This window comes from Staurois parvus, unplaced genomic scaffold (genome assembly GCF_062004578.1).
Source record: "Staurois parvus isolate SC_StPar_1 unplaced genomic scaffold, SC_StPar_1.0 ptg000019l, whole genome shotgun sequence".
In the NCBI taxonomy this organism is placed as follows: domain Eukaryota; kingdom Metazoa; phylum Chordata; class Amphibia; order Anura; family Ranidae; genus Staurois; species Staurois parvus.
The window spans coordinates 6,508,455-6,580,543 of NW_028317815.1; positions in this window are offsets into that span (position 1 = coordinate 6,508,455).

Below are 72,089 nucleotides of genomic sequence, written 5' to 3' on the forward strand. Positions count from 1 at the left end.
GCATTCTCTGGCACTCAAGAAGCATTAAAGTATGTCAAAGTGGTGCAGGAACGTTTATGTGTCCAAAGTCACATTTTTTTGGCTAATAGGACATTTCTGTTCGTGTACTGCGACTTTCATGTGACTTTGATGCAACTTTACAATCTCTGGCATTCAAATAGCATCAAATTCACATTAAAGTAGTGAAGGAACCTTTATGTGTCCAAAGTTGCATGTTAGGGTTAAGGGCTAGGGTTAAGGTTGAGGGCTAGGGTTAGGGTTAAATGTTAAGGTTAGGGTTAAGGGCTAGGGTTAGGGTTAAATGTTAAGGTTAGGGTAAGGGCTATGGTTGGGGATAAGGGCTAGGGTTAAATGTTAAGGTTAGGGTTAAGGGCTAGGGTTAGGGTTAAATGTTAGGATTAAGGGCTAGGGTTAGCAGTAAACCTTAGGGTTAGTGGTAATCAATTACCGCTAACCCTAATTCTAACCCTAGCCCTTAACCCCAACATTTAACCCTAACCCTAACCCTTATCCTTAACCTTAACATTTAACCCTAGCCCTTAACCTTAACATTTAGCCCCAACCATAGCCCTTCTTCGCCACTGCACCACTTCGCCAAGTTGCATTCCAAGTTTGTGATGCTCCTGTAATTTGTAATTAAACTCATCTGTGTCAATTAACAGATCTTAATGTTCCTGTGTCCACTGTGCACTACAAGAATTGTACAGCCCATGGCACTTTTGCTAATCTCTCCTGACGTGGACGAAAGCGAAAAACTTGATCAAAGATTGCATCAAAGGATTGTTTGAATGGTGGATAAAGAACATTGATCAACTTCCAGACAAGTTCAAGCTGATCTTCAGGCACAGTACAACTGTGTCAGCTCACACTATACGTCACCATTTGAATGAAAAGGGACGCTATGGTAGGAGACCTAAGAGGACCCCACTGCTGACACAGAAACATAAAAATGCCAGATTAGTGTTTTCCAAAACTTACCCAAGGAAGCCAAAATTACAGCATTTTGGTAAAGCCCATCAATTTACTGTTTTCAGAAAAAGAAATGAGGCCTTTAAAGAAAAGAATACAGTCCCTGAAGTCAAACATGGTGGAGGTTCACTGATGTTTTGGGGTTTCTTTGGTGCTTCAGGCACTGAATGTCTTGACCATGTGCATGTCATTATGAAATCTGAAGACTACCAAAGAATTCTGGGGTGAAATGTAGGGCCCAGTGTCAGAAAGTTGGGTCTCCGTAAGGGGTCATGGGTCTTACAGCAGGACAATGACCCAAAGCACATGTCAAAAAGTACCCAGAAATGGTTTAAGACAAAGTGCTGGAAAGTACTGAACTGGCCAGCAATGAGTCCAGATCTGAATCCCATAGGGCACCTGTGGAGAGATCTCAAAACAGCAGTTGGGAAAAGGAACCCTTTCAACCTGAGAAACTTGGAGCAGGTGGTGAAAGAAGAGTGGTTCCAGTAAAGAGGTGTAAGAAACTCATTGGTGATTACAGGAAGCAATTGATTTTGGTTATTTTTTCCAAGGGGTGTGCTACCAAATATTAAATTGAGGGTGTCAATAATTTTGTCCAGTCATGTTTAGGGTTTTGAGTGGAATGTTTCATATTTGGCTTTTTCGTTTCTCCACTTTTTTTGTGTCACACCAATACAAACAAAAGAAATAAACATGGGAATGCCTGAACATTTGTAATTGCAACAATTTTCTGGGTGAAGTGATGCATTATCTGACTCCCCCTCCCTTTAAAATAATCACATTTTGTTCTCTAAATAAAATTGCAACGCTATAAGATTACATTAATAGTTCAAAAATGACAGTCCCATCAAACTGATATATCAAAAATCACATTTTGTTGCTTTGCAGCCTGAAATGAAGACAGACACAGTTTTTGTTTTATCCAGCTGTACTGTGTTTACTTGTGCAACATATAACATCCAACTGAAAGCTATAACACCATGTCCGAAAAAAATAGCAAAATTCAAAAACAGAATCACTAAGTTGGAAAAAAGATCACTCCCTTGTGTCAGTATTTTGTTGAACCACCTTTTACCTAAATTACAGCTTTTAGTCTGTTGGGATATGCCTCTACAAATTATGCACATCTATACTTTGCAATATTGGCTAATTGTGTGGTCATTTTTGCTGTGTGCTTTGAGTCATTGCCATGTTGGAAGGTAAACCTTCTTCCCATTGACAACTTTCTGGCAGAGGGCAGCAGATTTGCCTCAAGAATTTGATGGAATTTTTCCCCATCCATTCATCATTCTATCCTGATAAGTGCTCCAGTCCCTGCTGTTGAGATATACTCCTATAACAGGATATTACCACCTCTATGCTTTACTGTAGGAATGGTGTTATTTGGATGGAGAGCTGACTTGGATTTCCACCAGACATATTTAGTGTTGAGGCCAAATAATTCAATTTTAGTCACATCTGAGCATAACACCTTTTTCCATGTGGCCTTAGAATCTTCAAGGTGTATTTGGGCAAAGTTCAGTCGTGAATGCATGTGGCCTTTCTTGAGGAGTGGCTTTTAACTTGCAAACCTCCCATACAAACCACATTTGTGGAGAATTTGTGATATTGTCACATGCACACAGTGACCACTCTTTGTCATAAATTCCTGAAACTGCTTTGGAGTTGCTGTAGGCCTCTTGGTAGGTTCTCTGACCAGTTTCCTGCTGGCTCTTTCATCCAGTTGGGAGCCATGTCCTGAGAGGGAGAGTCTGTGTTGTGCCAAATACCTTCCGCTTCCTAATAATAGACTTCACTATGCTTCTAGGCATTGATAAAGCCTTTGAAATGTTTTTGTATGAATCTCCTAACTTGTGCCTGTCTACAATTTTATCCCAGAGATCTTATGACAGTGCCTTGCCACCCATAGTTGATTGTTTGCTTCAGTTGCACTACCATAGACTGAAATGCTCCAGGAAAGCTCTAGTCATGCTGAGCTAATCAAAATGACCACAGCTGATCACAGTTGAAAGTCAGTGGGCACAATTCACTAAAGCTTATCACATGAGTTAAGTCAGTCACATGACCACATATCGCATGCGATACTGAAAATGTCAATTCACTGTTGCTAGTATGCGGTATTTACTGAAAATAGCAAAAACACTTGGTAAATACTGCATAAAAAGACTTTAAAGTCAATTCACAAAAGGAAATAAATAATGAAATGTATGCGGTAATGAAGTAGTGGTCCAGGCTTGCGGTATGTACTGTTATCTGTCAGTACTGTCATGGGTTGTTAAGGAATGGGTGGCTGCCGAGTCCCTAACAAACTATAAGTCATCAGCTGTCAGCGGGGTTCCCCACTGATAGCTGAATGTAAAAAAAAAAAATTGCCTGTAATTAAAAAATAATTTAAAAAACGATGTGGGGTCCCCCCCTCCATCCATACCAAGCCCTTCGGGTCTGGTTTGGATTTTAGGGGGAACCTCCATGGCAAATTTTTTTAAAAAATGGAGTGGGGTCCCCCCAAAATCCATACCAAACCCTTATCGGAGCATGCAGCCCGGTAGGTCAGTAAAGGGGGGGATAAGCGAGAGCTCCCCCTCCTGAACCATACTAGGCCACATGCCCTCAACACGGGAGGGTGCTTTGGGGCATGGGAGCTCCCCCCCAAAGCACCTTGTCCCTATGTTGATGAAGACAAGGGCCTCTGCCCCACAACCCCGGGCTGTGGTTGTGGGGGGTTTGCAAGAGGGGGACTTTTCAGAATATTAAAGCCTCCTTTAACAAGGGGGCCCCAGATCCGAGCCCCCCATACCAATCCCTTCAGGTCTGGTATAGATTGAGGGGAACCCCGCCCAAAAAAATGGTGTGGGGATCCCCCCTAAAATCCATACCAGACCCTTATCCGAGCATGCAGCCCGGCAGGTCAGGAAAGGGGCTCCCCCCCAAAGCACCATGGTACAGCTACCCATTCTAAAAAAAAAAACCTGTATTGTGAAAAAGACATCAGACAGGCTTTGACAAGTCCTTTATTAAAAGAAGGAAAATAGAAGAATGTCCCCCGAAGTAGATCCAACGTCAATCACGATGCCCGTCATCACTGGGTGGCCCTGCCCTTACATATTTAAGAACTTTCAAGCCAGCTGAGCAGTCAGATGGCCGGGAGCCAGCATCGGGAGCGGAGCTTTTTTTTTTCTTTTTAGGGTAGTGGCAGTGGCGGTGGGCATCGTGATTGATGTTGGATCTACTTCAGGGGCCATTCTTTTATTTTCCTTCTTTTAATAAAGGACTTGTCAAAGCCTGTCTCCTGTCTTTTTTCACACTCCAGGTTTTTTTTTGTGAATGGGTAGTGGTACCATGTACCCCATACTCATTCACATGGGGGGGCTGGGATCTGGGGGCCCACTTGTTACAGGAGGCTTCCAGATTCCGATAAGCCCCCACCTTCAGACCCCCACAACCATGGGCCAGGGTTGTGGGGAAGAGGCCCTCATCCCCATCAACATGGGGGCAAGGCGCTTTGGGGGGGAGCCCCCCTGCCCCAAAGCACCCCTCCATGTTGATGTCATGTGGCCTGGTATGGTTCAGGAGGGGGGGCGCTTGCTTTTCCCCCCCTTTCCTGACCTGCCGGGCTGCATGCTCGGATAAGGGTCTGGTATAGATTTTAGGGGGGATCCATTTTTTTTTTGGCGGGGTTCCCCTCAATCTATACCAGACCTGAAGGGATTGGTATGGATGAAGGTGGGGGATCCCACACCATTTTTTAAATTGTTTTTGACTTGCCAGCAATTCTTTCTTTTACATTCAGCTGTCAGTGGGGAACCCAGCTGACAGCTGAAACATTAATGTATGAATTATTAAATACATGACTTGATAAAATAACTCATGTAGTATTTTAGTAGCGTTTTTTAGTGAATTCAAACTTTTTTTTTTAAATGCTGTGCGGTATCCTACCGCATACTCGAATGCGGTAAAATACCACTTAGTGAATTGTGCCCAGTGTGTACCATTGAGAAGGTGATTAGCTACACTTGATTGAGTTTACAAGGAATTTGTAGGGAGGAGGTGATCCTTTTTCCAGCTCAGTGATTCTAGTTTGAATTTTTTTTCTTGACTTGTTGGTGTTATAGCTTTCACTTGAATATTATAATTTGCACTGACTAAATACAGCTGGATCAAGCAAAAACTGTGTCTGCCTTCATTTCAGGCTGCAAAGCAACAAAATGGGATTATTTTAAAAAGGGGGGAGGGTGATTATTTTCTATACTTGCTGTATATATGTGAATCTGCATACAATGTACTTTAAACAACATATGTTTAATTTGATGTCAAAGGTATTGTTTGCTTAAATATGCTGTAGTACTCCTAATTATGAATCAGATGTTTACATACTTGCTTAGTAATTGAGGTTAAAAAAAGTCCATCAAGTTCAAACCTTAATTTATATTTAATTTATTAGTAATTTAATGCATGGATGCTCCCACTCTGTTCCATCTCGAGTGAATGTTTTTAAGAGGAGAGGCTTCTCCAGTTGTATATTTATATCTGTCCTTGCAAGACTTTCATAGTTAACTACAAATCACTAATCTAAAAAAATAAGACTTAATTGCAATATTTTCTTTTCTGTGCTGAAAATCACGAGGAGTTGGAAGCCAGATTGCCTTAAATAAATAGAAATGCAGATCATTTTTTCTATTATGTGTGCACTGTTCAAAGAATTTACCAAGACTGGGGCAGCCAAAATCTGGAACAGCTCTCTATGGCAACAATCAGCTTCTAGCTTTCATTTTCAAAACTTAACGTCTGTAAACCTCAGACATGTAAAAAAAAATAATGCACATTCCACTATAGTGTCCACTATTCTGAATCCAAAGTACAGAGTCTGGATCTACTCTAAGCTCTCGCTTAAAATAGCAAGACTCACTCCTATACGATTAAGCCGACACCTCAGCCTCCCAGATGCCCCCCCCCAGTACACAGCATGACTCATACCCTCAGATCTATGTGTCTCTGAGCCTGTAAAGAAGGGGTGTGTTCCTTCCTTCCAATCAGATATCAAAGTACATTGAGTTCTGTGCTCTAGCCTTGCAGTTTGCGAGATGTCAAATACCCACCTCCTGCCTACTGCTGCTGAGTGATGCTGTGTAAAATGTGTGTTTTGGAAGACTTTAGAGGATAAAGGGCTGCAGGTAAACAAGTATATCTTATTTAGGAGGATTTGTTTGGTCTTTATGTATCATCTGATGCTAGTGACTTCAGTAGGTATATGTAAGGGTTTACAACTACCTTAAATGAACAAGCTGAAGCTGGAAGCTGCTTCAACTGTTTATATTAATCATACCTCAAAAAAAGTCTTATGGTATGAACTTCCTTGATGTCTGTGACTCAAAATCCCAATACCTTTTGAATTGGTTACTGCCATTTCACAGACAGCAAGCCTTAAGCTGGAACTACAATTGAACGCTTAGGTACGTCTGTAGGTAGAGGAGTAACATAATCCCTCACCATACCTATAAGACAGACCTCATCTGTCTATATTTACTGGGGCTGCTGTCCTTGCTCAGATGGTAGTGAAGAGGATGATATTATGAAAAAACAGGAGTTAGAGAATGCCACCCAATGGAAAAGCTTCAGAAGTGGCTGCAATGCAAAATGGGAAATTAAGTTTGCATTATTCATACTTTCTTAACTATAAGCAGTTGGAAAAAATATGGTGGGTGGATTTACTAAATGCAAATAGATAGTGCACTTTACAAATGCAGTTGCACTCATTTTACTTGCAATAAGTATAAAGGTGGTAAAGCCCAATCAGGTGCAAGGAAAATTTTAAAAAAATATGTTGCTTGTACATGATTTGATGATAGAAATCCAAAGAGTTTTAACACATTTACTAAGCTCTGGGAAAGATGAAGAAGGCACACAGTCCATTTCCTTTTAGTAAATCAACCCCATTGATAAAACAGAAATTATCTAAAAATGACAGTGGCTGAGGGGAAGCATTCACAGTTTTAGGAGTATGTTTTAAATGTGAGCATATTGAAAGCAATTTTTATATATAATTTTGTGCTGATTTGAAAACTGAAAAGTGGAGGATATGACTGCAGATCTCCTTTAAACCTGGTAATAACTTTCTATCTTTATACATTTTCTAATTAAAAGTAACAAAATTATAAGCCAGTAGATAAAGATTTAAAGGAAAAACAAGTATAAAATAACAACATCTAAAATGTATTGCCTATTTATCCTTCTTAGTGCTGCATGTTATGTTTAGCCCGGAGACTTCAATGATAATTGAATACAACAGTGTTATACTATTCTACTACCAAAATTATTCATTTGGGTTTAAAGATTTTTTTTCAATCATCACAATGCCTTTTTTATATCAGATTTTTTTTGAGAATATTTAATACACATATACAAATAAACAAACTAAACATATCACAAAAATACATACAAAATAGATAACGCAAAATAGAGAGGAAAAAATCCCCAAAACTAAATAGAGCATACCTAAGTATAATCAAAACAATAAAGGATTAAAAATGATTATATTGGCCAGTAAGAATTAAGCAAAACATGTGTGCCCCACTTTTAATAAACTAAACAGTACAGCTATGCCTGAAAGGGTCTGTTTCCTAGCTTGATACCGGACTCATGTGGGCTAACCAAGGTGACCACATTGAATCAAACCTCTTTAATGAATTTCTGCGAAAACAGTGATTCTGTTATAAGAAATTCACTGATCAAGGTCAAATATTCAATCAGATGTGGTAGGAGGGTGTGAGGAAGTCCACTTAAGGACGATTTTCTTTCAAGCCACAAACAGTGCACGTATAACAGTAACCCGCTTTGGTGGGTTAAGCAATGAAAAATCAACATAACCCAATAAGAATTTGAGAGGATCCACAAAAGCTTCACATCTAACATCCCATTAAGTGTTCCCACAACCTCCACCCAATACATCTGGAGTTTGGGGAGAAGACATAAAAGGTGTATCAGAGACCCTAAATTGCCACATCTAGGACAAGTTGGTCGGCTCTTAGGCCAAAAGCACACAAAAATTCTGGGGTCCTATACACCCTATGATGAATAAAAATCTGTGTTAACCTACAAGAAGAGGAAAGTGAGACAAGAGTAAGTGCCTGAAGAATCTCCCAAGCATTGTAAGAAGTAGGCCCAATATCCCGTTCCCACTTTGCTCTACAAGGCAGATGGAATTTATGAAAAGAGCTTTCCAAAAGAGCTGAGTAGGTAACAGAAATAAGGCCTTTGGTGGAAGTCACTTGAACTACTCTATCCAACAATAGCGCCGAGGAAAACCAGACAGGAGAGGAAGAAAATTAAGCATGCAAAGCATAGCACAGCTGGAAAAATTGATAACACATGCTATGTTTGGAATTTAAAGTGTATTTCCACTTTTGTAGTCAAATTTGAGAAAAATCACTATATGTTTGTTATGTGTCCCCATTCACACAGCATACCTATTTTTTTTTAAATATTTCTTACCTTTTAGATATTTTTGAAAAGAAGGCATCAAGGTAGCTTCTCAGAATTTATGGACAGTCTCACGATATCTTTGTCCCCACGCAGACTGAACTACATTTCATTCACATACACTTCAAGGACGGTTTCTAAATTTTCAACTCTTTGTTAGAACTGACAGTGTTCAAATCTAGTTTACAGTTGATAATAAAGAACTGCAGACACAGTATAGACAGGGTTAATTATATTAATCATCACTCCGCAGCCCTCTCCTAAACATTACAAAGCAGGAAGAGCATGTAAGATTCTTAAGTTATGCTGTGTCAATGAGAACAGGTGGAAATACACTTTAAGGCATTTCTAAAGGTAGAAGGTTTTTTATCTTAATGCATTCTAAGCAATACTTACCTGAGCTTGATATCGATCCAGCACTGTGCCCCAGAGCAGTGGCTCTCTCCACTGTTTCCCTCATCACAGGACAGAGAGCCAACAGCAGGAGCCATTGGCGCCTACTGCTGACAATCAATTCCTGTGATGAGGGAATGGGGCTGAGCAGTGCTGTCTGTGTCAATGGACACAGGCAGTGTGACTCGGACGTGAGCCTGCAGGTGTGCCACAATAAGAAAGACCTTCCTATGGTGACATACCAAGAAGAGGAGGAGCCAGGAGTTCTAGGAGAGGGGGGAGTAGGGGGCAGAAGAGGAGAATTAGGCTGCTCTTTGCAAAACCATTTTACAGAGCAGTTACTGTAAGTATAACATGTTTGTTACTTTAATTCCTAGATTGTAAGCTCTAACGAGCAGGGCCCTTGGTTTCCTCTTGTACCAAATTGTATTGTAACTGTTATGTCTACCTTCATTTTGTAAATCGCTGTGCAAACTGTTGGCGCTATATATAAATCCTGTATAATAATAATAATAATTAAAAAAATAGGTTTACAAACACTTTCGGCTCCCAGTTAAATGTACTGTATGTCTAATATAGATTTCCACAGGTCATGAATAATGAGGTTCCCATGGTAACAGTTGGCCTTACAAGACTGGGCATTGCAAAACGAGAGGATTCCTGTGGAAGATACAAGGATCAAATTGTTTTGGTGACATCTGGGACACTTTTAATATAAAGTGTGAGAAATCAGAAAGACAGATTTTGGCTTGAAAAGGTTCAGTAACAGGTTGTATGACAAAAATAGAGAACTTGATTCAAAGCAGCTACAGTATAACTAGGCAACATTTTACACTTGTTATACAGGTTGAACATGTTCTAGAAAACTAAGGTATATACATACTAAGAAGCAAAATAAAGAGAGATATTCACATGTAATCAATCAGAGCCTGCTAAGTTGCATTCTTACATTAGTATGAATTATTGTCCCTCCGTCTTTTTTTAGATATATCTTCTGAAGAGACCAGTGCCCTATATTTTTGTCTTCAATTTGCTTTGGTCATTCTAACAATAAGATGTTTGATTTTTCTTTCATTTGTGCCTTTAAACATAAAATTAACCAAAAAGCATGGGTATATACGGTCTATTTACCTTTACTGCTGTTACTTTTTTATGTATTAGGCAGCAATTGTTGCCGTGGATAAGGGGGTACCGCCAGTCCTCCTGTACAGGGCCAAGCTGGGTGAATCGGATGTGGAAAGGGAGGGTGTTCGGCATGGTGGGGGGCAATTACTGGAACTAATCCCCTGAATGGCTGTCTCTGCAGCAGCTGAAATCTGGCTTCTTCTCTCCCTCCCATTGGCTTTCAGCTGCTGCAGAGAGAACCATGCAGGGGATCAGTTCCAGTAATTTCCATGCCCCTTGGTGCACCCATCACCCTCCCTGTACACCATATGTTTCCCCTTGTTTCCCAGACCCCCCTGTGTGCCTTCACTCCTGCCGGTTTCCCTCCTCTCCTTCCCACCTGAAGGTGTAAGCACACAATAGGATCCTTCATGATAGAGAGTGGGGGAAGGGTCCAGTAAATATGTCACATTTACCAGCCCCTTTCTTTTCTGAATGAACACAATGAGTGATCAGTACCGATCAATCAGTGTGTTCCTTCATTACTGAAGCATAGTAAATTGTGTTTTTTTTTGGGGGCGGATCTCAGTTTGGCTGTATGGGGCCCCATGGTTTCTAACAGCAGCCCTGCCTGTGTTAGTATAGAATTAGAAGCCTACAGGAGATATGACAAAGACATCAGTTAAAAGAAAAAGGTCTCTGAGCTCCAGGCAAACAGCTACACATATGTAATATGAAATATGAGGGGCGTTCAAGTCAAACTGGGACTTTCAATTTTACAGGTATAAAAAGGGATGCTAGTGTGGTGGTACTACATGCAGTAGTAAGTAGTAAGTGTGTCCTATTACTGATAGGCGGTGCACATGTTGCGGGCCAATCCAGAGACCGTTAATCAAGATGGTAGACAGAAGTGTTGGTGCATGCATGGAACACTGGTGTGTAGTTATGAAGTTTCTTGTGAACAAAGGCATTAAATCAATAGTTATTTATAGAAAACTTCAATCACAATATGATGATGAAACACTCATCCACTGTAGAACATTTGAAAGGTGTAAATGTTTCAAAGATGGCCGTACATCAGTAAGTGATGATCCCGACCATGGATTTTCACTATGGCCTGGTTTGATCACTAAGGGCATCCTGTTTCTCCAGGACAATGCACAAGCTCATAGTGCTCACCACAGTAAGTGCACATTACAGCAATTTGGCTGGGAGGTATTGCCACATCCACCTTACAGTCCGGACCTCGCTCCAAGTGATTTACACCTGTTTGAACCCCTAAAAGAGTTCCTTGGAGGTCAGCATTTCAGCACTGATGACAAACTAGGATGTTTGAGTTTATAAAATAAAAATGGAAACTGCATTTTTTTTCAGCATACACCCCTGCTACATTTATACACTTATCCCAGCATTTAACTAATGCCTGGAAAGATTTGTCAGTACACCTGAACCATCTTAGGACAGCCTGCTTCACTTTGTCATCAGTACTGAAATTCTGATCTTTAGGAACACTTTTAGGGGTACAAACAGGTGGAAATCACCTGCGAGGTCCAGGCTGTAAGGGGTATGTGGCAATAACTCCCAGCTGAGTTGCTGTAATGTGCACGCAGTACAGTGAGCAGTATGAGTGCGTGCATTGTCCTTGAAAAACAGGATGTCCTTAGTGATCAAACGAGGCTGTTTTTACTGCAGAAGCATATTTTCACTGTTAATAGTGGCACCACGAGGTAGAAAATCCACATGAAAATCTACAGCTGGGATCATCACTGACGGATGTACGGCCATCTCTGAAACATTTACACCATTCAAACGACTTACTGTGGCTGAGCGTCTCATCACCGTACTGTGCTTGAAGTTTTCTGCAGATATTTGCAGGTTTTACGCTCTCATTCACAAGAAACTTCATCACCACACGCTGTTCCATGCATACACTAACATTGCTGTCTGCCATCTTGATTAATGGTCTCTTGAATGGCCTGCGACATGTGCTCTGCCTATCAGTAATAGGACACACTTACTACTGCGTGTAGTACCACTACGCTAGCATCCCTTTCTATACCTGTAAAATTAAAAGTCCTGGTTTGACTTGAACGCCCCTCGCATGAGCACCGGTAAGCTTAAATAAAAAAATTGTCCTGGGAAGTGAAAATTTAGATTAGCTAACAGAAAAACTATTATTCTGTTATGTAAATTTGATGTAAATGAACAGGGGCCAAATAAGAGTCTTGTGCACTTTATATTTCTGGTTTGTTTATTATAATAAACTGAGACATATTTTTTGTAACATTTCTATCTACCAACTATTGCTTTAACCTGCTAATGACAAGCTGGTTAAGGACCTATACACACTATATGCAGTGTTTTTCTGCATTCCAGAGCTGTGCGATACTACGCAACATGTTTGCGTAATATTGCACCGCTCTGCATGGTCCCGCATGTCAACATACAGCAAGTGCAACACACTACTCTGCTGTTCAGTGACATACATGAAGTGACACTTTGCATACTTCATATACAGTTCTGTAAAAAAAAAAGGTAGCCTTGTGATGTGATAAATCACTCATCACACTTCCCCCTGCTGCAAAGCTCTGCATCTCAAAACTGTGTGAAGAAATGGCTGTTCTCAGTGTGATAATGTTTTTAGTTGGGCTTGTATAGGATTGCTACCACCATTCACGGTGCCATTTCCTATACAATCTTGGTATTATTTTTGCCTTACCATTTCAAATAAAAAACAAAATATGTCTTCCTTAGGAACCCCCGACCTTACCACTCAGGCTCTTCTTTCATGAGGGGAGCCTTTTCCCCTAAAAATGTATACCATCAGTCTAGCCATGGAAAATTGAGGTGCGTTTAAGAGAAGAGATACAAGACTTTTTCTATTATACATAATTTATAAGAAGATTTAATTCTTTTGCGTCAGTGTCTGAAAAAGTGAACTTGTTTCACAAAATGTGTCACACAATCTACATGGTTGCAAACCAGGACTCTTCCATAAATTTTAGGTTGCCAGCTGGAATATCAATATTACTCTCATGGAGATGGAGGGGTCTGTCTAAAAGTTGCCCTAAAAAAAGATTGGGAGTTGTTGTTATAATACTTTCTCTTCTTTTGTATTTGCTGTTATGATTCAGCAAATTAAACATTTTTCTTTTTAATAATAGAATAAATGATGTCATTTTATAAGCCTGCAGAGAACCAGCAAATACAGAAAGGCAGTTTCAAATTGTCCTTTCAGCAAAATAGTTCCGGCATTTGGTATCATCCATTAACATGAATCTTTATGAAGATTTAATTTATCAAAAACAGTTTTCTAAAGAGTCTCAACTGAGAACATGATGAGCACCTGCCCTAGGTCTATCCATTAAATACATGTGCCTCTAGTATGGGGACTCAAATTTGTAGAGTTAGGACCAAAGAATATCAGAGTGCCGTGATGTGGCTCTGTGGCTTACGTATGTATTTGCAAATGTGTGCTAACTAAACCCCTGTTTTTAAACGCATACTGTTAGACAGGTTAATTTGGTTGTTGGCAAGCTGGCTGGCGAGTTGATTTTTGAACACTTTTTTTATTTTTTACTGACATGCGTTGCCCTGTTCTCGTAGTCCTTGCTTCATAAGCCAGTTATAGACCTGGGCAGGTGCCATGTTTTCATTTACTGTAGTTTTTAGGTGGGTGGGTGCACTGGGCACCTTGGCTGCCATTGTGCTATATGCTGGATGTTCTTTGTGCTCCTGTGCCTTCAAGAGGGGTGGGCTCCCTGATGAGCACCTGCTCTAGGTCTATCCATTAAATACATGTGCCTCTACTATGGGGACTCAAATTTGTAGAGTTAGGACCACAGAATATCAGGGTGCCGAGATGTGGCTCTGTGGCTTATGGATGTATTTGCAAATGTGTGCTAACTAAACCCCTGTTTTTGAACGCATACTGTTAGAAAGGTTAATTTGGTTGTCGGCAAGCTGGCTGGCGAGTTGATTTTTGAACACTTTTTTTATTTTTATTTTTTACTCAACTGAGAACATACCTGGTTCTTTAGTATACACCTGTGCAAGTTTAGACCTCCAATCCTCTGTGCTCAGTAGAATTTGATCAGAGACCACACATCCCTTATCAGGAAAAACTGGATTTACCCCCATAGCCATTTAAAATATATCAGATGGCTGTTCAGACTGTTCAATTGCCAACTAGCAATTACTTTACTTCAATCATAGCTTTGTCCTATGGAGTGCATATGAATGAGAAACTAGCAGCAAATACAGCAAGGCAGTGCTCAAGTCCATGGACTGCTGGACTGGAATCACTGGTGCTCAGGCTGGAGTATCTACACATTCTTCCAAATGGTCATTTCAGGAAAATAGTGCCAGAAATTTGGTGTCATCCATAAACATGAATCTTTATTAGCTACATGTGAAAGTCAGTTAAAATTGGCTAACACATTTTAGGTATACAGCCTTAGTCATAGCACAGCCGGTAACACACTAAATTAATATTACATAATAACTGCTTCCCATACAAATATGAGTGGAAAAAGCAGGTAATCAATTAAAATAATCCAAACAGATAACTCCTGAACAGAAAATACCACTGTTGAGATTGAACTTAACGCAGGTGTATGCATAAGACATATAAATATGCTAGAGGTTAAAAAACAAGCAGAATCAATAAAAAAAAAAACCCAGATAGTTCATATAACCTAGAGGAAAAGAAAAGAACATAAACATGAATGTGCTTATTAGAAATTCCGAAATGTACTGTAGTCAAATGAAAAATGAGGACGTCCAGCAAGGAGCAAAGATGTTAGACATTAACCACTAATATCATTATTTTAGAAAATAAAAAAAGAAACCAATAAAAGATACAGAACCTTTGCTAAATGGAAAAACTGGTTTGATAATAAAGTTGGCAGTGCCTCCAGCCAGGACAAGGCCATTCTGAAAAGAGGTAATTCCCTTCCTGGGAAATTAACAGTAATCTAATCAAAGTAATTGGAAGCAGAACTACTGCAACCAGCATATAACATTAACCACAAACATATAGATGCCAGTACAGTATAGAAAAAATACAAGCGTTATATAGGAAGAGATTAACAACAATACATACATTCAATGTACAAACAGATATTGGTTGAATTGTGCACATACCTGTGTATATATATACTTATAGAGATTCTTCCAGATGAATGTTGCAGCAAAGTCCCATTGCAGAGTCCCCTGAGGATGATGAAGCATCTGTCTTTGTGTTGGAGACATGAAGACAAGATCTGTGGAGATGAGGAGACTCTCCACTCATTCCCCAATCAGGCTGGAATGCAGTCCTAGTTATCTGGCAACAATCGTCTCTTCTGATCTGGTATTAGCAGTATGGACAGGACATGTGTCTGAGATCTTCTCTTTCTCCACTTCCTCCTTTCAGGATTTTCCCAACAACCCACGAGTCAGGAAGTGACACACATAATTTTTTTTACAGTGTGATACTAGCAGTTGACAGTAGAGGGCAGTGAATCCCCACAATTGTTTCAAGAATATGTACAGTACTAAAATATAAAGAATTAGCAGTCACAAGGGGGTGTTACCTCTCATCCTATCTATGTAAAGGGAATGTAAGGGCATCGCTTCTTATGTAAAGGGAATGTAAGGGCATCACTTCTTATGTAGAGAGAATGTCAGGGCATCTCTACATCACTGCAGGCCAGAACCAGTAAAAGCAGCATACACTAAGGACTGCAAAAAACCAACAAACTCCTCCTGCTGAAATACAAATCTGCTGGATTTTTAGTAATTTTCCAATAATATTGTATTCTGAAAATGTACAACATACACAACTGCTCATACATAGTGATGATTTAATACCACCGCTGGTAATGATATTTTGATATAATATCATTAACTACAGGCAACAGCTCTATAAATAAAATTAAGCTTTCATTTTTAAAAGCATGTACACCTTTTTTATGCATTATAAAGTAAACAGTTGGCTCCCCGGTAACAACCACGTATGAAGTCTTGTCATTGTAATATGAACTCAGTCCCATGGGCTGTCATAGTAGTTCTCCAAAAATACATTTATTTCAAAATCATGCTATGATCCAGTCCATGCAGGATTATTCATATCTTTTGGGATATACAGCTTCTGAAATGACCTCAATTAGCTTAGAATGAAAATTGGTGCAGACTTAACATAGAACATTTATTTATGCTGCATGCTTTTTCTAGGGTATATAAGGTTTCTTTTATCATAAATGTCATAGAAACATTTATTTATGAAGCCTTCTTTAGACCTAAATAATTTCTCTATATTTGTTAAGATGCTTATATTTTTAACAGTATTGAGACAATATTTGAATATTTATAATGCAGATTAGAGACAGGGTTACATTCATGCTTAGGCAAATTAATATTTGTTCTAGGACTAACATTTTTTATAGGCTTAGATTTAGGACTTGGTTTAATGCAAATAAAACATAGTCCATTCTCTCCATTATATGTATACCTAGGCTTTTACCATCCATATTCTTAGGTCAACATGCACCTTTGACAGGGTCGGTGCATAGATTTTTGTCAAAGGAGAAGGAGCATTTTGCCGCCAACTCCCCACCAGCAACATGCTCCCACCACTGCTTTCCTTCCACAACAGCACTGTGTAATGTGGGGGGAGTTATGCATTCCCCACTTGCCATCACTGGTTACAGACATCTGGCTGGTGAGGCAAACTTAAACTTCCGCAATATGCCCGATAAAAGAGCGAGGGCAGCATTAGGGAATGGAAGATTAGCATTTTAGCCACCTAAACGTCATTTTTTAAATATTGTACATTTTTTGTTTACATGTTTTAAAATATTTTACGCCTGAAGATTACTTAAAACCCCCAAAACATTATATATTTTCTTGAAAGGGGACACCCTAGAGCACAGGTCTCAAACTGGCAACCCTCCAGCTGTTGCCAAACTACAAGTCCCATGAGGCATTGCAAGATTGACAGTTACAAGCATGACTCCCAAAGGCAGAGGCATGATGGGACTTGTAGCTTTGCAACAGCTGGAGGGCCGCCAGTTTGACACCCCTTCCCTAGAGCAATGGTCAAATGCGGCCCTTTGCTTGCTTTTACCTGGCCCTTGGGGCACTACTTCATCCACTGATACCAACAATGGGGCATAATCCCCCCGACACCAATGAAGGGACACGATTTCTCCCAATGACACCATCAATGGAACCAATGATGGGGCACAATTCCTCTCAATGACATCCACAATGGGGCACAATTCCTCCCACTGACACCAATGATGGGCATTGTTCTCACCTACTGACATCGGGACCTTTTCTATTCCTCTTTTCTACTGGCCCCCTAAATTTTGAAGGACAATAAACTGGCCCTTTGTTTAGAAAGTTTGGAGACCCCTGCCCTAGAGAATACAATTTTGGTCATTTAAAGTTTTTACGTTCCACAATAGCACAATGATTTAAGAAATGCAAAATGTCAGTAAAAAAGCACACTAAGGTTAATTTTTGGGCATATAAATGCAATTTATTATCCAATTTCAGGTAAAATATAAAAAATGAGGTTGTGCTGAGAAAATAGATATCTAACATATCAAACATTAAAATACTGTGCATCTGTGAGATGGCAAAAAACCTACCCTATATATTTTCATAGTAAACGCTTTATAAGCCCCTACAGGTCATCAGTTTAGTGTTATGCAGGAGCTCTGCTGCTAAAATTATTTCTCTCACTCCAACGTGCGCACTGATATGTAACATTTTTTTCTATGTAGGCGCCCTAACGCATGCGTTTTTGTATGTGAGGGGGGTGGGCTCTAAAATTTTGTTTAGCTTTTTTGTATTTTTTATGTGTCTCTGTAATGCTTAAAACTTTGAAAACATTTTTTATTACATAACTTTTATTGCTATCACATAGGGGACCACTAGTCCCCTATGTGATAGCATATGATAGAATATATTTGATAGGTTCTCTTTTTGAGACATCCGGGGTCTATTAGACCCTGGATGTTTCCCTTGTACTCCACTGCAGCTGATGGAACACAGATCATATTCCATCAGCTGCTTCCCTGGGCTCCAGATCAGGAATTGACATCATACACGTCACGTCAGGTACATAAAAGCTACTGATCATTCATGCAAAGCCTTGGAGACTTTTTCATATGACATGCACACATCCCCAAGGGTGAGATGTATTTTACTTAAGCAGTGAAGTTTGGTGCACACCAGCTGCAAACAACGGAGAATCTTAATCTTACATTTTTCTACACCCACTGAATGGAGTTTTTTATGGTTAGACATAATTCATAATCATTCCCAATATATGCATTGTCAAGTGAAATAGTTCCAGGGTAATTGAGTGTCTGGAACAACAAAGTCTGCCTTCATTCCATTACCTTTGTTGATTAAGGTACAAATGTGATGAATTTGATTCAGTTTTGTGTCACATTTCTTCCCTTTCCTCAGAAATCATTGCATGCGTCAGAATGGGGCCAAGTTTTAAGCCATTCTTAGGCAGCTGATCATCAGAATGATAGGCAAATCTAACCAAATAAAAATGAATAAAAAACACTCACTACTAGACTCCTCAGATGGACCTTAGCCACTGTTATAATCCAAACCTATATAGTAGATCTATTGCCTTAAGCTAAAATTTGCAGCCCATAGCACTATCCAAGGGTACGCAAAAGTATGAATGGTGAAGCAAAACTGAATAGTGCAGATCTAATTATATATATAAAGGACAAGAATAAATAGCATGTATTGTATTTACAAAGACTCCTGAATGCAAAGGCTTAGTTGCCGGCACCAAGATCATGGTCAGGACAAGTATAACTGGAAAAGTCTCTAAGAAATTCTTTTCAGCAGCTGACATTAGGGAGGAACAACCCCTCCTACATCCAAACTTCAGCAGAATACAGCAAAAAAAGAAACCCTTCATCAGAGTGTTAATGAAGGGGTGTTTTCCTGAAACACATCAATGGCCGTGCAGACTCACTCAGGGGCATGCTGTAAAGAAGAGCTTGTTTTTTGTTTGTTTTTTTACTACTTTACTGGTCCAAGGCCCCCATTCACATTTGGCCGATTGGGAATCGGTTTAATTCTGCATGAGATTCCAAATTGGTGCGAAATGTGCAACGCATGTTTGGGTGCCATTTATCCTGAATGGCATTCCAAATACAGTGTTATTTTTTGGCAACACATGTGTAATAAAGCTCCTGGCTCAGAGCTAAGGCCCTGTTCACACCTGGGCATTGCAAAAACGGGGGCAGAAATGAACATTTCTGCAAGCAGGCAGACAATGTGGTAAAAAGTGCAGCACACTTGCAGTTCCATTATTTCTTAATGGCACACCAAACATGGGTTAGCAGGGGCGCATTTTGCTATGCATTTTCTGCATGACAAAAAATGCAAGTCCATTCTTAGGGAACCCCTGCTAAAAATTACCCTATCTACAACTCATGATACATTACTGTGATGGCCAGTGGGAAGAATGCTCCTTTCACTTGTGGTCATTGTGAAGCTTTTACCTTTTACAGATAGTTAAAAAAGATCAATGGTGTCAATGGGAACTTATTTAACCATTTGACGCCCGGCCTATGGCCAAATGGCATCCGTAAAAATGTATTAGCTTTCCGGCACCTGCGCAGTTCACGCACTTGCAGAGCCACGCAGCGGCGCAATCTGTCACCGGCCGTGTACCTCGGACACGGCCGATGACAGATCTGAGTACCGCCCCCGTTGCCGGTACCATGTGACCTGCTGTGACTAATCACAGCAGGTCACATGACAGTTGTATACAATGGATGGCTTCATTCATGCCATCCATTGTATACTAGTGTCTAGCTGTGAATGGTCACAGCTAATCACATGCACATGTCATGTGATTAACTGTGGCCAAATCACAGCTAAGCACAAAAAAAAAAAACCCCTGAATGAATCGATGTCATTCAGGTAAATGCTTGCTTATAGCAAAGTAATTCTTTGCTATAAGCAAATTGTGTAAAAAAAAGAAAACAAATTAAAAAAAAAAAAATATATATATATAATATATTTTTTTTTCACACTGTCACCAGTCAGTGTCCCTGATCACCGCCATGCCAGTTATACGATGACACTGTACTGCACTGGTGACAGTATGTAAAAAAAAATAGTGAAAATAATTTTTTTTATTTTTTCATTTTCCGAAAAATTATGACAAAAAAAATACAACTTCAAAAAACTTGCCATGCCTCTTATGAAGTACATCAGGCTGTCTACTTTGCAAAAGTCATTTGGGGGATATCTGTACTATTCTGACATTCTTGGACCTCAAGAAATTAGATTGGCTGTCAGTACTTCAGGATTGATCAATATTCAGATCTATACCATAGTTTGTGAACTCTATAACTTTCCTACAAACTAAAAAATACATCCTAATTTGGGTTATTTTCACCAAAGACATGTACCAGAATACATCTCGGCCTAAATTTATGAAGAACAATTATTTATTTGCAAACTTTTACAACAGAAACAAAGAAAAACGTTTTTTTTTTTTCAAAATTTTCAGTCTTTTTTGTTAATTTTGCAAAAAATAAAAACCCCAGCGATGATTAAATACCACCAAAAGAAAGCTCTAGTTGTGTGAAGAAAATGATAAAATGTTTGTTTGGGTACAATGTTGTATAACTGCGCAATTGTCATTCAAAGTGTGAGAGCGCTGAAACCTGAAAAATGGCCTGGGCAGGAAGGTGTAAAATTGCCCGGTATTGAATTGGTTAAGAGGCAAAAATGAGTACTTGCTCAGGAAACCCTTAGCAACTTCTGGAGGAACCCTGGTTGAGAAACCCTGACTTATGGTATCAAGAGCATCAAAAGCAAGCACTGTAATGTCATACATTTTTAGACTAGAGAGCTAATGGTCATCTCTGGGTACTTTATTTCTAAACGTTGGGTCTTCAAATATACCGTAACTGACAAACTGATTACTAAAAGTGATAGAAACACTATATAATGGATAATCAAGAAGTTAAAGTAAATGGTTGGATTATCCCTAGGTCAGAACCCAAAAGGGAGAGACTTGCTAATATTAAGAGTACAAATTATTTTTTGTTAATAAAAAACACTCCAAAGTCTGCAACTATCTTTCAGTAATGATTTTGCAGTCTGAACTTTATTCAAAGTAGTGTCTTGACATCTTGGGAAAAAAAGAGCTGAGGATGCCAGGTGTTTTATCAAAACGGATAATGGTATTTTATTGCAAGATGTAGATGGAATGTTATTGTGCAATCAATACATGACATGATTCCATTTCTGGAAAGATGGAAAAAGATGGAAGCAGACATGCCAAGTTTATCCCTTACAATTGAAATATAAATCTTTCAACAAAGCTATACAATATTTAAACAAACAAAAAATATATATTTTATTTATATGAATATATAATCCTAACTTAACGGAAACATGCTGCTTTGTACTCTGTACCTAATTTGCAGCTTCTTTCTTTCTTTGCTTATAATAAACTTTTTATTTTACCAGAAAACTGATATAATATGCTTAGTATATCAGATTCTCCCTGCTCCAAATTATAAAGGTATACTCCAGCAAAAGCAGAATACATGACTGGTAATGCCCCCTCCCCCTCTTTCCCAGTCTGAATGTTGTTGCACATAGGATTGCAAGAGGCTGATACCCAGTAAAATTCATGTTCTTATACTATTTGCAATGTAAAAAGCTATACAAGTCTGTGTTTTTTACATCTGCCCAAAATTCAGCTTTAACACGCAGGCTTCCCTTAACAGCTGTCTGGTTTTCATGCTGTAGAAAACTGCATTCCCTGTAGGTAAATCCAGTGTAGTATTCTGTCCATTCAGACCTAAGGAGGTAGACCAAAAGAAAACTTGTACTTGTTTTTAAGAAATGTTTAGGCTCATTTCTGGTCTCCTAGTTGTCTTTCTTACTATATTTTAAATATTCCCTGTCACTGATCTGGAAAACCATGCAGCTAGTGAAGTCACACTGAAATCAGAACTTAATAATCTGTTGGGTGTTATTGATTTAGAAAGCACTAAGTCTATTGGATCAGTGTGACAGCTAAGCAACTAGTTTTGCCAGAAAAAGATATAATCAATGGCAGCATTAATTCTCTCTTACAAGTTTCCTGAAATGGACATAAACTAAAGAAGCTGTGCCCCCCAAAAAAGATGAAGACTAGTCACCAATATTGCCCATGGTCTCCCTGCAACCGATATTTTCCTTATTATTGACTTATTGTGCCTTGTTCTGCACAATGTCTCTGTGTGAAAGTGGCCATCTTGTAGAAGCAGAGCTTTGCTTCCTCATGATGACTGGTAATCTGATGAGTGATGGAGGGATAATCAAGCAACAGTAGGAGAGGCTCAGAATGCACAGTCATCTCGGGACTGAGATTGAGCTCTGCAGTCACTTTTGCACCAGTTGTTTTCTTATTCCTTGTCACAATCCTGCACAATGTCCTTTTGTCTCTTTTGGTTAGTTGACCTTGTCGACTGCGCTTATGCTTATCAGCTGATGTTTTCCCAGAAACTGTGTATGACGTAATAACCTATAATACTGTACCTCGTGACACGGCAAATAAATTGGCAACTTCAGTCACAGAGGCACTAGCTAAGTCACAGAGGCACCAACAATTTGCCCTCTTTGAAGCTCAGTAAGCTTTGACATAACTCAGTATTATAATAATAATAATATTTATTTTACATAGCACCTTTAACCATTTCCTGACCGCCCTATAGCAGAACTGCTCCTACAGGGCAGCAGGGCTGTGCAAAATCATATATATATATATGATTATATATATATATGATTATATATATATATAAACACAGTATATATATATTTATATATATGATTTTGCATTTCTGGGTAGGGGCATGCACGCGTGCTGCTCTACCAACACCGTCATTGGCGGCTACAGCTGTCGATCACCGGGTCCTGGCTGGAGATTCCCTACCGGCACCCAGAGATCGCCAAGGAACACTGACAGGAGAGAGGTCTGCATGTAAACAGATCTCTCCCCTATCAGCATCAGCATGCTGTTTTGTATTGCTCTGCATAGCAGAGCAAAATAAAGCAGCATGCTTACATAGTAAAACACACACAGCACACATAGTATAAAGCACACAGCACCCAGTTAACTCTTTGATCGCCCCAGATGTTAACCCTTTCCTGCCCCGTGTCATTAGTACAGTGTCAGTGCTTTTTATTAGCACTGATCACTGTATTAGTGTCACAGGGGATGTCAGTGGCAGATAGTCAGTTCCCCCAGTGTCAGAATGCCCGCCACAGTCCCGCTATAAGTCGCTGATTGACACCATTACTAGTATAAAAAAAAAATTCCAGTATATATACCGCCATTTGTAGACACTATAACGTTCATGTAAAACAATTAATTTACATGTATTCGGACTTTTGTTAGCAAAGACATGTAACAGAATACATTTTGGCCTAAATTTATGATGAAATTTAATTTTTACATTTTTTTTAGATTTGATTTGAATGAGTATAGATAAGATAACTCTCTGATGTTCTTTGGAAGTGAGTTCCAGAGTTTTGGAGCATAGGAGAAGAAGGCTCTGTCTCCCACTGAGTGTAGGTGAGTAGGGGGGGACACATAGAAGACCAGAATTTGAGGAGCGGAAGTTACGAGGGGGGGGGATAGTTTTCTAAAATTTCACACAGATAATGGGGTGCCAAGCCATGAAGAGCCTTATAGGTAAGCAAGAGGATTCTAACATCTATGCAAAACCTGATGGGTAGCCAGTGGAAGGATAGGGGTAATATGATCCCTTGTACCAGACCTAGTGAGGATTCTGGCTGCAGAATTTTGTACATATTGTAGTCAGTTAATATTGGATTTAGGTACAGCAGCGAGTAGAACATTGCAATAGTCAAGTCAGGAGAACACAATAGTATGGATCAGGTTTTCAACTACAGTGTGTGATAGCATAGGACGCAGCCCAGCAATGTTTCTCAAGTGGAAAAAAGATGTTCTGACAACATTTTACTAGCTTTACTAACGTATTACTAGCAGTGCATGCAGTGAATGACAAAAGTGAGGCTTCCCACCTGTTAGCTAGGTGTCTCATCACACAGTGGAAGCAAAAGTATGTTACATCACTTTTACACCTGCAAATCATGTACTGTTTCCATTTTTTGTCTAACCCCTTTTTCTCCCTCCAGCTCTAGTGCTCAGTGGGCTCCTCTGTGAGCCTCTGGGGGCTGATGACCAATTCAGGATGGAGAGTGGTGAGAAGTCAATGTATTTCCATTCACTGACCTCCTCTGTTTACATGGGGGATGTTGTAAGGATCGTGAAAGGCCTGATGCACAATTGGTCACCCATTGAAGTGTAATAATGCAGCATGTAGCATGTTATAGCAAACAGTGAGGTGGTCATGCTGCACTGACAGTGGATTATAGTATAGATGCAGTCAACAATGTTAGTGGGGATAAACAACATCATGCAAAGAGCAATAATATAATAACACATAGAATACAATAATGGCAGCTTGAAAATACTTAATACTTACATAGGTTACCCAGCAAATATGGTAAAGTAGCCCATAGCAACCCATAAAAATTCATCTTTTTATTGCACAGGCTGCTTTCCTAGTGAAAAGTAAAATTTGATTGTCTGAAATAAAATACTTTACTTTGTGCACCATATTTTCTGTTAGTTTTGATTTTTACAATGTGGTTATAGTAAAAAATTCCTAAAAAATCTTAGTAAACATGAAAAACAAAAACAGGAAATTCTCTTATACAATAAAAAAACTTTCTATAAACAAAAAAAAAATGGTAAAAGTTATCACCGTTACTTGTCCTGTTACCAATAGGTACAGTCAACTCTAGACAAAAGTGGTACTTTCTTACAAGTAGTAGAGTTGTCAATAAATGTAGTGGTTTACAGTGCTTCTATTAAAGATAGGTTAGTGCACTCAGTCACTACGAAGTCAAAGAGATGGTACATCCTTCTCAGCAGAAAGGCACGTACAGATGTGGAATATGTCTCTCCTGCCTTTGGATAGAGAAAGGGATCTTAACACATCTGCCAAATGGGAAACAGTATAGATCTAAAAACTATGTGGATTGTCTTACTACTGGGGTGGTATACTTGATGTTCTGTATATGTGAGGCCAATTACGTAGGAAAAACCTAATAACAAGTTTGACGAAGGAAACAAGATCATCTATGTTTGGTGGAGGGTGGGAGGTTATCTATACCAGTTTGCAAATATGTTAATTTAAAGCAAAACCATGAGCCCCTGTCATTGGGGGATGTGTGTGGTTTTAATTCTGTCCCTTTCTTGTCTGCATATGAAGTAACCATGCCTCCTGAATGTTCTTATGCACCATTTTATTGGTTGGTGGATATGGGTTGGACAAGGGATTGGTCTGTCCGGTTGTTTCATCTGACTGATGGCATTCTGGCTGGCTTTGCGTATTTGAGGGGGGAGGCATCTGTGTCACATGTGACATCACATGCCATGCACATGACAACAGCATGACAAGGGTATAAAGGGAGGACGTGGAACACAGGATGTCCATGGGTGATTGCCATCTTTACCCTGCAAAGGGGCAAATAACCTTTACACACTGGTATGCCTGTTATTGGATACAATATGATGCATGTCTTATTGTTTATGTTGCAATTATCAACTTGTGTCTATTTTATTTTAATAAGATGTTTTTCTATGTTTAGCAATTATTAGTATCTCCTCAACTGGTCCTCAGTTGCTCCTGAACAAGCTTTATGAGAAACACATTGACTTAAGGTTATCCCCCATCCATCAGACCATAGGATATTTGTCTATTGCACATCTCACCAATTAGGCTAGGATTATGTATGGTACGTGACAGTATACTCAGATAGTCATAAGGAGAATCTGCTAAAGAAAAGGTTATACACAATTTTAAGATCATGTTTGTATTTTATAAGATGAAATAAATTCTTTTTAATCAAGTAATGTTTATTAAAGTTGTTTGCAAAAATTTACAAAACAGAGGGAAGTCTGTACAGTAGATTAGAACAACCAAGATAGACACCTTAGCATTGTGGCAGTATACAATGAGGTCTTAAAGCACACATATGGCTCGGCATATAATGGATAAGAGATAAACACATTGTACAGTGGACATAGCATGTCTAACAGTATCTAACGATCACACAGGAGATCCCCTGAGGGGCATGTATCATTTTTTAATGTGAAGCAGAATCTCATTTGTACAAGTAAAGTCAAATTAATCACTGTCTTTTGTTGGATTTTTATCATTCTGGATGTGGTACAGAGGTGGTTGGTCCTTTTTAATTATATTAGAAATGTAAAGAATAAAATAAATAATGAAATAAAAAAGGGTTATTAATGATTTGTGGTCCTATTAACTCAGACCTTTAGAATAGTTAAGTAGCAACACAGCCTTGCATTCAAAAATAGTTCTATTATACAGTCTTCACATAGCTATTTTTGAATCCAAGGCCATTTTACAACTTGATAAATCTGGGACACTGGATTTTTAATTTAAGAAACAATCTTGGAAAAATGGTAGTGATTAAAATTGTAAAATAGCACAGGTGTTCTTGCTGTGTGATCCATCCCTGGGTTCATTTCACCCACAGGGATAGCAGCAGTGCTCATATAATGATCCAGGGAAGTTGTTTTACATTCCTGTAGTACAGGGGCACCAGCACCGTCTGCTTGCTCCGCTGAGAAACAGAGACCTCCAAAGTCCCATCAGTAAGTTGTGCCATATGCAGCTTTCTGTCTATTTACACAAAAACAAATACATGGATATTATTTGTAAATGTATGTCGCCTTATATTCTATTTCATACTTTTCCATGCATTCATTTCAGCTGACCTGAAACATAGAAAGCAAAACAAACCTAGCCATAGCATTTTAAATGTGCTAAAATGGTTAATTACATTTCAGAATTCATGCTTAATAATAAATCTGTTCTTGTACTCACAAGGGACTGTGCAGATTTCTCTCTCACTGATGGACACTTTATCACAGATGGGGAATATGTGAAGCAGGCTCTCATGTGAATTAAAATGTCCATATATATTATAATGACAAACAGGAATCTGCACTGACAATAAAGCGAGCTCACAGCAGGATGTGAATTAGGAGGATCATTTGCAGTCATTAGATCACATGAAAAAGAAAAATATACTTTTTTTTACATAGATATTGCATGATGTATGTTTTAAATATCTTCCTTACTGAATGTTGAATTTGCAAATTTAATTGAATAAGCATAAGTGCTATTTAATTTAATGTTTGCCTCTTCCTACAAAGTCATAGGCTTATCTTCTTCTCTGGAATACTGCAGAAAGCGCAGGCCATCAATCAGTCTCAGAGACTGAGATTTAAAGTTGAGGGCATTTTTATTGTGTTGCGGATATTTGGCTTCAAGTGCTGTAAAATCTTCCTTATTCTAAATGTTTATTTTAATGATTTGTGTCACTGTAGGCATACTGTGATATTTGCAGGCACTTCTTGCTGTGTACTATATTTAAAAAAATATTTAAATTCTGATCTCTGGGTTCCCCCTATCATCCCCCCATGCCTGCCCCCTCCTCCACATGCTGGCATTGAAGAAAATAAAATGAATGCCATTTGCACTCACCTAAATCTGCTGTCACATGATGCTCCTGTCCTGAGTCTTCTTTCTTCTCTTGTGTATGGGAGATGGGGTCCTTTTTTGAATGTTCACATAACTGCCTGCATGACATGGACACCTCTTTTGGCTGTCCATTGACGTGGTCCTTTCAGAATCCAGAAGAGGAGTCTCAATAGTGATGTCAGCATAAGGGGACTGGCGGGGACTGGCTGGCATAAGCATATTTACATCTCTGGATTACTGCTCCCCTGCACCCATTAATGGAACTGGCAAAGGACCCAGGCTGCAGACTGAGGTAAGTAAAACATGCTTTACAAGGTAAAACAGGAAGAAAAAGTGCTAGATGGATGAGAATGGGTTAATTTTTCGCCTCAGGATGGGTTCAGGGTCATTACAGTCTTTTAAAAAAAATAGCTATTGGTGAGGTGACCATGGTTATGCTTTTTACTGTGCTGTCCTCATGCCTGGGATCTTTGGCACATTACAGTTTAACACGCTTCTTGTTGAAAAGCAACCTGTAGTGACAAAAATATGTGGTGGCCATTGTTCAACCTCTTTATTTTTTCAGCATATTAAGTGCAGCTTTTAGTAAACTGAGTTTGGGAATATTTTTTCAATACCTGTGAATATAACAGCAAGCTATATTGTCAAAACGAACCTCTGTATTAAGTGAAATAACTTCACTTTTTGTAGAAAATATATACTTTCCAACTTTTTTACCTGAGAAAAAGGGACATTTCGGAATGGAGAAGACATGCGACATTAAAAGCTTGCCAAGGCTATAATGGTCATAGCTCAATCGTGCGTAGCTTTAATAGATTCTAAGCCTACATGCTGTATACACTGTACAGTCTGCAGTCCTTGTATCCACATAATACTCCTTAATTACCATGAATTGAGTGAGAGTCTCACATAAACCTAAAGGAACAACATAAAGGAGGAAATAAATAAATTAACCTGAATATGCACATAATGCTAATACTTTGTCTGAACCTACCTTAAAGAAGAACTTCTTTTACAAAGTTGTATTGGTTTTCACATAGGAAACATACAATCAGTGTTCAGGGGGAATTGACATGAAAACAAAGGTTCCAGCCATATAATGGATAATACGTGTTATAGAAGATATAAAACAAAACTACAAAGACAATTGTTATACAGTAGGAGCACATATGTCATAGTTTCAAAAATCTCATAGGATTCTCCAGGTCTACCATGACTAAAGTATCTACAGTATGGCTTCCTCCTGGGCCGATGTCTGCAACAGCATATCACCATGTCACACAATGTAAGGGGAAAATAAGTATAAAAAAGGGGAGAGAGGAGGAGGAAAGTGGGACAGGAAGAAGGATCTTGAAATAGGGCAGGGTACAGGGACCAAGTAAAGATACGAAAATGTGAAAAATGTATGAAAGAAAAGAGGAGGTAGAAGAGAAAAAAGTTAAAGATGCGAAAAATACCATCCATTTTCCAATTAATTTAAGATAAGATGTCAAGAGAAGGGCATCAAAGCCCTGAGGGCCGCAATGGGTCACCCAGTGTTGCTAAATTTTCAAAACTTTCTTGTGGGTGTAATTTAAGATGACATTAATTTCTCATTCACCATAGTGTCCATGATTCTATGTTTTAAATTACAATTAAGGGCAGGTGTTTTCCATGACTGCTTTTTAGTTTGGTTGCTGGTCATGAAGATATAGGAGATCAAAGTTTGTTAGTGTTTAAACAGATTCTTAAAAGGTATATACCCAAATCCAAAGTCGTTTCACCTTCAGATATGTCCACCAAATACAAGCCATAGACACTAACATAGACATAGAGGTATAGACTCCAGAGAGAGAGAGATATCATATTATCCCTGTACAAATCATTAGTAAAACCTCATCTGGAATATGCAGTTCAGTTTTGGGCACCGATTCACAAAAAGAACATTGGGGAACTGGAGAAAGTACAGAGAAGGGCAACTAAACTGATAAGAGGCCTGGAGGAGCTCAGCTATGAGAAAAGATTAGAGGAACTGAATTTATTCTCTCTTGAGAAGAGGAGATTAAGGGGAGACATGATCAACATGTATAAATACATCAGTGGTTCATATAGTGAACTCGGTGTAGAGCTATTCACCCTGAGGTCATCACAGAGGAAAAGGGGACACTCTTTACGTCTGGAGGAAAAAATATTTAATCTCTAAATACGGAAAGGTTTCTTCACAGTAAGAGCTGTGAGAATGTGGAATAGGCTCCCTCAAGAGTTAGTTCTGGCCAGCTCAGTGGATTGTTTTAAAAAAGGCCTGGATTATTTCCTAGATACACATAATATAACTGGATACTAACATTTATAGGTATAGTTGATCCAGGAAATATCTGATTGCCTCTCAGGGGATCAGGAAGGAATTTTTTCCCAGCAGGAGCAAATTGGATCATGCTTTGCTGGGTGTTCTTTTACCTTCCTCTGGGTCAACTGTGGGTATAGGATTATAACTTTTTCTTTTTTTATGGTTGAACTGGATGGACTTTTGTCTTTTTTCAGCCGGACTAACTATGTAACATAGGTGGGTGCAGCCCATAAAATGATTATATGGGTAAGAAGGTATGGATTTAGACTAGTATACCAACGGGTAATTCCAAACTGAAAGCACTTTGTATTATTTCTTTATTTCTGGAGCTTTTACTGTTGTGGACCAAATGTCCTCTCAATCTTCTTCCAAAACCGTAGCTGTTTGGCTCATTTAATTCAATATAAAGTAGTGATTATAGTATAAGTTTAATTGAGAGTAGGTTAGGTATATGTAATAAGCCCTGAGGAATGAGAATCTGATCTACACATACTTTCAAAAGAAGTGAGCAAGAAGAGGTGAGTGGCCTTTAAGTAGAGAACATCCATAATGATTCATTTGGGTGTAAAGAAAAAATTCTGTTCATGGGGTTTTGTGAGATTGTTGTATTAGAAATTGAGAAGAACTTAATTTAAAAAGTTGCAAATTACACAGCAGCCTGAACATGAATCTCATCCCTACTTGAGAGTCTTTATTCAAAAATTGTGTGACTATTCAATTCAATTATCCAGTCATGTGACAAGTAAGTTCTTGTTACTTTGATTACCCAGACAGGTGAAAATGCTTTTTATATGTTAGATAATTAAAGTGAATAGTCACATAATTATTTGAGTGAAGATTCCTAACTCCTTTTGCAAATATTACAAGAAGAAGTTTGGGGCAACAGGATTTTCTTAGTACCATCAAGAGCATCACAACCATTAGAGTTAAAAACATATAATTTTTGTTACAAATACCATAATAAAAATTAATTAAAAGGACACCATAGATAAAAAATCTCCCTCATTTTGGGCTGCACTATAGTCACAAAAGTGGTGGCAAATTACACCAAATGATAATGATAGATCATTTCTATCATTTATTATCATCTTTTGGTGCAAGTTGGCACCACTTTGGTGTATATATTTGTTTAGGGTTAGGTACCTTAGTATAAGGTATTACCCATTTGCATTGAGCACTTTTTTTTTTCTTGTAGCCCTTCACAAATTAGTCCAGCTGTCTACAGAAACCAAGGCAACCAAGGCCTAAGGCCTGGTACACACGTCAAAGCAGAGTGCCAGTCGCACTGTGAAAAAATAAAAATCAGCAGTTAAAAAAACTGTAGCTGCTGACTTTTAAAAAACAGCCACTCACCTGTCCCTCGATCCCGCAGTGTCTTCCTCACAACTCATTGAACCAGCCATCTGGTGTTCCAGGCGCCAGCGTCGTCAGTGTGGGCACCCGGCTGTGACAGCTTGTGGCTTCCCACATGGGTGCCCACTGCGCATGCGCGACTAGTGCTGTGCTTCCTGAATGGCCCCATAGTCTTCTGGGACCTGTCACATGTCCCAGAAGACTGCGGGGAAGGTGGGTAGGAGGACAACTTCCACTTTCAATCACCTAGGCAATCTCAGTGGAAGTGGGAGCGGGTACCTGTCAATTTTGGGTACCCGCTCCCCAAAGGTGCCAATCCTTAATGGGAGACCAGTATTTAAAGCGGAACTTCCCCTTTTGGGTGGAGCTCCGCTTTAAGTTAAGAAAAAAACCTGACAGGTCACCGTACTAACTAAGCAATGCTTTTGTGTTCTGACAGGGGAATTGCCCCCCACACCACAACACACCAATCAGTGATCACAGCCAGTAGCTGCCAGTGCTGATTGGCTGCTAGTTGGATGCTGGTTTTCCAGCATGTCCTTTCGTTAGACCATCTCTATCAGACAGACCCCAGTACACACTGTCCGAATGTCGTGTTTGATTCATGTGTACCCAGCATGTCAGCAAAATAACATAATATAGTTATACTGTCATAAGCTTTACTGATTCTTGTGAATGTTAATAAATTGTTCCACTTTGTCCCTATAAAGCTAAACCCCAGACCTATGAAAACACCAGTTATTACAGTTATTTACTTGCCCATTTAGAAACCATTAATTATATTTTTATATCTGGATTTCTCTTGGTAAAGGGAAGGACCTGCACTACAAGACAGTTAGGTGTGCTGCATGCATATGTGCTGACCAGGACTGTTCTGAAGGAAAGAGCAGAGTGAGATGAAGGATGATTTCATTAATCTGCTGCTACTCCTTTACTGTATATTTACAAACACCAGCTCACCAAAATGGCTGTGCTGTCTAGCTAAGCTGTATACATTTCAGGACTCAATAAAACAGAAATACAAACTGGACACATATTTCTTTTTTACCTGGTTCAGCTAGAAAGTGTTACTAAACCCAGGACTCTGCATTCACTATATCTGGTCTCCCACAGTACACAAAACGTGGATATGCAATTATTTTAGTACATATAAACTCTTAAATGCCTTTTCTTATCAGCACTTAGAATCTTGTGACTTCTATCAGTGTCCAACCAAGCACATGTTAAAGCTTGTAGGAGGAGTTTTTATTCTGAAGCAGGACCCCTGACCTCTGTCTGGACAGTGCTGATTGGCCCTGTGTTGATCACATGCACTCTCCTAGGAAAAAAAAAATCTCTCTAGCAATACACACTGAGCATGTGCAGAGTGACTCCACAGGATAAGCCTTATCAGGAGATAAGAGGGAGACACTGGAAGAAGGGGAGGATCAGAGAAATCAGGATCAAACAGCATTTTAACACAATGCAGAGGATTAACCCCTTAGGTTCCACAGTGAGTATAACAAGCATGCTTTACTGCATATACAGACTGATTTTACTGTTGTGGGTTTAGTAACACTTTAACCTGACTGTGCGAACATAAATTCACAAAGCCACAGATATCTTTATAAATAGGCCGCCAATGTAGGCTGTGGCATTTATGGATTATATTTTGCTGCCCATTTTTGTTCATTGGTAGTATTGTGGAAGCATGTTTTAAAATGAATATTTTACAAACATGAAATAAACTCATACTAATATAAGAATTTAATTTCATTGTTTCATTTGAATTATTCTCTGCCTTTTACATTTCTATAAAATATTTTACAAGGCAAACATTTTTTGTTCAGATATTGTGCTGTAAATTCTTTAACTGTTGTGTCCCTTCTGTGTCTCTGAGGAGAAGTCAGGTGAATCTCATCATTATTCGTCTTTTCAAGGGCGAAGCTGTGATAGACAGGGCTTAATGTGTATCTTGGTAGAATTGGATTTGATCCTCAGGGCTGGGCCAGAGGGCTCCTTTTGTTAGATATGTTAGATTTACTTTCTCTCCCACAAACAAAATTACCTCTTGAAGGCCTGCATCCAGCATCCAGAGATCCCCTTTTCTTGATTTCAGTCACATCTAAATCTGTTTAAATTGTCGACATGATGATTTGTAGAGAGAGACAGGGATTAAGCAGGAAGGAGATTAACACAGTTGTCTGTCTTCTAAGAAATAATATACCTGCTGACGGTAAGGGCATTCTGCAATTTACATAACTTAGTTTACAAAAAGGCTTTGCAGTTGTTATTGGGTTGCTTCTTTTGCCTTTGACCATGTAAACTCACCTTTATTGATACATACTAAAGAGCTGGATGCCCTGCCGTTCATTGTCCAACACACTTTCTGAATATCATCTTTATTTGCATATGCTTCTCTTATACAACAAATGGGTAATACGTGACAGATTTTTTAATAAGAGTATCTTATTTGTTGAAATGTATACTGTAGCTGGAAAAATATACATTTTCATTTCCTAGTCTTTCAGAATCAAACATGCTGTTTTGCGTTAGCAGTGAAAATCTACAGCTGGATAAATACAATATATCTTAACAGTGTTACAATTAGGCTGGTTATACAGAAACAGATGTTATAAAAGATCCAATATCCAGCTAGATTTTTCTACAAATGTTGGCACAATAAGCAGGAAAAAAAAATCACTTAGTGGCATACATAATCAAGACTTTTCATCATATATGCACACTTGGAATTTTTTTTAGCAGAGACCCTACGCAGCTATTGCAGTGATCAGATCTGTTGCATTGTTAGTCAAAATATCATAGTGTATAGCCATAAAAATTTACAAAGTTTGATCACCCTGAAAAGGACAGTTTCAACTCTTTACTAAAAAACAAGAACATTTATTAGTGATGTGCCTCACAGATGTTAGGCACCTATGCATTTAGACTCTTGTACATATGTCCATTTTCTGAGGTAGAAAATAGAAATCCCTCCCATCCCTATGTGGCTACAGTGTCGGGACAAGGCCATCCAGTGCCAAGGGCAAAGATGCCAAACTGCGCCCCCCGTTCATGATGTGCAAGCTTAGGGGATCCCACGCCTAGCAGTCACTCACTTGTCAAAATCACTGCCGCTGTCACTACTCCTGTCAGCCTTGTAACAGAAGGAAGGCACCCCCATCCCTATAGTAAACCATTGCATCCTGGGCAGCCACCCCTCCCGCTCACCCCTTGTCCCGGCCCTGTGTGGGTAGCTCACTTTTCTGCACACAATCTTAGTGCAATAGGACATATGACATTTTTGTGTTCAAGCACATTAATCAAGCCAGATAAATAATTGGTTAAAGGCATGCTGCAGAAATGCATGCATCATGCTTTGTGTGCATTCTTAGCCTCCTCTTTTACTTTCCATTAAAGAAATAAAAAAATGCATCTTCTCATGGCGCCCACTGTCACTATTTAAAAATAAGGTAGCCATGCAGGGCTCTTCCCACACTCCAAGACATTAATTCACAGTTTCCTATGAATGACTTGAACCATCCTTTACGGTTGACATTTTGTAGTTCTGCATAGACTGTGGGGTCACTGATGAGCGGCCTCGTAGTTCATTCACAAGCCCTGCAACTTGTAAGCAGTCAACTTGTATGAAGGTATGGGCTGAAATCTGCAGGGCTTGTCTGCAAGAGTCTGGTATTGCACCCCTGATCCACTGATTAAGGGTGCATTGGCTCAAACATTGGCCGTTTGTGTGCTCATCAAACGCACAAACGGTAAGGGCGTTCGGCGGGCTGTTCGACTGCCACTCCCCTCAATAAACTGTGCCCTTACCACATACTCAGATGAGGTAAGATACAGCTTACTGAATTACCCCGGTTCAAAGTTCATGGTCAAACTTTCAATATGTTTGAATGTTTGACCACAAACCAAACAGGGGGTGTTCGCCCATCACTTTCCAGGCTCCTTAGAGAAAACATAATAAATGCACAGTTTTCCTTCAACAATATGTGCATGTATTATTTTTTCCCAAAATGTGAACTTATCCTTTAAAAGCAAAATGTAAAATATAGCCTTCAGGTACTGTAAATGTGTAAGTGTCTAGTATACATTGGCTAGTGTTAATACAGTACACAAGCACTTGAACAGACAGCAAATAGAAAGAGCTCTGCAGTTTGAGTTTTTTTTAAATGTAATCTGCTGCTGACATCACCTATGTGGTCTATAGCCATGCTGAAAGTACCAGCCATTTGGGTGACACATGCAGGAGGAAACACATGACATTGTACTGCAGAGCTTGGCGGAAGCAGCACCACTAAGAGAGAAGTTGGCAGCAAAAGGCACTTTATGGTTCCTAACTTTCTGCATTTTCATCTCTACCCAATATTTTCCTGCTGCGTCATCATAACATCTGTGGCCTCTAGTGATAGCAAAGGATGTCCTACAATTGGTTTCAGGGGCTTAGTAAATGCCACATCAAGTGGGTAAGAGGAGGGTCAAGCAAAGGCTTTATTCCAAAGTTTAGGTGCGTGGGTCAAGTTACTTGATCTGTTGATTGTGCAAAAAGTTACCATAACCTTTGCATAGATCCCCACACCAATTTGGCAAGCACTTTGAGTCCCAGGTAGAACACCCCAGCATGTGTAGGGCCAGGAGAGGGAATACAGCTGTCAGAATGAGGAGAATGGGTGTCCATTTGTTATGGACAGTGCTGTGTATTCTTTGCTGGCAGTGGGTACAGGCAGCTGTTAGGATGAAAAGAATGGGGGACCAGATGTTATGGACAGTGCTGTGTGTTCTGTGCTGGGACCGGGTAAAGGAAGCAAATCACTGGATGGAGCTGGAGTTAAAGGGTAACTCCACTTTTGTTGGACAAAAAATAGTGAATTAAAAAAAATAATATAGCGTATACAATTGTGACTCAAGTCATATTGTAATTGAATTCTATTAAAAATGACCTTTCCTTTTCAATTTGAAGCACTGTAATTTTCTGTAAAATGCAATGCAAGCTGGCTACCTGGAGGCATTCTGTACACAGATGGTGTACAGAACGCCCCCCCATGTAATTTCCTGCATGTGTGATTAGAAGTCTGCACTAAGATAGAAGTCAGATTTTGGGCATCCCTTGCAACAAAAAAATTAATTTTTGGTGAGCTACTCCCAATGGGAAATCACGTCTAAAGGGATGCAGGCTTTGACACTGTTCTAATTAGATCCATGAAGGTGCAGCAGCTTGTTGATAATCATAAAGTCACTCCCATATGGATTCACATGGACACAGACAAACAGATATTTCTTCAGAATAACAAAAGGTAGGATTTTGCAACAAAGTTTTGTTAAGATGCTTGCAATGTACATAGATCACCCAGAGAGGAATGTTTTTTTCTCAACAAAAATGGACTTACTCTTTAAAAATGGCTGGATTTTGCTTAGCTGTGGAAGAGAACAGCAATAAAAGTACATCCTCAAAATGTCTCTTGTTTTTATTGTAAACTAGTCTAGATACTGAAGCGCCAATGCACATCCGATCAATTATAAAGTAAATAGCTGTGCACAAGAACTTCTACGGGCATCTCTTGAAAGGGACTTGAAATCATTTCTCTGTGCCCTGTCTCCAACCCTCAGTGTACTTGGTGGACAGTATTCTGACAGTTCCCTAAAGGCAAGGGCAGAACTTTGCTAGCTCATTACAAGTGCTAATTACAAGTCTTCCCTTTTGTTCGCGAGAGTGCTTGTGACATTTTATACGTCTGGACCTCAGGGCATTTCGGACCTCTTGCCAGTGGTTCATCTTTAGCATTATGAAGTGCCCTTCTTGCCATGGCTGGATGAATTTAAAGGATATTGGCAAATCAAAATGTCTATGACCCTTATAATCTTCAGTAGTGCAATGAGAAATCCCTGTTTGCCTGCGTACAGTCATGTGAAGGTACTGCACAGCAATTACTTTCAGCTGTATAGCCATCTGTTTTTTATCTTGGCACTTTCAGAGAGATTTCAGCAAAAAAACAAATATTTTTGTCTAATGCACTGCCAAATGTGCAGATTTTCTTGACTGAGGAAAAAGGCAGATCCCACCTGCTCATCATCTTTAGAATTTCTTAGCTCATTTATTTCAACAGACACCACACTTATGATGTATATGCAAAATAATTGCATGGTCCACGAAATTCTTCAATTAGCAAAGATAATAAAACAGTTTTAGCAAAGAAACCACCGTGCCTGTGTTCTCACCAGATCTGAAATTTCATTTGAGCTGTAGATACAAATATGTTTTCCAAAATACACAGATTTAGTGATTTTCATGAAACATCAATATGGATTTTAGTCACTTTCTCATTCATCTGTCTGACTTGTCTTGTAGGAAGAGATACTGTCACTCTATATACAACATTTTGAGCATACAGTCTATTACTGTTTGAGGGATTGATGCATATGTCATCCGTGTAAGGTTCAGCTGCCAGTTTCCAGTTCATTCTAACTATTCACTGAAAAATGTGATATCTAAAGACACAGAATTTCCATGTTGTTTAAAATATATGTTTTAAAGCAAAACAAAACTTATAAAAATGTATGTTTGAAAGGGTCAGTGAATCTCCCATTGTGTTCCACTTACAGATAATACAACAATCGTCAGCTCAGTCAGAAATTTATATGCTGCTGTTTTCAGCTATCAAAAAATCCCATAATGCACCAATCATCAGCTTGGTCTGGAATTTGCATGCTGCTTGTTTCAGATGAAAACTTTGCAGACGTGAAAAGCAATAGGTGCCCTATCACTGAAAAAACACACCATTTAAATAATAATACCTTAGGGTCCTTTCAGACGGCTGTCCTCTGAGGAGAATTTGTGAACAGTTCTCCTGCTGGATTAGAGCCAAATACTTTTGTGACATCCATGTCCATCCAGTATTTGTTCTCCAGCTTGTGGCCGAAGGAAAATTCACCCATTTTAGGTCTTCGGGCAGGTGAACATAAATGAACGTACGTCTGTTTGCATTCTTTTACCTTTGATGTGACACATTTAGGTCACAAATAACAGAGAAGGAGGCACATTTTTGTTTTTCCAGACCTAGAAGGTAATCGGATATAAACAGATGCACGTAGACTAACATTGAGCTTCCGAACAGATCCAACTAAAAAACAGACATGTAGATCCGTTGAAAGGACCAGCAAAATTAATTATGTTGATTATTTCAAAGACTTTAACAAAATGTATAGTGAAAAAGTAAATAGTGAGCGCAAGGAACAAATATAGGAAGCAGCTAGCACGCTGTGGCAAACCCTCCATCTCCACTAAGCAAATAATAGTAATAATAAAGTGCAGCGCTAAAGTAAATGAATACATTTAAATAAAAAACAGTGTCATCACACAGAATAAATATCAAACATGCAAAATGCCAATGTACAAGTGATGCACAATAATATTAATCCCCAAGTAAGGAAAAAAGTAATCGTCCCAAACAGGGGCGGACTGACAACTCATGGGGCCCCCGGGCAATAGGGGATCATGGGGCCCCTGTGTCCTTGCTCAAACTCAAAAATGCCTATAAAAAAGGTACCAGGGGCATCTCATGGGGCCCCCTACTGACCCTGGGCCCTCGGGTAGTGCCCGAATTTCCAAATGGTCAGTCCACCCCTGGTCCCAAAATTGTGATGTGATCAATCAAAGAAAATATATGTATAAGTGACTTCTGTGACTTCTGCATTAATCCTCCACCATTATGCACTCACCAGAAGCAAGTAGCAAACCAGCATAGAACAGACTGACACTTAAGGACAACTCTGCTCAATTCTCATGTCCAGTCAGCGGTCTATCCAGGGGTGGGATCTCTCCAGAAGCCAGCAGCAAACCAGGAAGGAACAGACTGACACTTAAGGGCAAACTTGCTCCATATCCATCTCCAGCCAATGGTCTATCCAGGGGTAGGATTCCCCCTAGAGTGCAAGCTCATAAACCAAGCCCGGAGACAGCATCATATACCGTATTTGCCGGCGTATAAGACGACTGGGCGTATAAGACGACCCCCCTACTTTTCCTGCTAAAATGTAGTGTTTGGGCTATACTCGCCGTATAAGACTACCCCTCTTCCAATGCACACCAGTGGGAGGAATAGTGCCCCATCATTGATGTCAGTGGGAGGAATAGTGCCCCATCATTGATGTCAGTGGGAGGAATAGTGCCCCATCATTGGTATCAGTGGGAGGAATAGTGCCCCATCATTGGTATCAGTGGGGGGAATAGGTGCCCCATCATTGGTATCAGTGGCAGGAATGGTGCCCCATCATTGGCATCAGTGGGAGGAATAGTGCCCCATCATTGGTATCAGTGGGGGGAATAGGTGCCCCATCATTGGTATCAGTGGCAGGAATAGTGCCCCATCATTGGTGTCAGTGGGAGGAATGGTGTCCCATCATTGGTGTCAGTGAGGGGTGGAATAGTGCCCCATCATTGGTGTCAGTGGGGGGAGGAATAGTGCCCCATCGTTGGTGTCAGTGGGGGGGGGGAATAGTGCCCCATCGTTGGTGTCAGTGGGGGGGAGGAATAGTGCCCCATCGTTGGTGTCAGTGGGAGGAATAGTGCCCCATCGTTGGTATCAGTGGGAGGAATAGTGCCCCATCATTGGTATCAGTGACACCAATGATGGGGCACTATTCCTCCCACTGACACTTGCTGACCCTGTTCTAGTACGGTGCTGCTGCAGCCAGCATATGTGGTTGCAGCAGCACCTCTACACAGAGCACTTACCTGCTGCTCCGGCACTCAATTTTCGCGGGGCCGCTCAGCTCCGCCCCCTCGCCGGTGATTGGCCGCCTGTGTGCCTTTCCTGAGCTACAGTTCTGGCGGCCAATCACCGGTGAGGAGGCGGAGCCGCGCAGCCGCACGAACATCCAGTGGCCGAACTGAAGGAGACGCCGCGCTTCCTGGACCGGATTGTCGTGGGACTGGATCCAGGTAAGAGACGTCAGCCCCTGCAAACCCCTGTACTTAATGCCGCAGCCCCCCCTAACATGTGTACCGGCGTATAAGACGACCCCCGACTTTTGAGAAGATTTTCAAGGGTCAAAAAGTCGTCTTATACGCCGGCAAATACGGTAGTGTAGTTTGTTTATTTAAAAGCTAGCAACCACGTGTAGCTTTCTCACAAAACAATGAATAAAAACACATACAATGATGGCCACCGGACCATCACGTGGACACGATAGTGTGACGTCAGCATGTAGGCTCCTCCCTACTTTTTTCCCTACTTGAGGATTCATATTATTGTGCACCACTTGTACATTGGCATTTTGCATGTTTGGTATTTATTCTGTGTGGTGACACTGGTTTTTATTTAACCACTTCCCATCCGGCCCATGTACATAAACGGCTGGATGGCAGCAGTGCAGGAGCGGGTTGCCGTTCATAAATGGCACCTGCATTTTCAGCCTGTGCATGCTTCCTGAGAGCACGTGGCACCATGATCCGGTGCCCGCTGTGTCCGGAGGAACACCGATCGCTGTACGGCACCTCTCTGTGAGGTCCCAATCATGTGATCACTGATTGGCCAATCAGTGATCACATGAATAGTAGTAAGCAAGATGTCACTTCTGACATCATTGCTTACTACGTGTGAAATCTGTGAATGATCACAGAGATCACATGGTACAAGGCTATTCACAACAGCCTTGTACCATGTGACAAGCTGTGACCAATCACAGCTCTCACAGTATTTCTTAATGGCTGCAAGAATGCAGCCAGAGAGAAGGAGAAATGATTGTTTTTACAGGCTTTATGGGTGTAAAAGCAATCACTGTAAAAAAAAAAAAAAAAAATCTTCATCACCCCCCACAAGTAGTTCAGTGTTACTATGGTGACACTGTACTGCTATGGTGACAGTATGGTAAAAAAAATAAATAATAATATAAAAAAATTAAATAAAAATGTAATTTTGTTTTTTTTTAATTATAATTTTTTGTTAGAATCTAATTTGGGTTATTTTTTTTTACTAAAAAGATAAATGAATATATTTTTGCCAAGATTTATGAAGAAAGATTATTTATTTGCAAATTCTTATAGGAAAAACAATTTTTGGACAATTTTCATTTATATAGCAAAAAAAAAATATCCCAGTGGTGAATAAATACCACCAAAATAAAGTTTTATCTGTCTCAAAAAAATTTATATGGGTACAGTGTTGCATGACCGCGCAATTATCATTCAAAGTGTAATAGCACTGAAAGCTGAAAATTGGCCTGGACAGGAAGGGGGTAAAAGTGTACGGACCTGAAGTGGTTAAATGTATTAATTTTCTTCAGCGCTGCACTTTATTATTACTAATAACAAAATGTATACTTGAGGTGTAGCAGTGGAGTTCAGGAAATATGTTGGACATGTATAAGCAGGTAAATACTGATACAAAGCATCAGCGTTTACAAGAGTACCACTGCATACAGCCATTCACTTGCATGGCAGGCTGTAGGTTGCATGTGTGGCTCCCTGGACGCAGGAAAGTGGCCGAAAATTTATGCTAAGTATAAAAAATGCCTAGAACTGTCCAAGTGCAGGAACCATAAGGATGAGAGTCCCCAAAAACTTGTGTTACCAGAATGTACCTTGAGAACTGCACATACATGAAAGTGAAAGTGTCGTGGTAAAAGTATGGAGGCTGCCACGGCTGGCCTTCTTTTGAAAAACCTAGTTACATGGCTGTGTTTGGCATAAATATTTTTGATAGCAAAAAAAAAATTCTGCGCTGGGAAAAAATCTGGTCAAGAAAAAGCTGCAAACACTCAATTTGTGATACAAAACCACAAAATTATGAAAACAACCAGTGTATCGCTATATTGCTTCCATTATGTACAAAATCAAATGCAAAATATAAAGTGTAAATCATACAATAAATATAAATGAATATATCATATTTAAAATACAGATACTGCAAAAGGAAACTCCAAAGTAAACCAGTTCATACATAGTTAATAAGAAACTGAAAAAGTCCCACAAATTAATATTTATTAAAAATGTCCCAAAATAGCAGTTCAATATGGTGTAAATCTTCTAGTGTAAAAAAGCTTCCTTCCAGTGCAACAACATACACATAGCAAAGGTTTGGAGACAGAGAGCATCAGATTAGCTATGATAAGGCTCTGGAGTGCCAGGGATCAACTTGACTTTTAGCACAGGATCAGTAGGGATCCTGACAATAATGTGGAGATCCATCCAGATGCCTGACCAGAAGCTGGCTCACCCTCTTAGCGTAACACTGAGAGCTTGAGACAGCCGCTCCTCATGGAGCGATGGAGGGGCAGAGTAGAGAGCCAGTGACTGACAGTCAATGCTCTCTGCTCAGTGAAGACTGAAAACTGCAGAGACCCTAATAAAATGGGGAGATTTGCTATTTTTTTATGTCACACAGTATTTGCCAGTTTTTCGAACGCGATTTTTTTAAAAAACTTTAGTGACTTTTATTGAACAAAAACACAATATAATATCCATTATTGGGTACAATATTAAAAAAAATATTGTTACGCCAAGTACTTAGATACTTAACATGTCACGCTTTAAAATAGTGCATGCTCGTGGAACAGTGCCAAACTACGGTACCTAAAAATCTCCATAGGCAAAGATTAAAAAGCCTTTACAGGTTACCTATTAAACCACGTGTCTACTGAGAACTTATACCTCCTTCCTGCCCAGGCCAATTTCCAGCTTTCAGCGCTGTCGCATTTTGAATGACAATTGCGCGGTCATGCAACATTGTACCCATATGAAATTTTTATCATTTTTTTCACACTAATAGAGCTTTCTTTTGGTGATATTTCATTGCCACTGAGTGTTTTATTTTTTGCGCTATAAACAAAAAAAGAAAAACATTTTTAAAAAAGGGTTTTTTTTGTTTCTATTATAAAATTTTGCAAACAGGTAATTTTTCTCCATCACTGATGTTCAATGATGAGGCTGATAGGCAGCACTGATGGGCACTGATGATGTTGCACTGATAGGTGGCACTGCTGGGCACTGATTGGTGGCACTGCTGGGCAGCACTGATGGGCGGCACTGCTGGGCAGCACTGATGGGGAGCACTGATGGGTGGCACTGATGGGCATCGGTGGGTGGCACAGGTGGGTGGCACTGCAGGGCACAGGTGGGTAGCACTGATGGGCACAGGTGGGTGGCACTGGTGTGCACAGGTGGGTGGCACTGGTGTGCACAGGTGGGTGGCACTGCTGGGTACAGGTGGGCACAGGTGGGTTGCACTGCTGGGCACTGATCATTAGGGCACTGATCATCAGGGCCGTGATGATCAGTGCCGATCCCTTCTCTGACAATTGCCGGTTCTCAGCAATACTTTCCTCATGCTGTGACAGCGTGAGGAAAGTGCAGCCGATAACTGGCAACTGTATTTACCCGGTGATCTGCTGTGTCATTGGACACAGCTGATCACCTGGTAAACGGCCGCCATGATTGGCTATTTACCGTATCATGTGATCAGCTGTGTCCGTAGGACACAGCGATCACCGGCGGCACCGGGTGTGCACCGCTAGGAGCGCACAGGGGGCATGTTCTGGAATGATGTCCATGGATGTCATCCCAGAACTCCACAACCATGCTGTAGCTGTCCTTTGACTATATCTCAGTTGGGAACTGGTTAAAGTTACTTAGGAGGTGCTAGATTTATTGCTCTTGCTCTGACATATGCGGCTATATCTCACATGTGTTTTCACCGTTTACGTATGCATGCGGGACTGACATGTACATTTGATATTGAGTAAGTACGATGAGATGGGTGTGCTTTAAAATTTGTTTTTATATTTTAGTATTTATTTTATTGTATTTATTTTATTTTTTTTACATATATTTTTACTGTCACTTTATTTTTTTTTAGCACTTTATTGCTATCACAAGGAATGTAAACATCCCTTGTGATAACAAAAGGAAGTGACAGGTCCTCTTTACTGAGACATATGAGGTCTATTAGACCCCAGATGTCTCCTCTGCCCTTGAAAGCATTGAATCAAACTCAGATTTGTTTGATCCAAACTGTTCACAAGCTAAATCTATCTTGTAAACAAAGACCCAAAACCTGAAGTGATGAAATCCTCGTCGCGCCCCAGTTTCCGACGTCATACGTCACATCGTCATCTGTATCTCTCTGTGTGTGCCCGGAGTCAGCACAAATGCCTGTAAAAGTAATCAAACTTCTCTTTAGCCACTTGGATTATTTTTACAGCACACAAAATCTCCGGTTATAAAGAATGATATCTTAGTCATTGCTGCATCTATAAGCGATGACTGATATATCACCCTTCCCATCCAAGGTGATGGGCAGCTCTGCTGGGTACTGAAGGGCAGCACTCCTGGGCATGAAGGGCAGCACTCCTGGGCACTGATGGGCAGCACTCCTGGGCATTGATGGGCAGCACTGCTGGGTACTGAAGGGCAGCACTCCTGGGCACTGAAGAGCAGCAATCCTGGGCACTGATGGGCAGCACTGTTGGGCACTTTTGGGGCTGCACTGATAATCAGGGTACTAAAAATCAATGCACTGATAATCAATGCCCTGATTATCAGTGCAGATGTCTGCTTTGAAGGTTGCCAGTTACTGTCAGTACTGTCCTTATGCTGTGACAGTGTGAGGAAAGTACTGCCGATAACTGGCAAATGTATTTACATAGTGGTCAGCTGTAATTGGACACAGGCTGCTGTGGCAAAAGGCTGCTGTGATTGGCCTTTTAACATGTCATGTGATCAGCTGTGTCCAAAAAACACAGTGATCATGGACAGCGCTGGGTGCGTTTTGGGAGGATGCCATATGACGCCCTCCCAGAACTGGACTACTGCTCTGTAGCCGTCATTCGGCTATAGCGCAGTAGTCAAGTGGTTAAAGGCCATAAGAACTTTCAGAGGAAACATTCTCTATATATATTCAGTGTGCAGGAATATGGTAAGTGTTCAATGTCTTACTGTTAGCTGTCTCTGCAAAGAACCCCCAGTGAGAGTATGTCCTGCACTAGACAGCAGAGCTCACATTCTCTATTGATTGCATAGCTGTAGGTCTTATTCAGCAGGGTGCATACTGATCCATTGCTTTCACACAGAGAAAAGAAGTCCTCTGCCATTAGTGAAGGACATTGGATTTTCTATTCTTGCTGGGGGTGCTTTGCAGAGACAAATTACAGTAAGACATTGAACACTTATAATTTTCACACACAATTAACTTATATAGGTCATTTCCATTCAAAAATTTAATTGGGCTTTGAGGATCTAATAATACCCCTAGTTTCAGAATCCAACAATAAACAAACACATTTTTGGCACAAACTCATGCAGTATTACACCTTACATGCCAAGCTTTCTCTCTATTTGGACTGATTTGTTGTGGATAATCTGCTATGTTATCAAATAGAGAACTCAAGAGTGCTGTCACCTCCAGACAGTAGTATATATTTCACTTTGTAGAAAGTTGTAGAACCTGCAAGTAAAACACAATTAAAACTTTTCTAAAGCATTTGCATGTGAATCATTGTGACATTCAAACAGCCTTTTCAGTTTTGGCTTTGAAGTTGCTTAAAACAAAAGTAAAGTTGGTTTTTGAAAAAAGTGTTGTCAGGCAGGCTTTGTGTTTATCACAGAATAGGCTGTGTGTGTGTCTCTTCTTTTCATCTTTCCTTTGTGGACATTGAGCCATGCATGTACAATTTGGTGTTTTGGAAAGGATTCCATGCCAGGAAAGAGTAACTCCCATGGGAATGTGAGAAAGTTATGTAATCCAAGCCTGGCTGAAAACTCCAAACCTGGAAGAAGACCAGGTAAAGATGGAAGTGCCAGCGATGGAGAGGAACGCAGACATTGCAGCACTGGAGGGGATTGCTCTTGCTTCCATTCACCTTTGAGCATTTGTCTGCTTGTTTTCCTACACTTGACTTTGCCTGACTGTGAAGAATCCCATTCTTTGCAGTTGTGCCTGTTCATACGTGTATGCTTAGTTGCCCTACACTCTATTCTGTAGGCTCCACGCCCTATTGAAATATATTGAATAGGGCCAACATTGTATCATTTCAAATATATGGCAATATATTTGAGAAGAATATTTTTAAAATATATTTCAAATATATTTTTCTTCAATGTGGGTATTTCAGGCATATTACAGCCATTTTTGCATGTGTATCAAGCTTCAGGAGTCAATTTCCTGGGCTGAGCAAGGGGGTAGGCAGTTCTATAGGAGTAGAGGAATTTGTCAGCTGTAAAAAATTCTATGGGATCGAATACACCTGAATATGCTCAAAACAAACTCATGTACTTTTTGTGTACTTTTTTTTTTATGTGTTTATGTGTGTATATATATATACACACACACACACACACACACACACACACACATATATATATATATATATATATATATAAAAATATATTATGGCAATATATTTGGGAAGAATATTTTTAAAATATATTTCAAATATATTTTTCTTCCATATGGGAATGCCTTAAAAAATGCTTCAAAATCACCAGGAATACATGGAGCTTATGCCCCACTTGGGTGTGAATGAAGGCTAAGGCCCCTTTCACACAGTTAGATGGTCCATTCACCTCTATGGACAGGAGGGTGTAAACAAACTTGTGTCCATTTACAACCGCCTACCTCCGGGTCTGCTAAAAAAACAAGAGGATTTGTCCTCTTCCAATTAGGTGGATCAGAGATTAGTTGGGTGTAAACAGACAGCAGAGTCCATTTGGTCCCATCCAGCCATATAGCAGTTTTGGCTCTGTCCATGTCCCCTCTGCAGAGCAGACACTGGTGTGTCATCTGACCTGTCTGCTCTGATCAGGAGGGGATCTGTTAGCAGATCCCCTGCTGTTTTGGACAGAGTTTGCCCCATCTGAAAGGAGCGTACTTGCACATTATGGCGAACATTTCCTGAGGACTCCAAATTGTTTGATTTAGTTTTGCACTTTAAATGTTCAAAGTAAGCCTGATTTTCTAAGCTTAACTTCACAGCAACAGCATATTTATATTTCCATGTCAATGACAGCAAACTCAGCACAAATCTTTGTATCCTTAATTATAGTTACATTTTATTTCTGTATAAAGTATTGTTTTATTGAGTAAAATGACTTTAAGACACAATCTAATGCCTGAAATTTTTTACATTATTCTCATTAAGTAGTGTGATTAGTAACAGCAGAATAACATTATAAACACTCCAAGGACATGCAAATTGGGATGCTGGTTGTTGAGATGTAGACTAATAAGAAAGCAGACATTCAGTAAATAAAATCTAATATGCATTTACTGGCAGCTGCTGTTTGTTACTATTGCGGTTATTGACAATAATATAAATGCTTTAATCAGTTTTTTGTTATGTGTTAGAGAACAGGACTTATTAGCCAGGGAAATGTCAATTGAAGGCTGTAGGGGCAGGCGTTAATAAGGTTAATGAATAGCTGGCCTCCAAAGCAACAGATGGCCCTACCTGAGCGAAAATTTTAATGCCATTTATTATGCCTGGGGTCAGCTGCAGTTTATCTTAATTTTAACTCATTTAAAAATATTCTAAAGGCATATTAAAATGTGTTTAATATCTCCCTACAGGGAAAGGAAATTTCATGCTGGATTGTTTATAGAATATCAATTTGTTTAGTGGCCAGAGGTAATGTGCCATTGTTTCGCTAGATGTCTTTTTTTTGCCGTCTTAAGTAAGCATATTGTTCTATCAGAACTTTCAATAGTTCGCGTCTTTTACAGTCATCCACACAGGCAAATTAAATTGGTCTCACCATTTCTATTAGCAAAAATGTCAAATTTGATATAAAAAAGGAAGGAGGTAACTTTGTTATAAATAGTGTTATTTAAAGCAAACCCATGTATATAATACTAAGCAAAAACAAAAATTGGAAATAGAAGCAGTCACCATAAACTTTCAGGAAATACATGTTTTTATGCTTTCTGTTTCTGATTCATTTCCCAAATCTACTCAGCAAGCAATGACTGCCTGGTTTTGGAACCTTTAGGACAACTTTACGCTACAGACCAAAAGGCAGTGCTTGGTGTTAAAGTGTTACTAAACCCACAATAGTAAAATCAGTCTGTATATGCAGTTAACCTCCCTAGCAGTCTGATTATGTCCATATTTCTTTGCTCAAAGTGGTACATTTTTTTGCATGGAAATATGTATTTTTTTTATTGTAGGCCTGCAATTTTTAGGAATAACTCACTGAAATCTGTTCGAACAAGAGTCTAGTAAACATCCCGGGTATGTTAAAATTTGAAACACTAAATCATAAATTATAATTTAATAAATAATCATAAAAAATAATTCTAATAATAATACATTTAATTCAATAATATAATCAAAGTAAAAACACTGAAATTTGAAATATTGCGCCAAGTTTTCACATCCCTGAGCAAAGTCGCAAAATCATTTTCAGTGTCTGATGACGAATTTCCCCACGAATCATCACTCAATTTTGCAAGTGGTTCTAATTTACTATCGCTGTTCTCTAGCTGGTCTAAAACCGCTTTTGACCTAAAGGGACGCTTTTTGGACGCCATGGACATTTCTCAGTTTCTAGGCAGAAAGAACAGTAAAAATGCAGACAGGGCACAGGACAAGAAATTCTGAAGGACCCTCTGCACACTGGTATATACCCTTTCAAGCAGACTATGCAATAAATAGGGATATTTAGTTCACACATTTTGCAATACATGCTTAAGCTGGCCAATTGCATCAAAGTAATCCCTCTATGGCCAGTCCTACTCTGCCCTGCCTACTGTGGACACAATGCTAGTATAGGGAAAAAGACACAATGGGGAGAGCTACAAGGTTCAGGTCTGGCTACTGACCCAACAATACAACAAACAAGAGATCCCTGTGCTCAAATCCCAACAGCTAGTGCATGCATTTATCCATCAGGTGCTAAAGGGGTGTAACCACATATTAACACTAGAAATTCTGAAGGACCCTCTGCACACCGGTATATACCCTTTCAAGCAGACTATGCAATAAATAGGGATATTTAGTTCACACATATTGCAATACATGCTTAAGCTGGCCAACTGCGTCAAAGTAATCCCTATACTAGCATTGTGTCCACAGTAGCATTTGCGTAAGCAAGGCAGAGTAGGACTGGCCATAGAGGGATTACTTTGATGCAGTTGGCCAGCTTAAGCATGTATTGCAATATGTGTGAACTAAATATCCCTATTTATTGCATAGTCTGCTTGAAAGGGTATATACCAGTGTGCAGAGGGTCTTCAGAATTTCTAGTGTTAATATGTGGTTACACCCCTTTAGCACCTTATGGATAAATGCATGCACTAGCTGTTGGGATTTGAGCACAGGTATGTCTTGTTTAGGGCACAGGACAAAGCACTAGAGAAAAAATATATGTGAAATGGTTTGATACAGTAATTTTTTACTATGTGATTTTAGTGAATTCAGTGAATGTCACTTTTACAACTTTCAAATTTCCCGCCAGTTCTGTCCCCCGTACGTCCCAACGTCGCAGGGAAAGGAACCCAGAAGACAGATGCCAGCATCAGCTGGAGGACATTGCCGGGGACACTGCAGGAGGGACATTGCGGGAGCGCAGGTCAAGTTAAGTGCAGAAGAGATCCCAGAGCAGCGCTGCAAGGTATTCCCAAGTGTAGCTCAGGGTTACCGCTTGTTGTGCTGAAACTTTACACCGAGATACACTCGGGAATACCTCCAGGGAGGTTAAGCATACTTGTTATACTTACTGTGGAACTTAAGGGGTTAATCCTCTGCATTGTGTAAAAAGGCTATTTGATCTTTTCTTCTCTGCCCCTCCTCTTGTTGAAATGACCACCTGATACCGACTGAACTCGTGGTCACATGCACATGCTCAGTTTGGTGTGTATTGCTAGAGAGGTTTTTTTTTTTTTCTTGGGAGGGTGCATGAAAACTCCTCCTACAAACTTTAACCAGTGCTCTGCTGAAGTCACAAGACTGCTCTAACTGCTGATAAGAAAAGGTATTTAGAAGTTTAGATTTACTAAAATAATTGCATTTCCATGTTGTTTGGACTGTGGGAGACTAGGTATAGTGAATGCAGGGTCCGGGGTTTAGTAACACGTTAGGTGCCCTGTCTCATAATCTGAGCGTGGAGTGGAAGTCTGATGGCATGCCAGTGGTTACTCACTTAAGAAAGTTGGAATTCACATAAACAACTTCTCAGGTTCCAGTGCTTGCTTTTCTGTGTGGATGTCTTCTTCAGCTTTCAGCGTTAACCACAGGATCACATTAGAGGTTGTATTTCATGCATCCAATGCAGTACTGGGGCAGGTTGGTCCAGTGCCCAGGGCAAGAATATTGAATGGAGACCCCCTTCCCCTCTGTTAATGCATGCCATAGAATAGGGGTACTGCCATTAATTTTGTCTCTTTGCTCTGACTGCTATTGGTTGGCATAAAGTGTGCACTGCGTGATTGTCCAGTCACCTGTTTTCTAGTAGTCAGAAGGGAGTTGTGCATGCATGTTGTGTCTTTTGTGTCATCTGTGGGCAGATAGGCTGGAAAGTGGCTATGTTGTAACACAGTGATTCATCCAGTTAAAACAATATGACAGTGGAAAAAACATTAAAAGAAAGCCATTGATGACCCGGAAGAGTGCAGTGGTGTGAGGTCAGCACTGAAACTCTGTCCCGGCTAGTTTCGTCCAAATGGACATTCTCAAGGGGTATTTTCGCTGTCACATTGTTTAACCTGGATGATGGGCTCTGTTCTACAATAAACCTTTATTTAAACTACTACACTATCACTAGCTTTCTGTTGGCTCCTTGGTGAGCTCTATCTGTTCTAGTTGGAGTTGCCTTTTGCTGCTGCCTAATGCCCCGTACACACGATAAGAAAATTGTCCGAAAAATTTTGCAGGACCACTGATTGAACGATTTTCTCTTCGTTGATGAGCAGGATGTTTTAACCGATAACGATATTGTGAACAAAAAAATCCAGTGAAAAATGTTGTCGTTTCTCATATGAACAACTGATTTTCTATGCGGTGGTATGAGGGTCGTACGAAAAAAAATCTATCAAGCACTATCATGCATGAGCAGAAACAGAAGATGACCCTGATGTTTATGTCCAAGGAATCTTCATAAACACGAACGAAAAATCCAAATGTTAAAAGTAGATTGGCCTAATGAGATAATGAAACCAGAATTCTGCAAATTATATTTTATGTATCACTATTTATGTATATAGATAATGTAATAAACTATATTAAACTCATTGCTGTTAATTGTGTATATCGCTCGTTCTGCCGGAAGTGCATGGCTACACGGTCACACACACACTGCATCACCTCCACTTCTATGAAAGACATCAACACTACATATTGCCGGACAAACAATTGTTTTTAGATTGGTTAATGTGGGCCACGATTTCGACCAACGAACGAATGCCTCTTGGTCGTCGGATGACCGATTGGTTGATTTTCTGATTGTGTATTCCCACCTTAAAAGGAGTGATTTCAGGGTAGAGGTGCATACACCTGGGGAGGATTTGTGCCTGAGAAACATGCTGTGTCTGTTATACTTATTACAGCTTATGGTCTGGTGAGTGTGCATTTGATTAAGATGGTGGCTCTAGGTTTTCGTTACACTACAAGGATCTACTGGATGGTGGAAGATCTTTTTTAAATTTGAATATATATGGACTATGATTTAAGAGAGATTTCACATTTGGCACACTGAACACTGTTTATTTTTTTTGTGTAAGTTTTTGTTATATTCACTGGCACTGCATCATTTCATGATAATGTAAATCTACAAATATACTCTTTATAAACTTACTGTTGTTTTAATAATGATGTATTGCATGGACTATTGTACCAACAAAATAGCAGATTTATTAAAACTGATATTTATCACACTGTAGTGGTAGTGGAGCACATATGTAATCTAGCAATCCAAGCTTTTGTCAGTAGGATGACCTCCAATGTACAGCATGTTGCAATGGGAGTGCTGCTGTGTTTGTACCAATTGCAACACCTTAAGCATCATGGAATAAAAATGGCTTCACAAAATCAGTGTTACAATTATGAAATATTCTCAGACTGCAGTCAAGGACTTCAGACAGCTACCATTTTGTAAATTTCCAGTATGCAGGCCGTGTGCCTGAAGATAGAAAGTTTTGTTATGCAATAAAGAGGGCTTCTAGCCAGTACCCAGTAGGGCAGTGGTACAAATGTCTTTAAGCTGTCAGACAGCACTTAGTGAATCCACCTTCTCTTATAACTCTGCAAGTCCTTTCTGAATATTAGCAAACGCAAAATCTGCAGGTTGGAAGGTGTGCTTTGTAGTAAAAGAGTGACCACGTTTTTATTCAGTTCTTTAGTAAAAGTTATTAAAGTGGCTGTAAAGGCTGAAGGTTTTTTTTTACCTTCGTGCATTCTATGCACAAAGGTAAAAAACTTTCCGTGTACAGCTCCCCCCTCAGCTCCCCCAATACCTATGCGAGACAGATCCAGCAATGTGCACAAGACCAGCAGCTCTCCTGAGTCTCTCCCACCTCATTGGCTCAGACTCATTGGCTCCCACTGCTGTCAATCAGAGCCAGTGAGGAGGGAGCGGGGGGCAGGGCCAAGCCACATTCTGTGTGTCTTATGGATATACAAGGCTGGCTTGGGAGCAAACATGCGCAAGTGCCCCCTAGAGTAAGCAGCTTGCTATGGTGGGCACTCAGCAGGGTGCAGGAGCCAGAAGCACCAGCAGGGGACCCAAGAAGAGGAGGGTCTGGGCTGCTCTGTGCAAAACCATAGCACAGAGCAGGTAAGTATGACATGCTTACCTTTAGTATCACGTTAACCTTGCTGTATCATTGAATATTATAAAATGATGATGCACATCAAGCCAGTGTAAACTGTAAGGGTACTTGTTGTATTATAACACTCTAATGTTAGATTTCCTGTGCAGTGGACTGTAATAGCAAATGCTATTCCCCCCATTCACGTTTAATGTCTAAGGATATTAATGCACATAATAATGCATATACATACAAGTCTGTATTAAGTTTATGCATATGACCATATAAAATAGTGTTCCAGTATGGGAGAAATTTTATAACAATTCAATGTGAAAAGATGGAAATAGATACAGATGTTTGGAACACTCAATAAAGCAGTATTAAACTCAAATGCAACATTTATTATATTGCAGCTTACCAATTCTTATGGCTGCATTCATTTTCTTTTTTTAGCATTTCTTTCTTCTATTTTCACCTGGTGATCTGGCCAGCAACTCTGTTGTTTTTCAAAAGCACAAACTCTCCAGCAGAATGTATCAGCTTACATGGATGAGACTGACCATTTAACTCTGATGGGTGGTTAAAATGATCAGCTTTTATTTATTTATGTAAACCATTTAAACAAAAAGGAAATATACTGTGTGCTGTACCTGATTATAAAGTGTGAGCTTCATTTTGGCTTCAATTAGTTACCGTTTTTAAATCTGACTATACATTTAACACTCCCCCCGTAGACTGGCAATGCTGCTGTTTGTGCCTCCTGTGCTCATTCATCCAGAGTGGTGTCACCAGATGATAACAGTGGGAAGTCAAACAAAAGAAAACTGATTCAGCCACTACATCTCATAACTGGTAAGCTGCAAAATAACACATTTTTAGTTTTTAGTTTTAGGTTAAATACCACTTTAAGTATTCCTCTTAGGGATGTCTGGAATCACCAGTAAAAATTATCATTCCTTCATTGTCCTGACTTGTTTGCTACAAATCAGCTACAGTTTATTAAAATGTTTTTCACTTTGTTTAAGAATAAAGCCAATATTGTAGTATATTTTCCATACTCTGGAACTCTCTACCTCAGTCTGTCCAGCTATCTCCTTGTTAGGAATGGACTGGCCAGCAATGGTGGGACTCACCTGCCTTTTGATCTGCAGTACCAGGGCTGGCCAGCGGGTGTTCCCAGCAATCAGAGACTCAACTCTGCAGCCAGCTAACACCTGTAACTGATGATGCTGGGGTATTTAAGGGATGGCCAGACCCACAGACTCTGCCTTGGTGTTGTGTTTGTCCTGGGCCCTGTATCTGTCCTGCATCCTGTTTCTGTTCCTTTGCTGACTTCTCCTGCTCTGATCCTGGCTTGTGACCCTGACCATCCCTCTGTCTGACCCTCTGTACTATGCTGCTTGCTACCTGCTGAACCTGGCCTGTGACCCCGACCATTCTCCGCTTGCTCCCCCTGTACCTACCTGCCCAATTGATATTGACCCGGCCTGCCTGACGACGCTTGCTTGTATGTACTGTTATCTGTGGGTGGTTTGGTTTGGTTTGTTTGCACTGTATTATGTTTTAGTATTGCACTGCGTTTATGTTTGTACTGTTAGTGTTAATAAATTATTTTGTTTATAACATATCTGAGGTCTGCGTTTCCCTGCTTCAGTCACACACCTCTGGTCATACCTGGGAGCCCTGACACTCCTACTCTGGCTGCCTTTAGGAAATCCCTGAAAATTCATCTCTTCAGAGAAGCCTATCACATCTCCAATTAACTGAATTTTTAACACTGACATCAGACCATCCCCCACAGTTATAACCTGTTGTACCACTTGCCCCACCCTATGAGATTGTGCAGGGCCCCTTTAAACCCTCTTGTATTTTATTGTATTGTAACTGTAATGTTTCCCTTTATATTATAGAGTGCTATATAAATCCTCTATAATAATAATAAGAATATTTGGAATATATTTAAAGCTACCAAGCTAATAATTATAAAAAAGGCAACAAGGCTTCATTGCTATTACAGTATATGGAATGCTCACGTTAAAGAGACACTGAGCTTGATTTACTAAAGGCAAATAGGTTTTTCACTTTGAAAGGGAAGTAACACTGTGCAGTGGAATTTTCTCCAGAGCTTAGCAGATGTGGCAACATTTCACCGTGAAAAGAATACCCAATCACATACAAGGAAAATTAAAAAAAAAAATGAAATTTTGCTTACATGCAATAAGATGATGAAGTCAGTAGAGCTTCATCTCATTGACTACATTCTGGAAAAAATTCCCACACAACATACTGTACATCTTCCTTTGAAAGTGAACAGTCTTTTTGCATTTAGTAAATGAACCCCACTTCCCCATTCGGGACACTAAAACCATGCCTTGCTAGTCTGGTTAACAGGGCAGGGTGCCCAGGAACACCTCTTTAACAGTTCAGTGTGAGTGCAAACCAGTGGGGGAGTGGGGATGGAGGAGAATCAAACTTGGGCCTACTTCAGTTTAACTGGCTCTAGTGTCAGTGCATCCTTACTTTATTTTGCAATGAGCATTTGTAATATGCATTAATACCAGCAAACAGACTGTTGTGACTGCAGGGGTCTTACAATGCCAATAAACATGCAAGTTATCTGCAAAGAGAGGTTATTTAGGCCTTCTGTGGAAATATGTGGACTAAGGCTAGACATAGACAATGGGTTGATCTAAAAAAAAAAGGAACAGATTCTCTCATCTACATAAGCAAGGTGGATGGAAGAATCCTTCCCACTGTGCCATTGTATTCTGATAACAGGACTCCTTTGCTCTCAGAATAGTCTAATCAGTGGCTGCATCTTGCTGATCAAAACTTTCCAACAATCCTGATCAACAGAAATCAATTGTTAATATATGATCAAAATAACAGGTCGAGTTGGTTAATTCAGTCACCACATCCCTACTAAGTATATGAAAAAACAGTCAAAAAAAATAAAAATAAAAATGGGATTTTAGCGTAATGGTGCAGATGCCATCGTTAGCTGCACAGCCCCCCAGAAAGGCACCTCCCCTCCCTATATAGTTAATTACATAATAACACTTATAGCATCAAAGAGTCAAAAGTGTGTATATCTAGGAAGGGTGTGCAGAATTCTGACACATTTAACACTTTAGCTTCTTCAGAGGTTCAAGGGGTGTAGTTGGAAATGGCTGTTGAAGACAAAACAATAACTTATAATATATGGCATATAACCTGTGGTAAAAATCCCCAAAGACAAAGGGGGCAAAACCAAGTCTGGTAAGATAATTTCACACAGTATGTCCATGAGCGTGGAGGGTAGCAGGAGGGACCAAAATAGAAATGGCATCCAAGAAGCCAACCCAAGGGGTCCCAGGAGCAATGATTAAGGGGAGAGGGTGGCACTCCTTAATTGTCACACAAAAAAACCATACATAAACCTGCATAAAATAGAAAAACAAAAAGCTATTCAAACACATGTATATCTATAATGATGTCTAAGACATCTGTTAACCTGGTCAAATAGAATACATATACTACCTGTATGGATAAAAAACAGCCAAAAGGCTAGATTCATATGATAACTGGGTTCCAAGGGGGCTTCAAAATTAAATTAATTGTGACACCTGAGCATAAAAATCAAGAGGAAACTCCAATCAATAAAGAATGTTCCACTAGTCAGCATAACATCAAAATACTGTATATGGGCCAGAATGTACATCTGGTGAAAGAAAATATACCTTTCCATGATCCAATGAACTCCACTTCAAACACCATTGAGGAGATGTCATCCCTCAATGCATGTCTGCCCGGGATTAAATAATGGAGGAACAGCATTTTCTCCCCTCTATGAGCCTCTGCTGCGCATGCACAGACATTCCACTGCTATCCCTCCTTCACTGCGCATGCAGGACGATTGAGTGCACATGAGAAGTGATGCATCCATTCGAGTCACCAATTTCCAGCATCTAGATGCTATTGGCAGCTCATAGAGGTGAGTAAATACTGCCCCATCAATGCAGACATGCTTTGAGGGATGACATATCCTCAACGGCATTTGGCGTGGAGTTCATTGGTGCATGAAAAGGTATATTTTCTTTCATCCGGTGTGCATTCTGGCCCATATATTTTGATGTTATGCTGACTTGTGGATCATTCTTTTTTGATTGAGGATTTCCTCTTGATTTTTATGCACAGGTGTCACAATTAATTAGCGATGAAACCCCTTTTGACCTCAGTTATCATATGGGTAGAGCCTGTTGGCTGTTTTCTATCAGGCAGTATATATATTCTGTCTGACCAGGCTAAGAGAAGTCTAAGGCTGGCCATACACTATACAATTTTCTTACAATTTTCTGTCCAATTTCTGCCCAATATCCTTTAGATTTACCTTCAACTATGTAGTGCAAGGGCTTGTCTTATTGGATACAATTGAAACTGGTGTTTAGGTTTGTTCCCATATTATATGGTTTTTGGTAAATCTAAACCAAATTCTCAAGAAAATTGTATAATGTATGGCGAGCCTCAGAAATCATTATAGATACACATGTGTTTGAATAGCTTTCCTTATAGTTCCATTGTATTGTTTTTTTTCCTATTTTTATGCAGGTTTATGTATGGTTTTGTTGTGTGGCTTTTAAGGAGGGCCACCCTCTCCCCTTATGCTTTGCACCTGGGACCTTTGGGTCGGTTTCTTGGATACCATTTCTATTTTGGTTCCACCTGCTACCCTCTATGCTCATTAACATAGTGTGAAATTATCTTACCAGACCTGGTTTTGGCCCCCTTTGTCTTCAAGGATACTTATTTGGACTTGTTTTTTGTAAGTGAACTAACTATGTACTACACAATCTGTACGATATGTGATTTGTACCACAGGTTATATATTATTTGTTAGTGTTTTGTCTTCAAAAGCCATTTTCATCTGCACCCTTTGAACCCCTGAAGAAGCTAAAGTGCTAAAAGCGTTGAAATCCTGCACCCCCTTCCTAGACATGCACACTTTTTGACTCTTTGATGCTATATGTGTTATTATGTAATTAATTATACAAGGAGGGGAGGTGCCTATCTGGGGGGGATGTACAGCTAACTATCATTCGCTTTAACATTTATTTTGATAAAATTTCTAGGGGGTTGTGTTACCCCAACTAATTTTAAATTAGATTTTGTAATAAAAACCTAATGATTGTAAATTAATGTGTTTGTTGAATTTGTTTAGAGAGAAGGCTTTAGCACTGTTAAAATCCCACTCTTTTTTTTGACTGGTTTTTCAGAAATCGATTGTTAGCTTAGCTTATCTTGAGCGGGAATGGCCAATAGCCCTACTCAATAGGATACAAACTTGTACAGCGAGCGCTTACTGTAATACGGATATGAAAAAAGAGAGAGAGAGCCACTAGAACACCAAAAAGGTAACCAACATGACCTTCCAAGATAATATATAGAGAAAAAAAGTGCAGCGCTAATAGCAAACCATCAATATAAAACAAATTATAGGACTAGAACAAATGAGGACATGAAGACATATATTCGTCATAAATGCGATCTTCAATCAAATGTCCTAAAACATGCAATGAGGTGCAATGTGCCAATACTGCCAGGTCTCCTTTAAGAGGTGAATGATCCAAGGTGAGCAGGAAATAAGTAAAGTGCGCACTCACCAGAAGTGCGTTTACAATACGCATAAAAGAAGTATCCTCTCTCCTGGTGCATCTAGGTTCTCCCCATCCAGGTGAAGCTGCGTTCACTAAATCTCACCGGTCATCAATCCTGGTTCAATGGTGCATCCGACACTACTGCATCTCCAGAGTCCCTCCTTAAAACTTGGTGCTGTGAAAGGGTGGCGCTCATGGAGAGCCCAATAAGGGACATCACATAGCGTGATACTGCATAAACACTTTATTTGGAAAGTAACATCAATCAAAATAAGGTACTGACCGCAATCATAGAATGGATGTCCAGGTGCTGTAGCCCCTCTGACGCGTTTCGTGCTAAGCACGTTCTCAAAGGGTGCAGGGCTTACAGCACAGACATCCTCTCACTTCTATTTATAATTTGAAATGGCAATCGCGCTTGATGCGCCCGCCATTTTGCCGGCGACCGGCGCAAGCGCAGTACGCCGGCGCAATTTTGTCGTGGATTGCGATTGCAGGCAATGTACCTCTTATGTCTCCAAGCAGGTGCATAGCGCCGCCATTTTTTAGGATGGAGAAGGGAGCTGATACATTGCTCTAAAGGGCAAGCAAGGATCCATTCGTGGCAGCAAAATATAAATATATAAAGCCACAGGATAATCATCCACCACAAACCTGGAAGCAATGGGCAACCAGCAGCAGAGAAAAAGGGGGGAAAGCAGGTTAAGAAGTACCTATATAAAAAAACCTTTTATACCCCTATATTTGCCATTCATATGCATATATATAAAATATGCTGTACCCACCCTTTTACACATATGCATAACCTATATAACATAGTTATGTATCGGATATGTGTAAGTAAAAGAGCTTCCTATGGTGAGAAATTTTCATCATAGAATCAATAAACCCGTGGTGTTGACATCAAAATTATGGATGTCTAGTTTTGCGCAAACTGTATAGCAATAATGCAAAACATGGACAGTGATCATATTTAAAACAATACACGAAATGTAATATATATCATACGGTCAGTAAAAATGCATAAAATACATAAAATACAGAATAAAATATGACAGTCAGTAAAATAACCAAAAGTATAAAATGAATATATATATAATAAAACCTCCAATAAACGCATGCATCAAATATCTCGCAAGAAATATAGATTACGATTGCGATGACGAGAAACTAAAAATAAATAACCCAACAATAAAATCGAAATGTGAAAAAATCTATATGCTTAAAAATCAGTGTACATAAATTCGATATAACAAATTCAATGTAATGCCAATCAGTGTAAAAATTCGGTATAAAAAATTTGATGTGAAAAAATTTAATTCCTTAGCCTTTATATAATGTACTCAGATTAACAAGATATGCTAAGAACTACACACCACGTACATCCAGACTCATCCGTGCATATAAGTTGGAAAGTACTAGCTATTATCTATGAAGCAGTTTAAATCGAATTCTATATTATGTCCGCTTGGTTGTAAACAACCCAAATCATAGATCCATCTCGATTCTAATTGTGACACTGCTTTTTTCTTGTTTGATCCTCTCCAGTGTGCGTTAATGACCCCTATACCCATAAATGTCAATGACGACGGGTCTTTATTGTGGTGGGTCTTATAGTGAGAGCACTCTTTATCGCTTCACTATAAGACCCACCACAATAAAGACCCGTTGTCATTGACATTTATGGGTATAGGGGTCATTAACGCACACTGGAGAGGATCAAACAAGAAAAAAGCAGTGTCACAATTAGAATCGAGATGGATCTATGATTTGGGTTGTTTACAACCAAGCGGACATAATATAGAATTCGATTTAAACTGCTTCATAGATAATAGCTAGTACTTTCCAACTTATATGCACGGATGAGTCTGGATGTACATGGTGCGTAGTTCTTAGCATATCTTGTTAATCTGAGTACATTATATAAAGGCTAAGGAATTAAATTTTTTCACATCAAATTTTTTATACCGAATTTTTACACTGATTGGCATTACATTGAATTTGTTATATCGAATTTATGTACACTGATTTTTAAGCATATAGATTTTTTCACATTTCGATTTTATTGTTGGGTTATTTATTTTTAGTTTCTCGTCATCGCAATCGTAATCTATATTTCTTGCGAGATATTTGATGCATGCGTTTATTGGAGGTTTTATTATATATACTGTATATTCATTTTATACTTTTGGTTATTTTACTGTCATATTTTATTCTGTATTTTATGTATTTTATGCATTTTTACTGACCGTATGATATATATTACATTTCGTGTATTGTTTTAAATATGATCGCTGTCCATGTTTTGCATTATTGCTATACAGTTTGCGCAGAACTAGACATCCATAATTTTGATGTCAACACCACGGGTTTATTGATTTTATGATGAAAATTTCTCACCATAGGAAGCTCTTTTACTTACACATATCCGATACATAACTATGTTATATAGGTTATGCATATGTGTAAAAGGGTGGGTACAGCATATTTTATATATATGCATATGAATGGCAAATATAGGGGTATATAAGGTTTTTTTATATAGGTACTTCTTAACCTGCTTTCCCCCCTTTTTCTCTGCTGCTGGTTGCCCATTGCTTCCAGGTTTGTGGTGGATGATTATCCTGTGGCTTTATATATTTATATTTTGCTGCCACGAATGGATCCTTGCTTGCCCTTTAGAGCAATGTATCAGCTCCCTTCTCCATCCTAAAAAATGGCGGCGCTATGCACCTGCTTGGAGACATAAGAGGTACATTGCCTGCAATCGCAAACCACGACAAAATTGCGCCGGCGTACTGCGCATGCGCCGGTCGCCGGCAAAATGGCGGGCGCATCAAGCGCGATTGCCATTTCAAATTATAAATAGAAGTGAGAGGATGTCTGTGCTGTAAGCCCTGCACCCTTTGAGAACGTGCTTAGCACGAAACGCGTCAGACGGGCTACAGCACCTGGACATCCATTCTATGATTGCGGTCAGTACCTTATTTTGATTGATGTTACTTTCCAAATAAACTGTTTATGCAGTATCACGCTATGTGATGTCCCTTATTGGGCTCTCCATGAGCGCCACCCTTTCACAGCACCAAGTTTTAAGGAGGGACTCTGGAGATGCAGTAGTGTCGGATGCACCATTGAACCAGGATTGATGACCGGTGAGATTTAGTGAACGCAGCTTCACCTGGATGGGGAGAACCTAGATGCACCAGGAGAGAGGATACTTCTTTTATGCGTATTGTAAACGCACTTCTGGTGAGTGCGCACTTTACTTATTTCCTGCTCACCTTGGATCATTCACCTCTTAAAGGAGACCTGGCAGTATTGGCACATTGCACCTCATTGCATGTTTTAGGACATTTGATTGAAGATCGCATTTATGACGAATATATGTCTTCATGTCCTCATTTGTTCTAGCCCTATAATTTGTTTTATATTGATGGTTTACTATTAGCGCTGCACCTTTTTTCTCTATATAATAGCCCTACTCAACCAGCTGTATGTTGATCCATCTATGGCCAAGTTTATACTGACTTTCAAGTTTATACTGACTTTCAAGTTTAGCTCTCTTTTTGGACAGTGGGGTTTATCTACTAAAACTGGAAAGAGCAAAATCTGGTGCATTTCTGCATAGAAAAACCAATCAGCTTCCTGGAGTTTTTTTAAGCTTAATTGAACAAGCTGAAATTATAAACCAATTGGCTACCATGCATAGCTACACCAGATTTTGCAGTCTCCATCTTTATTAAATCAACCCCATTGAGTAGCTGGGCTTAAGGATGTAATAGTTGTAGAGCATTGGACAAAATTGAAAATTCCACCCATGCTGTCACTGGCTTTACATTGGTGGGTTTTGGTTTCCCTTCTTAACATAGTTTTATTACCAATTGACCCTTCCAGTAGATCTGTTATTTTTAGATGGACATGTAGGTTTTAATTGAGTTTAAAGTGAAACTTTAGTTAGGAAATTAATTCCTGAGAGATCACATCTTACTGGCCCCTTTTGAAGGTATAGCTATGTAAAACATTAAACATAAGCTCCTAAACTGTTTACAATCCAGTAAGGCACTGTCTCACCCTACTCTGCCCATGCTCAGGTGTTCAAAATTCTTGACACTGTGCCAATTATCAGTGAATCACTGGATTGAAAAGATACTTTTATTACAGAAGTATAAAAAACAACATGATACTTTGTAATCGGGGTACATCTCACCCTGTACTGCGACGCAGCGCACCACATTGCAATACAGTTCCAAGCATACAATAAATACATTCAGAAATAAATACATTCGCTCAGCGGTATGATGCCTGACGTGATGTGCGTGGAGGATGAATCCCCCAGACCAACACGTCATGCATAACGCCGCTTACCCCAAAAACCATATCATCCTAATACACAATACATTTCCTAATATCACTAAGTCATGCAAAAACGAAAACCAAATGTTACAATCTACAATAGGCATCGGGTGTGTGGGGGGGAAGGGAAAAAAGGGGGAAACACAGGCCCGAAGCTTTATTGAAGGGACAAAGACACGCAAGGGGGAGTACTGGAGGGATATCTGCTGATAGCCTCAAGATTTACTGCAGCTCAGTGGGGAGGAAGTAACAAGATTGACAAAGACTGTGCCGAGGAGGGACAGATTAGGGGGAGAGAAAAGAAAAGCAGGAGAATTGAAAGGTAAAACTCTGCTTCCAAGGAAACACAAAAGAGTTAAACTTACAAGGATAGTTTCTTATCTCCCTACTATTCTCTCCTTTCTCCCTTAGCAGGGGCAGCCTGCGATATTTAGTACTGTAAAGCTTCTGCAACCTTTCCCTCTAGCTGAGCCAAGACATATGGTCAATGCTGAAAATGCACGCATTTTAATTACAGAAAGTGAAAAATAGTTTTTGAGACCAAAGAGGGGGGGGGGAAAGTTTTCAGTAAGGAAATGACTGCTGTTAAAGAATTGAGGGATTCCCATGATACTATGGTTCATACCACTCCTGTTATTTCCTCTGTATTTTGTTCTTTTTTTCCAAACCTATTTATATAGCAGTAAGTAGGGTTGCACCGATACCGGTATGGATGCCGATACTAAGCATTTGCATGAGTACTGGTACTCATGAAAATGCTCTGATACCTGAAACCGATACCTTATGGCTTGGTTCTTTTGTAAACAAAGATTGCTGGCAATTTTTGGTTGTTAAGGAGTGATGTCACCACATACTTAACAACCAATGACATTTCATCTGCCAGCGGGATTCCCCTTCTGATAACTGAAAAGTAATAACATTTCTCTCCCGCCAGCTGTCACTTCTGCTGGAAGCCTTTCCTGCCTCCTCCCCCCCCCACCAGCTGTCATCTTTGGTGCCTTCCCAGTCTCCTCCTTCCCTCCACCATCTGTTACCTTTGGTGCCTTCCCAGTCTCCTCCTTCCCTGCTCCAGCTGTCACCTCTGCTCCCATGGTGGCTTCTCGGCGACTGTGACTCCGACTCTAAACTGCACATGCGCAGTTCTGGAGCCAGCTGATTACAAAACTGCCCGGCTTGGCCTCGGATAAGGCAGCAGGGTGTGGCTTATATTCACATGACCTTCAACTCAAGTAGAGGCTGAGCCCGGCAGTTCTCTAATTGGCTGGCTCTGGAACTGCGCCATAAGGGGGCACTAACTTAGGGGGCATGCTGGAGGTGCAGGACATAAGGGGGTAATCTGGAGGAGAATTTAATAACTTAGTACCTTCAGAGTGCCCCCTTAGTGCCTCCAGATTGCCCCTTTACATCCTTCAGAATGCCCCCTTAGTACAGTATTACTAAGGGAGCACTCTGGAGGATGTAAGAGGGCACTCTAGAGGTACTAAGGGGAGCATTATGGAGGAGGATGTAAGGGGGCACTCTGAAGGATGTAAGGGGGCACTCTGGAGGTAATAACCTTGTACCTCTATAGAGTCCCCTTACATCCTCCAAAGTGCCCCTTAGTAATATGGGTACAGAGACTGGTATATGTGTGCAGCGTGTACATAGAGTAGATCTTTCTTTGGCATGTGTTACATAAATTTGGCTTTGGACCACAATTCATACATTGGATCAGGCTTCTACATTCTGCTCCAGTAGCTAGAGTCCAGGTAAATGGACATGTGTCATAGGCATTTTCTCTCCATTGAGGCACTTGGCAGGGGTGCCCTTTGTCACACCTCCTATTTGCCTTGGACTTAGAACCATTGGCAGCAGCAAAATGGCAATCACCAGACAACGTAGATTTTTGTAGAGCCACAGAGGAAGACAAAATAGTATTGAATGCTGAGGACACATAGTTGTTTTTGGGTAACACCTCATCTTCCTTGGTTGCTACTCTATCCCTTATTTCTCAATACAGCTACTTCTCTGGCTTTACTATAAACAGGGATAAATCAGTCCTACTCCCAAGTGATCCTTTGGTAGATGACTTACCCTCCACTGCAGCTTTAATCTCAGTTGTTTATTCCTTCAAATATTTAGGGGTAAAGGTTGCTCCCCGGGTATCAGATTATATGGAAATTAATTTAGAACCCCTTCTTCTAGGCTAAGACATACTGGCAAGACCTGGTGTAAATTACCACTGTCAGTTATTGGCAGAGCTAATTTAATTAAGATGATCTGGATTCCATAATTACTTTATTTATTACATAATAATAACAACCCGTATAGCTCCCTAAGTGTATCTTTCAGACAATTGACACCACATTTAGGGAATTAAATTGGAAAAGTGGCCACTCTAGAGTTAAACTCATCATACTTCACACTTCAACTTGCCAAAGATGGGGGCGGCTTAGCAGTCCCCAGCGCTAAATTATATTATTTAGCTTCTCAACTTCTCATCTTTATGGGTGAAAAAACATTGACTGAGGTGATCCTATCCAACGTATAATTCTCCTGCAATTTTCAGAGGTGCCACCAGTGGAATTGTTGGTTGCGGAACATTTTCATGCCAAACGTAATGTTCCTTCATTTTCTATGTTTCATCATTTGTGGGAGTCTGCTAGGGTGGTCTCTTCTTATGAAGGGTATACACAGAGCATGCCTGTTTGGAATAACCCAAATTTGTCTGAACCTTGGAAAAGAGCAGGTATATTTCACTTACACCAAATCTATAATAATGATCTACTGTTACCATTTTTCTATCCTTGCAGAGAAATATCACATACTTCATAAAAGATTTTTTCAGTACCTTCAACACCAAAATGCATTCTGTCAATTCTCGTTTTCCCTAAAATACAACCACTCCACCATCCTCACAATGGCAGTCTCTGTTTCTTCTAAGAAGGGTTTGATAGGAGACTTGTACTCTGCTCTGCAAACAGCTGCTAGAGCTAAGGTATAACTGTGCCATGATCGCCATTGGAGAGAGGATTAGGGCCCATTGGATGATGAACAATGTCTTCAGGCCTTAGAATTTATACCCTCAACCTATTTATCCCCATCACAATGCCTAACTCAGTTGTTTATAGAACACAGAACTGACTACACACCTCAACCCTTATACTCTTAGGGTGGATCTGCATTGCCTAACTGCCCACGCTGTATTACGCATACGGATACCCTTATCCATATGTCATTGCAATGCCCCAAACTCCATCGCTATTGGTCTACTAATTTTTAACAGTATTTACTGAAATTCCTACTGGTCCCAAACTGGCTATTCTGGGCATTCGGAAGATATACTACCTGTTAATTTTGGTCTATAATAGACAGGCCCTTTATCTTGATTGAAAACTAGTATTACAAAAATGGCTTTCACCCCCCCACATTATCACAATGGAGGGACGCTATTAACTTTAATTTGAGGAGGGAAGAACTGACATATAAGCACAAGGGATGCCCTAAAAAAATCTTAAAAACAAGGTAACCATGGTTATCATTCACAGAATCCTTGTTTGTTTCCTCAAGCATCTCATTGGATTAGGGACATGCAGTTTTTCTCTGCTGGGTTTGTGGTTCCTGGTATCTCATGTCACAATACATCTTGTTTCTGTAAAGAATGTCCCTGATTGCCCCAATGGCAGGTACAGTGCTCATGCTCTTTCTTGTATCTAGAGAGCTACTTTTTTCATGGTATCAAGATGAAAAGCACAATGTCAAATATTATTGTAACCAAGATACTTTGTGTATCTCTTGGTTTTTTGCCCACTGGGTGTAGTTTTGTTTTATTGTTTTTGTTTGTAAAACTGAAAAATTTCTCTGAATAAAAATTACCTGATACAAAAAAAAGGAAGTGACTGCTCTGGGCTTTAACAAAACGGTGGCCTCTGGCAAGAAGAAACAGGAGCAATGCTGGAGGGAATTTACAGTACATACTCATTTTGGTATCATAAATATTAATGTGGAATGTATATATAAACCCTTCTCTGTGCTTCAGATAGTGAAAACAAATCTAAGTAAAATAAAATATGAAAAAATATCCCATAAAACGAAATTTTTGCACAATGGACTTTAATTTATATATTTTTCACAATTGTTTTGGTTTATATGTTTTTACAGCACTACTAATGATTTGAGCACTATATTGTTCAATTACTTTATGATATTTATATTTCGAATGTATGCTCTTTTTGTTCAAAAACATTAATTGTCATCAAACTTTTGTGGTTAAAGTTCTGTTTTAAGTAGGAAACAAAGAAAACAAAAGACCAGCTCTATCTAACATATTGTTCCAGCAACATTTATTTTCTTGTTTGAAAAATGTTTAAGCCATATGGATAACATCGGACTATTTTAAGCATCTCCGCATTTGTTATATATATAATTTCTTTCAACCCCTCTTAGGCTACATTCACACTGATCCACCACAAAAACACAGGTCAACTGCATAGAAGTTTTTGCCGCGCTTTTGCTGTACTTTCTGAGTGTTTTTAAAGGACACGACATAAAAACTGCACCAAAAACGCTTCTCAGAGGCGTTTTTGAGGTGTTTTAAAGGTGCTTTTCAGGTGTTTTCCATTAATTTCAATGGGAAGGGGCTTTTTTTTAACTCACCAAATATGCCCCAAAGATGCTGCAAGCAGGAGTTTTTACACCGCAGCACAAGCGCAATGCCTCAGTGTGAAAACATACATAGATGTACATTCACATACACAGGGAAGCATTTTTCTTGAGCTTTTCAGGTGCTTTTTTTTTAACGCAAAAACGCTTAAAAAACTCCTCAGTATTAAAGTAGCCTTAAGGCCAGTTTTGTTGGACAGCTTGGCCTTTACTAGAAAGTGAAAAACCAATGGATTTACTGGCAGCTTAAACAAGTAATAAAACTGTTACAAGTGGAGTCAGAAAAACAAAAACTGCCATCATAATGCTACTGACAGACTGCATTTTATAAATGTCATTTTTTAATTTACTCAGAGTTCTGCTTTAAATGTTGCATCAGAGTATGTATGTGGATCTATGTAATTGCTTCCATTATCTACCAAATGGTAGGACACTCTAAAATAATTTTTACTCTCCATAACTTTTGGATTTTGACATAACCATAGATAGAAAAATCTGCTGCAGATCAGGCTGCTTAAAGCTGGGAAGAAGAGATCTCGGTTGACAAGATCTACCCATGTGTGGACTTTTTAATTGTAGGTTAATAACGAAAAAAGGATAAGCTCTTTAAGCAATCCTGAAGTCTGTAATATAATGTTGATATACCTATTAGTGCTATTTTTTATAGCATTTGCACATTTTCTAATGTGATATTTAAAATGGAAGAAAGTTGCTTTTTATCTAGACTTTTTCTGCCAAAACCTGTCAGGAAATTAATTATGCTCTATAATAAAAGTTCTCACACATAATTGTAAACAGCGGAAAACAATGTATTTCATGTAAGCGTTATAGGTTCAGGATGGTTGAAAAAGCAGTATGGAATGGAATACTCAGCAGTGAGATGATAGTAATTATGAATACTAACAAAGTGCTATAACAACAAATCAAAACTATCAATGTAAGTCTAGCAGCTGGCAAAACATCAGGGGTGCTCGCATAAATAATTAAGCAATATCAAATAGAAGCAGATGATGTCAGACGACTATATCACTGCTTTATAGTCACATCTGTATTATTCTCTTTCTTTTCAATCATAATTACAAAGACCTTGAAGAAAAGATTGTGAAAAAAAACTATTTTCAATAACCTTGCTCTTTAGGTCCTGCAAATAAAAATATTTTGGATGCTAGTACAGTCAATCTTCTTTATTCACTATAAGTTCATACGGGAGTTTAAAGGATATCTAATTAGTAAATGTATGCCTGTGTACAATGAGATTCATTTAGGGAGTGGGTGTAGGTTTCTCTATTACCTAATCATAACTGTGTAGGGTAGCTTCAGACTACACTGTTCATGCAACAAATGCCTAATGTTAAAGCTTGCCACATACATCACATTTGCATTCCCTTTTTTGTTAGTTGATATTTCTGTTGGTAGTACATTGTTTTGACTTACAACAGTTGTGTATGCTGGTCTCTTTGTGTTTAGGTGATGTTTATAAACGACTAAATGGGTTAACAAAAAGGTCATTATACCTCTCGTGAATATCCTGGTAAAATGTATTGACAATTGTTGATTGTTAAATTGTCAGATTTAATGCTAAGGAAATTGGCTTAAAGTTATCAAAACCATGCCCAAGTACCTCCATTTTCCACTTATGATCAGACTGAAACAATGATAATACAAAAAAATAGCATTGGTTTATTTAGAAAAGAAAATTCATAAAATGCACACAAAAAATGAAGTGGTGCCGGGTCTTGGTAAGTTTTCCTTATACTTAGAAAGGAAGTGTCTGAGAATACACTGGGGCTGATTTACTATAACTGGAGAGTGCAAAATCTGGTACAGACCTGCATAGAAACCAATCAGCTTCCAGGTTTTAATGTCAAAGCTTAACTGAACAAGCTGAAGTTAGAAGCTGATTGGCTACCATTCACAGCTGCACCATATTTTGCACACTCTAGTTCTAGTAAAGCAATCCCACTGTGTAGGTAGTGGCACGGTCGCTGCGTCAGACCCCAGACCTTCTCACCAAAGTCATGAGCGAAGGACTGGCCGATCCAAACCGCGATGTGACATGCGTAACAATACCACGCCCAGCCACACCCTGCTCAAAGCAGATCCGAATTTTTTAGAGCAGAATGGTGCTTTGATCTTCCACTGTTACGATGGAAAAATGGGAGATGTCTTTATTTCTCCTTACTTAGGCTGACAGCCTGTTTTAAAGTTTCCCGGCAGGGGGTGGTTCTGAAGTAACAAACCAATCCACTGTGCAGAGAGGGGTCGCTAGGCGGGACCCTAAACTGGAGCCAGCATCTTTTCATAATTCATATTCTGTTCCATAATTTCCTATCTGCACAAGCTACAGTCCACCCGCGGGTATTTTATTATGCAGATAAGCCTGAGGATCATATAGATATGAATTATGACATTGTACGTTACACGGTGTACGAGTTCTATGTTTTGGCTCCCCTGATGGTCTGAGGTGGACGAGTGACCCATCAAAATGTTCGTCTGCTCATTGGCCATCTGCCGAGGTGCCCGGTTTTTATGTAAGTCTTCCATATTCCAAGATATGAGACATAGGAGAAAAACTGATTTTACCAGAAGTTATCTGATCCTGTCACCTACGCTGAGCTAGGTTTTATGAGGTTACAATTCTTTCAATTCCTGGGAGAGCTGCCTTATCTACTTACGAGGTGTGAAATTACGCAGGTTATTGGACAGAGAGCCTCTGGCTCTCTGGCAAAAGCTGCCCTTATCTTGGCTTAGGTGAGAAAGGCTACAACTTCCACAGACCACTCGGCACCGAACTAGGGATGTCTTGGCCTGCCATTGACCCATAACCATTACACACACATCTGGCACTGTGCCTCTCAGAAAGAGAGGGGGGGGAAGGAGAAGGATAAGGAATAAAATTGAGATGCCTACAAAATGGTTGAACTGCGTCCATCTCTGATGCGCAAGTTTGCGACGGGTAGGGCTACCAGCTCTTATTTAATAGAAATCAGAAAATATAACAAAAAAGGTTCATCTTAACAGGAACATGTACAACTATATATTTGAATTTTTGGGGTTACCTACTAAATGACAGATACATTTTGCATGCATCTTATTTATTTTTGCATATACTGTATTTTCACTCAAATAAAATAATAATTTCAACTGATGAATTATGTAATCATTAGGAAGCAATTTTGTACGCTACGCCTATCTATCTCACTAAACTTAGCTATATACTGGAACAGTGACTTGTGTGATATGTTACATAGTTACATAGTTAGTCTGGCTGAAAAAAGACAAATGTCCATCCAGTTCAACCATTAAAAAAAAAAAAAGTTATAATCCTATACCGACAGTTGATCCAGAGGAAGGCAAAAAAAAAACCTAGCAAAGCAAATGTCTCACACAAATGTCATAGTGGACTGTTAAATCTTCAATAAACATACAAAATAAGTCAAAGTGTTTATTATTAATAATAATAATAATAATAATAATAATAATAATCACTAAGTGTTTTGTACATATGTTTAATCTGTATGACTTTATATAGTAAATTCAACCACCAAATGATGTTTCTTGTGTATTCAAATATATATTTTCAAGTTATATAGTAACTATAATGAAAAGAAATATAAAGATAACAACTTTATGCTAATATTAGATTTTTTTTCTTTTATAATGCATCTGCATTTAATAATTCAGTTCATAAAAAGTCTGCTTCATGAATAATAACAGCAACATTTCTTAGGTTTGTGTTAATGCAAGTTAGCCAAAATGGATGTATTTTTTGCATTAATATCAGCTTAAGCAATTTTTAAAAATGGTTCATTTAATGGTATTTAAATGGCTAAAGCAGCTTAATATATGACCATGTTTGCTTAGCAGCCATATTTTATAAATATCTAAATGGTGTTCAAATGAGAAATCCTGCAGGTTTTATGGGAACATGTGCACGTATTTCCGCAAAAAGTATGCAAAATGTGTGGTTATTGTCCGTATGTATTCCATGTCAGTTCTTAGTTTTTTTCACATTTCTAAATTAACACAGTATGCTTGATTGCCATTAGAACACTTTGCTTTTACAGTGTAACTACAAAAAAATCTTTATAATGATTTGAGTTACATAAAGCTTCAGTTTATGTAACATTATCATTATTATTTGCATATATCAAAAACATTCTCTTCTTCTCAGGATATTGCAGATGTGCTTCCCAAATGGTTTCAGTGTATTTTAGCTATAAATATAATAAAGGAAAAACTTAATCATATTCATGTTCTTATAATGAATCTGTTCCCATGAAAGAGACAGCAGTTCAATACATTTGTAAAATTATACTGATAGCTTTCCACGCTCATTTTATAATATAAGGGCTGTGCTTGGTACTTTTGGAGCAGTTGTTGGGAGCCTTGCTGAGAGACTAATCTTGAAGCGATATACCTAAAATATCCCAAATTGCTCAGCAGCCTCCTTTTTGTGAGATTATTA